Here is a 71,106-nt window from a genome sequence, read left to right on the forward strand (position 1 = left end):
GAACACAATGAACCTTCGACTGCTGTTTTCTTAGTAGCTTCAATTTGAAGAATTCCATTATTTTTCCCCCTGCCAAGGTGTGATTTGGACAGGGTTTCTCTTGCCATTTCGTGCAAGAAGGAAGTGTGCTGCCAAATGAAACAGAGGGAAAGGGAGGGCTATGCCCACCTGGCTCGGGAGAAATTAAATTTTCTTCCGCTCCATCCTGAAATCCAGACTGTTCTTGAACTTCTTTCAAGTGTCCCACGTAGCACGGACACCCTTGTCTTTCTGTTCCCCATTTCCAGCAGGAGCAAGATTGAGTTTCCAAGAGGAAACTGAAATGCAAAAATATAGCAGAGCGAATCTCCATATTCGTAAGGAAAAAAAATATTTAACTATAAGTGCCCTTCTTCCCAGTTTCTTTGATCGATTTGCCCCGAAAGATGTTCATTCGCCAACTTGGTGGAGAGAACAACAGTCATTTTCACTTATTTTCTCCCTGTGCCATGGAAGCCCAATTCTAAAGCAACAGATGTACAGATGTTTGAAAACATCTGGATCCCAGCTGGACTTGCAGCTGGACTCCATCAGTTGCAGATTGCCAAGTTTTACAAATATTGTTAGAAGGAAGGCCATAAATAAGTTATCCATTCTGAGAAGTTGACCAGTCAGACACCGTCCACGGTCATTCCTCTTTTGCTACCACTTTGGCAAATAGATGTTTTGGACGGTTCCAGATTCCATGCTGTACGTAATTCCATTTTTTTAAAAAAAAACAACAAACAAAAACAAATGGCATATCTTCCGTCTCAGCTGCACGGTGAGGTCTTCCAAAATGTTCTCACTATCACAAAACAGGAATGTGTTTTCTTTGCGCAAGATTTGTATCCTTAAGGGGGGGGGAGCAGAAAAAATTCTGTGGACATCCTTTCTTCTTGAGAAGCTAGCTTTCCAAATGCAGGGAAGTTTATGCAGAGCGATAGTTAAAGATACGGGTCCCTAAATTGAAGCCTCAGTGGAACAGCCCAGAAAGATGGTTCATTATGGGCTGTGGATGTGGTTTGGGAAGAAGAAAACTGAAATAATGACTAGGAAGTTTCCTTTTTCAAAGGTGGGTCCATATTTTAATCAAAGGCTGCTCCCTGCTGGACAGAGACTTAAAAGACAGAAAAGTGATTTGCAGCTTTCCAAAAAATCAGAACGTCATCTAGTAAATGAGTTCAGGAATCAACTTTTTAAAGATTTTTTTCCCCCACAAAGATTTAGGATATTCAGCCTACAGAGAAACATCAATTTCTTCATTTAACATTTATTCATTTTGCCAAAGGAAGTTCTGAATTTTGAAAAGCACTGAAATAATGTGAAATAAGCTACTGAAATTCCATTGCTGGACTTAAGAGTAATATATTTTGGGGGTCGCGAGTTGCGAGGGCGCTTTGCACTTTGCAAATGTGGTCCAAGTTTTTTTTCTTTTTTAAAAAACTCAAATCTGCACCTAGCACTTCCAGATCCAGGTATGCCTTGAAGAGACGGAGTACTTTGGATTAAGTCTCAGACTTTAAGGAGATTCGCTCTTTCGACAGTTTGCACTGCAAGCTGGGAAGAACCAGGATACATCCAGTAACAATATTCTCAGAAAGAATACAAAAGGGGAGGCATTTAAGCCGAGCAAACCGACCTGAAATTATTATTGTTGTTGCAATTGTAATAAGGATTGCAATTGCAATTTGTTGCCGATCACCAGCAAAGCAGGGAATTGCAGTTAAAGGGGAACCCATAACTGGGCTTTATATATACATATACATATACATATACATATACATATACATATACATATACATATACACAGAGCTTTTTTTCTCATAGAACACCCAGAACGGAGTTCCGGCACCTTTTTTGGATGGAACCTTGTAGAGTAGGCAAGGTGGGTTGTATGACATGTGTGAGTTCCAGCACCTTTTTCTTTTACTAAAAAAGCACTGCATATACATATACAAAGGGACGCGGTGGCTCAGTGGGTTAGGACACTGAGCTTGTCAACCAGATGGCCAGCAGTTTGGTGGGTCGAATCCCGAGTGCCGCGTAGCAGAGTGAGCGCCTGTTATGCGTCCCAGCTTCTGCCAACCTAGCAGTTCGAAAGCACGTAAAAAATGCAAGTAGAAAAATAGGGACCACTACGGTGAGAAGGTAACAGCGTTCCGTGCGCCTTTGGCGTCTAGTCATGCCGGCCACATGACCACAGAGACGTCCTCGGACAAGCGCTGGCTCTTCGGCTTGGAAACGGAGATGAGCACCGGCCCCTAGAGTTGGAAACGACTAGCACGCGTGTGCGGGGGAACCTTTACCTTACACACACACACACACACACACATATATATACATATGTATGTGTGTATATATATATATACACACACACATACATACATACATATATACACAAACACATGTGTGTGTACACACACACACACACGTTTGTGTATATATGTATTTATGTATGTATATATATATATATATATATATATATATATATATATATATATATATATATATATATATATATATATATATATATATATATATATATATATATATATATATATATATATATATATATATATATATATATATATATATATATATATATATATATATATATATATATATATATATATATATATATATATATTAACTGCAGTTCGAGGCATTCTTCGCAAACGGGGAAAGTCGCACGGAAGTCTGCGAAGAACAGAGCACAAAGCTTTCTGCACATGCCCAGAGGCATTGCAAAAAGGTGGGAGGGCGGACGCCGGGAAATGCAGCTATCCTGCAAGGAAGAGCAGCAGCGTGCGTACGTTCTGCGCAGGCGCGGACCCGGCCGAGCCGAAGTCGAAAACCTTAAGAGTTGGAGGCATAAGGCGGCGCGCTCACACAAACGTCACTTCCGATGTCATTTGGAGGCTGCCATTTGCGGAGGAAGAAGCATGTCATTCAACGAGCTCTGAAGGAAAACGCCCCCTTCTTCCTTCTCTCCAGCCAGGGACACACACGCGTTTTATTCCCTCCCTCCCGAACTCCGGCCCATCTGCAAACCGAGAGAAGCGGGGAAGTCTCCTCCCTCTGAAGTCGTCGCGAAGCCCTGACTTGAGCGCTGCTCCCTTCCCTCCCTCTATCCCCTTGGGGGAAAAAAAAAACCAAAACAGTTCTCCGACGCATGCGCTGACGTCCGCCCTCCTCAGGGCCAGGCCAAAAGCTCGTGACGGGGCGCATGCGCGGGGCTCCGTGCTGCTTCTAGAGCTCGTCCGCTCGGCGCTGCCTCCGCGGCGGCGGATCCTTAGCCGGCGGGGCCTGCGGGGACGGGTTCTTCTATCCGGGATGGGCCGGGACGCGGCCGGGACCTCCGCCATTCTCGTCCGCCGGGATCGTGCGAGGCAAAACCCTGAAGGAGCCGGGGCGAGGTGAGTCTGTCAGGGGCCAGAGGGCGGGGCACGCCGAGGCTCCGCCCATCTGGCCCCTCCCCGCCGGCTGGCCCCGCCCATCCCAGCTGTTCTCTTGCCTTTCTGAGCGGCCCCGCCCTTTTCCAGCCCCTGCCAGACGCCTCCCCCCCAATCTCCTACCTTGGACCCCGCCTCCCATAATCCCCAGCCGCGGGTGGATTCTGGGACTTGAGGCGCACCCCAATTTTGGAAGGGGAGGAAAAAGGTGATGGGGGTTTTCCCAGCTGGTGCCCTCCAGGCAGGCTGGGCTACCGTCTCCCATCCCTCGCCCTCCTCTTTGGAACCCTGGCTGGGAATGATGGGCATTGGAGCCCTGTCCTTCTAGGGGACTGTAGCTGCTGGGATGAGCTGTTTGGAGTTTCTCCAGCAGTGGGTAAGGTTGCTAGAGCTGCCCTTCAGCGGTGGTGCCCTCTCGGATCCCAATCCCCATCACGCCAACCAGCCGGACCAGGGGGTGGCAGTTGGGTAAGGGGGTCCTCATCTCTCAGTGGAACAGAGAATAACAGAGTCGGAAGGGACCTTGGCGGTCATCTAGTCCAACCCCAGCCCCCACCCCGATAGACCCAAGACTTTTTCATTGTGCTTATCTGCCCTGCTTCATTCAAGGCATAATTTCACTGTTTCTCAACCTTGGCAACTTCAGCTCCCCAAAATCCAGCATTTCCAGCTATAAATCTGAGACCGAACTATCCAAAACTCTTTGCAGTGATACTTCTAGAAAATAACGCGAAACTGATTGTCCTGAACTAGTTCAGGCTGTTAGAGGGAATAATAGTCCTAGGAGCTACAGTAACTAGAATGCTTTCTTGGGGCGTGGGAAAATTTCCTAGCTTTAGTTTCTGGGGGTCTTTTGTTTCTTCTTCTTCTTCTTTTAAGTAGGAAAACCCCCGAAGTGAAACAGACATTTTGCGGGCACGGCGTCTTCTGATTCTGCCTTTGAGCCTGCCTCCCGAGTGCCTTCAGGAGGTGACCCACGATAGAAGGGGTGGGCTTACTCATTGCCTGACAAAACCTTAGATTATTTCTATCCTTTCTCCCAATGCAGTAAATTGACTGCCGTACAGTTATTCTCAAACAACGCTAATTGGATGACTCTAAAAGATGCCAGAGGTCATTAGTGGAGATCCTGCCTCAGTGAGCCTCCTTGTTGGCTAGAGAAATAATTGAATGAAAGAGATGCCTGACCCTCCCACCCATCAGCTGACCTCAGTGGTTGGTCATCTGCATATCAAGTTAGTCCCTGGGTACAGGAGCTAAAAAAAATGTGTTGCAGAACTGTGAGGGCAGATCACCACTGATGCCTTAGGGGAGAGACTACAGACTGCTAAATGGAAACTTAAAAAACAGATACGTCTTTATTTCCATCTTAAAAAGAATAAGGAGAGGAAAATAATGTGGACAAACTAGTGTTAGAGCTAAAAAAAAACCTCCGTCTTTCTGAGTTATATTACAAATGTCATCAGCAAAATGTGAAACATACCATGGTTTGTCCAGGTGTTCGGTTTTTAGCTTGTCCCAATCCTGGTCAGTTGCTGTAGGTAGAAAACATGACTCCTGTTTATCCTAAGTTTCCAAAGTCCACATTAACAGAATAACAGAGTTGGAAGGGACCTTGGAGGTCTTCTAGTCCAACCCCCTGCTCAAGCATTATAACATTTCAGACAAATGATGGAGCGCCCACAATGTCGAGAGGCACCCACAAAACAGCAGTCCTCCTGAACTACCCTAACCCTCAACAGAACGTGCACTTGCTTAATCTTTCCATGTCTGGGTGGTGATGTTGGTGACCAGTTTCAAAGGTTTGGCTTCGTAGTCACACAGATGTTTCCGCCGTGTTGTTAATGTGCTTCTGGACCTGCCTCTGGTCCTCCCTCCCTCCCTCCATCAGAGTAGTTATCTTGCCTGCTCTGCTCACAGAGACCTAGAGAGACCTCTGTGACATCAGAACTTCGCAAGGCCATGCTGAGGAGAACATCTGTGGACCTCGGACAGGTCCCAGATCTGGACAGCAGGAACCCAATGGCCAGAATGTAACCACTGCGCCGTGCCCCATGATGTGGCTTGGGCAGGCCTTGGGTGGCCTGCAGATCTTCCTAACCCCTTTCATCCTCACACCTAGAACATGTCACCCTCCTAACGTGTAAGTCGCAGGGGAATGGCTTAATTAAGGAACCGATTGTGGGTATGTTGCAACTCAGAAACTCCAAAAAGCAGAAACTAGCGTTAGGGCAGAGGGTAGCCTTGCTTCAATCACAGCTGGTCCTCTCCAGGAGAAGCCTCCCCGGAAACATATGTAATTTAGGATGGCTTTGAATATTCAGTTACAGGCAAGCCACCGTGAGCGGGAGCGGAGCAACTGTGACCTTGAACGTGCAATACTTGGAATAAATAATCAAGAGGGGGTTAATTGGGCGCTTAGAAGCCGTATGAGTCTCCTGCAGCTGCTGCTTCTCCTGGACAGTCAAAGGCTGACTGGGTTGGTTTCCTCTAAAGACGGTACGTTGACCCAAAGGAGCGTCAGTTCCGAAGAAAATCTTTGAAACGGTATCTGGACCGTGGACCCCAATTTTGCTGGCATCATTGGGAGCGGATGTTTTCTCCCTGGGTGCTGGAATCAGCGGGTTTTTATTTTCTTATTTCTATATAAAATATATATTTGCATTGACAGTCTTTATTTCCCTTCCTTTCCCCACATTTTGCTTACAACTAGAGTCCGTTTAATTATCCGAAGGCATGGCTTGACTTGATTCTTGGAAAGTCCCTGCTCTGACGTGGATCAGCTCACTTACGAGAGGGCTGGACTTACTTCACATTCTGTACTTTTGAATTATTCACTATTGTTGACATTGTATCACTACGCTGCTGTTCGCATTCTGGGCTGTTGAGAGAGGTTTAAAGAGTTATTTGGGGAAAGCAATTTATTTTGTCTTTTCGCTCATTATTATTTGGGGAAAGCAATTTATTTTGTCTTTTCGCTCATTATTATTTTGCATTTAATTAGCAATTTCTCTCGGATTTGCTGGCATCCTCCTTTTGTATGTAGACCTTGGCTGTGTAATGGCTACTGTGTTCTGCTTTTTTAAGTTGCTTTAGGTTTTCCGCTTAAAATAAATCAAATTTTAAAAGGTTAATAGCAAGAACCAATATACCAGAACTCACAGCTCTCCGCTACAAGGTAGCAAAAGAGGGGTAATCAAATCCTTAAAATGTAAAGGCTAAAATAACGTAGAAATGAAATTAAATTGCAATTTTGTTGGAAACGTGGGTAAATGAAACAATAACATAGCAGCTACAACTCACAAAGTAACCTCTGGGGAAAAAAATATTACCACAAATGGAAAGACGTATCTAATCTTAATTGCCCAGAGAAGAATGTGTTTCATACTGTATAACCGAAACGACCTTTAGCGTCCCAAGTCGCAAGCCTTTGATGGTCAACCTCAGCCGGATGAATAAATGCCTAAAATAGAAGTTTTTCACCCTGACAAAAAATGGTTCCAAGTCATCCCGGTTACCGAATTTTTTGCATCAGTTGCAAGTTTCAAGCGGTCCCCGGGCAACATGCATTCTGTCTTCCAGATGGGTCATCACCTTCTGGACTATGGAAATGGCCTGCAGGCAGATGGCCAAAGTAGTGAGCAGGACAGATGGCCTGAATTTGACACTTCCCGAAGCAGCTGGTGGCAAATAACACTGCCCGTTAACCACACTCTTTTCTTCTTCCGAAGAATGAAAATATCTCTCTCTCTCTCTCTCTCTCTCTCTCTCTCTCTCTCTCTCTCTCTCTCTCTCTCTCTCTCTCTCTCTCTCTCTCTCTCTCTCTCTCTCTCTCTCTCTCTCTCTTGATGCTTGAACTTGGCGAGGGAGCCAAAGTTCAAGAGTGCTTCTCCAGCAAAAACACCTGCTTTCATGTTCAGCAGATGTTCTGTACTTTCCAGGTGATGCTCCACTTGGGTTTTCTCTCGGCCTGCCCCGATTGTGACCAGCACGCCGGTCCGTTTACGCTTTTGGGTGGGCTAGCCCAGATATGACCGCGTGTGTATCGTAGACGCCCAACGGATCAGCAAGATGTCAGACTAACCCGTTCTCCTAGTCAGGTATGTATGCTTTTTCTGGATTCTTCAACCTGCTTGATCCATGCTGATTCGGAAGAGGTGGCCCTTAGAAACATCCGCACACACACACTTCCACACACCTCTTAGCCAGCTCCCCGTTCACAAAAGCTTCTTCGAATCGGTGGAGACAAAACAGCAGAGGAAACTTCTGAAGTTTGTAAACTGGCCTCAGTTGTTCCGTTAGAAAGCCACGGAGGAGGAGGAGGGAGGGTCTTTCCCAACAGGTAGGCAATTTAGGGAAGTGAGCTTGATGGATGATGTTTCAAACTGGAAGCACCACTAGATGTTCGTGGCCAGTTGCCACCCACCCACCCACGTGATTAGGCTGTTTGTTTGTTGTTTTTTTTTAAAAAAGTGCAGCTTCCTTTGGAGGGGGGGAGTCGTCTTTTCATCAAGAGTTCACAGTATTCAGAGGTTGAGCATTTGACGGACTTTTCTCTGAGCTTTTTGTACGGTTAATACTTTTAAGTCCTTGCTGCGTTTTGCTGCCCTGTCGTCAGTTCTTGTGTGTAGTTATTGCCTTTTATTCAGCAAATGCAAACCCTGCTTTGATATTCTGATGACCGAGAAAACAGACTTGAAGTCCCACGTTAAAAGCGTTTCATCTGCCATCCTTATACACGATCAAACTCTTTTTGGCCTCGGCTAAGAGGATGCTGGCTATGATCTACATAAACTGCAATGCAGCATCCTTGAAGGGCACCAGGTTGGAGAAAATTAATATAAGCAACTTTACAAAGCCGCAAAACAGTCGATCCCCTGTCTAAAACGTTTGTGATTTGAAAGAGATTCCGTTGTGCGAAGGCTCTGTGCATCAACGTGAGGTTGGAGTGATTCCCCCCCCCCTGCTCTAATGTTTGATCACATTTTTTGGGGGGGTTTCAACAAGTCAACCTCATTTATGCTGTCTTCTCTTCCCCCTGCCTACAGCGAGTCATTTAATTTACACAGCATCTTTGAAGAAGCAAAGCCAGGGTTTTGCTGCAGAATTGCTCTGTGGATTAAGATCTGAACTCTGAGCCAAAAATGAAGAGTTCTGTTTCCCTCATCTGTTGTTTTTTTTTGTGATCTGACAGTAATCAAGTCATGTCCAGGATGTTGTGTGGATGACGGATTGTTTCCCAAAGACAAGGTTAGATCTTCTACTTCTGCAGAGTGTCCTTTTTCAGTTGGATTCCTAAGGATCGTAAGCCATGGGCTGGTTCAGACATACCAGCCCGGTTTGTTCACCAGTCTCAATGACCGAAAAATTTGCTAGAGACCAGAGCCAGCTTAGTGAAGTGGTGAAGGCATCAGGCTTGGAAAGCAGGAGACTCTTGAGTTCTAGTTCTGCCTTAGGTGCAAAATCTGCTGAGTCAGCTTGAGCCAGTCCCTCTCTCTCGGCCCTGGGAAGGAAGCAATGGCAAACCGCTTTTGAAAAACCTTGCCAGGAAACGTGCGGGGGACTTGTCCAGGCAGACTCTTGAGTATTGGACCCAATTGAAAAAAAGCAAAAAAAATAATAATAATAATTGAGGGGTGATTACTATGTTTAAGTCAAGGCTGCACCTCCTCTGCTCCACTTCACGGGGACTTTTCTCTGCTGTTTGTAAAAACAGTGAGGAGGAGGAGGTAGAATCAACCCTACTTTCCTTCCGCCCTTGTTTTCTTGAGCTTGCACGGCCCAGCTTCCCGCCTTGATTTGTAACAAACCAAGGATAAGATGCAAGCTGGTCAGCATGCCTCTAAAACTGCATTCCTGTGTGCTGGTTTGTAGGGAAAAGGAAGCCACCATTTGTGAGGAAATCGAAAAGCATCTGCTCGGCTATCGGCAAATCAATAGCGTGCTTTCAGCCCAGCCGTCAAGCATAATAGCACTGAATCAATAGGGATTTTAGGATGAAAAGGGTGTCTAGGATTTCTTCCCATTCCTGGCAGTGGAGAGATTTACGCTGCAGCTGTTCGTAATACTTTGATTTTCTGTTCAAATCGTGGGGTGCTCTCTGGGGAAGCCTTCCTTTCCCAGCGAGCCCTGATTTAATGAGACCATTTGTGCCTTCATGAAGCTCCTTGGAACTTCACTCAAGGCACCAAACGGGGCTTAGCAAATGTTCCCACTGGGCAAAGTAAGAAATCTTCCCTGTGCAAGGAAAAAGAGAAGGATGGCCAGGCAAATGAGGACGAATGGATGGATCTAAAGCAGAACTTTTTATTCTGTAAAGGCTGAATTTTCCAAAAAAAGAAAAATTGTATGTAATTCTTAGGTGAAAGTAATTGAAATGCCAATCTCATTTAATACGGATAAAAGTATTCAAACGTCTACAAAAAAACAAGAAAAAACAGCATTAAACAAAGGAAGTCCAACGATTGGGTCTGTCAAGAAGGAGATGGATTTCATGAGCCTCAAGGTTTTACACTGGAGAAGCTAGTCCACAAGAAAAGGAAGCAGTGGGGAAGAGAGGGGGATTTTAGCTTTATGGGGTCCTTGGTGCTCTCTGAGCTTGGTTGCTCACTGATGTTACTTAGTTTGAATAAGGAAACATCTGCAAGAAAAGAATCAAGCTCAGAGAGCACCAAGGACCCCACAGTCGTCTTCTCCCCCCCCCCACTCCACAAACCCCATACCCTTCTAGCACCGATAATGTGCCCTAGTTGGGTAATGAAATGTTTGCAAAAAAAGCAACCACACTCAGAGAGCATCAGGGATCCCACAATCATCTCCTCATCCTCCTCCTCCCTCACTCCCTTCTACCACTACAATTTAATTAGGTAATGACACTTGAAAATCAAACTCAGAGAGCATCAAGGATCCCACAACCTTCATCTTCTCCTCCTCCTCCTCCTCCTCCATGGCCCTCACTTCCTTCTACCACTGACGATTTAATTGGGTAATAAAACTTAAAAAATCAAGCTGAAATAGCATCAAGGACCCCACAGTCCTCTCCTCATCCCCCTCCCCCTCTGCAAACCTCACTCCCTTCTAGCACTGATGAAGTTATTTAATTGGGTAAGGAAATGTCTGCAAGAAAACAAGCTCAGAGAGCACCAAAGACCCCTTATTTCAACTCTGGGCTACAAAAGGAACTTTAATTTTATTTATTTATATTTATTTGTTCATTCACTTATTTATATTTATTATACTTGAGGACTTGTACAAGTCCTTTATGCAGCCAGCGTAATGTAAAAAATGCCCCGATTAGCCCTTAGGATCTTAAATATTTGGTCTGCTGAGTCTGTTAAGACCAACCTTGGATCCGTTGGTTCTGGAGTCCCTCCTGTTGCGTTTTGCTTGCCTCGTTTAAATTAGAATAGGGTGGGCTGTCCGTCGTCCCTTGACAATAGTTGCTCTGCTGTCTACAAGCCTCAGTGCACAGCTACTCACTGCTTACTTCCCCTCACAGGGCCAGTCCAGAAAATCATGCAGTCATCTGGGCACAGGTTGCGTGACGTTGAGCATCATCCCCTCCTTGCCGAGAATGACTGCTACGATTCGCCGTCATCTGAGTGCGACGCAGGGGACCGCGTCTGGTTCATCCGTGACAGCTGTGGGATGGTCTGTGCGGTGATGACCTGGCTTCTGGTGGTCTACGCCGACTTCGTGGTCACCTTCGTCATGCTGCTCCCTTCCAAAGACTTCTGGTATTCCCTGGTCAACGGAGTCCTCTTCAACGGCTTGGCTGTGCTGGCGTTGTCTTCTCACCTAAGAACAATGCTGACGGATCCTGTGAGTACAGTGGCTGACAGTTTCGGGTGCCATGCCGAGGACTCTTTCTTGACCATGTGGCACGCTGGCTGAGGAATTCTGGGAGTTGAAGTCCACAAGTCATAAAAGGGCCAGGTTTGAAGACCCCTGGTCTAGGACAACTCGCCACGGCCAACGTACCGTGGCCAACGTGCCACAGGACAACTTGCCGTGGAACAAATGTTACATATTATTGAAGAAATGGTGGAATAGAATTATTAAATGAAGGATGCAAAAGGAGGGGCAAGATGAAGTGTGAAGGACAAAAAAAGTGAAACTTTAAATTATTTCAAAATAATTAAAAGTATTGATGAATTGTCCTGTGGTGAGTTGGCCATGGAGAGTTGGCCGTGGTGAGCTGTCCCATTCCGAATCCCCCAGCCAATGCAGCCTTGAGGATTCTGGGAACTGAAGGACAGCCTATTTAAGGAGCAGCCCTGAGTTTTGTCTCTCTGCCTTTCTAGGGTGCCGTGCCCAAAGGAAATGCCACAAAGGAATACATGGAGAGTTTGCAGCTGAAGCCAGGGGAGGTCATCTACAAGTGCCCCAAGTGTTGCAGCGTGAAGCCAGAGCGTGCCCATCACTGCAGGTATCCATCACACCTCCTGGGAGTTGCCTTCTCAGAGGGGGCTGCTCCCCCTAATTTAAGGGGCCTCCGCAGTCCCAGAGGTATGGATTGAGATCATTCCTCTTTCAAGCTGCCTCTCTTTTGTGCTCAGCAAGAGAGCACAAGGGGGCTGTTTCCTAGGTGCTGCTGCCTTCTTGAACGCAGCTGCTGCTTCAGTTTGGCTCAGTCCCCCCACCTCCCCCCCGCCCCCAAATTGTTTGAAACGGAGGATTCGTACAAAGGTGGGAGGCTGGGGGAGGTAGGGAACGCGGAGGTAGAGCTTGTTGACCTTCATAAGAGCCGGCTCCTTTTCCAGACTGAAATGCACGGGGGGGGGGCTCTTTTTGAAAGACAAGATGAAAATGCTGCCTCTTTCCCCGCCCCCCCAACCCTGCCCCAGTCTCAGCTGCTGGCAGCCCCCCCCCCCATGACATTAACTCTGCAGGGAAGGCTAAAGCTACTTTGATTGAGATAATAAAAGATCCTTGCAAGCATCGGGTGGAAGATCTCTCGTTAAATTGAAATTCCCCCCCCCCCGGAACTGAGGAGGAACTTCCTAGCAGGGAGAATATCATGCCCCCCCCCCGAGTTTGTGGGTGTTCCATCGCTGGCGGTTTTCAAGAAAAGATTGGAGAACCATTTGTCTGGAATGGGGTAAGGTCGGAGAGGGCTGGGTGGCTTAGACTAGAAGATCTCCAAGGTCATCCCAAAAGTGCTTTTCAAAAGGCAACTGGACTGTCTTGGGGGGGGGGGTTCTTTGTTTTTCTTTCCTTGAGAACCTTTTTTGCTTCTCATCCAAGAAGCTTCTTCAGTTCACTTTGAGGACCGAAGAAGCTTCTTGGATGAGAAGCGAAACATTTTTCAAGGGAAAAAAAACAACCCACAAAGTCTAGTCGCCTTTGGGAAAGCGTCTTTGGGACAAACCGTGTCCTGGATGATCGAGACTCTCCACAAACATCTTCAAGGTCCTTCCCATTTTTTATGAAGGAGCCGTATCTCCTCTTCTTTTTGACACTTCAGTGAATTAAGGAGGCATCTGCCTAAGCCTCTTCTGAATGTTGTCTCCTTTCTCAGAGCTTAAAAAAAAACCTTTCACCCCTTTCTGTCCAGTTGAGGGTCCCGGTTTGTCCCCATCGAGGTCTTCTTCCTGACTCTTTACAGCTGGGGGCCCAGCAAAGTTCTTGCCTTCTCTACTTCAGCATTTCTCCAAAGAAGACTCCAAAGTGCCACCGTATAATCTTCCCTCCGATGAAAAATACCCTGATACGATACAGACTTGACCTGTTTCCCAACATTTCTCTTAACAGCAGATGAGCAGTTCAGAAATACGAAACATAAATAAATAAAAGTTTTCTCCGGTTCATAAAAGAGGAAATGGATCTGGCTTGTTTATTGTATGCAAATGACCGTAGATTTTTCAAAGAAATCGATTCTCCTTTCGGCACCAAAATGTACATAATCCTTTTTTTTCCCTCCCTCCCCCCACCTTTGAATCCCACCAGTATTTGCAAACGATGCATTCGGAAGATGGATCATCACTGTCCCTGGGTTAACAACTGTGTGGGGGAAAGGAACCAGAGGTTTTTTGTGCTTTTTACTGTGAGTAGGAATTGTTCTTTTATTTACCACAAATCAGGGTAGAGGAAGGAATGTAGCTGAATGTTTAAATTTGCAAGTCAGAATATTGGTGATGTTTTAATGCTGACATCATCTCCCTGGTGATGGTGCCTGCCTTGTGGAATATTATCCACCCAGAAACCTATTCTATGTTTGCTTTTTTGGCTTTTTTTCTCAGAGCTTCCTTGGGTTGGAAATGGGGACTGAGTTTTTTAGTTTTACTGTTTGAACTTTTTTTGGGGGGGCATCTTCTGATTAGCTCTGCTCCTTTTCTGTCTCTTTCTTCGATAGGCATAGTTTACTACTGATTTTTATTTGTAAGCTGCCTCAAGTCTTTGTGGAATCAGGCAGCCTCAAAATAAATAAATAGATGAGAAGTGAAGGAAGGAGACCCACAATAGCGTTGAAGACGTGCCTTGCAAAGATCGATGTCAAATTCCTTGTGTGTCCAACCACACTTGGCCAATAAAAGAATTCTGTTCTGTTCTATTCTGTTCTGTTCTGTTCTATTTTCTTATTCGCTTCTCTTCTATTTCTTATTCTATTCTATTTATTCTGTTCTGTTCTGTTCTATTCTATTTTCTTATTCTCTTCTCTTCTCTTCTCTTCTCTTCTCTTCTCTTCTCTTCTCTTCTAAATCCTCCCTTCTTTTCCAGATGTACATTGCTCTGATTTCAGCTCATGCGCTCATCCTGTGCGGATTTCAGTTCTTTTCCTGCGTCCGAGATCAGTGGATTGGTAAGCGAGCACGTGGCCTTTGACAGATTTATTTTAACCATGCCTAAATTGCTTCGTCTAGCAGACGGTCCAGGTGCCGTCAGACCATGAAGAAACTGCAGCACAAACCTGAAACCGTGGAAGGATTTTAAGTAGTCGGTTACAAAAGCGAGCAGGGGCAGCCGTCAATAAAAAAAAAGAGGAAACTGAACTGGAATGATTAAAATTGTACAGAAGCCAGATCATGTCTTACAAAGCAAAATAACTCTGAAGCAAATAAAATTTGGTGTCTAATGTGATGAAATAAGGGTCTTTCTCTGCCGGACAAGGTTTTTCAGAGGAAAACCCTTGTCTTTTTCAAGCTTATCTCCCAGGGTGGAGTAGGTTTGGAAAATGGGTCTTAAGAAAAGAAATTGACAAGGCAGTTGGCTTTTGTGGGAGAAGACTACCTTTTGGAAACCTAAACACCCAAAGGTTTAGAACCCTGAAAATCGAAATTGGCTGTTGAGTGTTCAGACTACGGTGTCTTGGTCCATTTTGCACATTATTTTGTCTCATTAAGAAAACCGCTGGAGCGTTTCCAAAAGAGCATTTTGTTGAGTGCTCGAGTGACATTTTTCCAACCCGACCGATGTTTTTGAGTCTTGTTTTCAAAATAATTGCCTTTTTGAATTATGCATGGGAGTGCAGCGTGGGCGACGCTGAGATCGTGCTGCCGGAGACCCGTAGAGAAAACACAACGTATCTTATATTTTCCTGTATCAGGGCACAGGATACACGCGTGGTGCCAGAACTGCAAGGGTTAAACCCCCATGTCTGGCTCAACGTGAGGTTTGGATATGGGCCATGCTGCTTTTTTGGATATTTTGCTGGGGCACCCATGAAAACACAAGTCCTCAAATTCCACTTCAGCAGATGGCTGGTCTTATCCGGCCTCAGGAATTAGCTGGGTCAGGCCTGATTATTAGTTGGATAGGAAGCCATTAGCAAATCCCAGGCTCTAAGGTTAGATTAGGACAGGGATTCTCAAGCTCAGCAGCTTTAAAAGGAGTGGACTTCAACTCCCAGAATCCCCCTGGCTAGAGAATACTGGGAGTTGGAAGTCCAAGTTGCCAAGATTGAGAAAGACTAGATTGGAAGTCAAAAATGTTTCCCCGGAGAAGATACTGACCAGTTGGGTTTTTTTTTTTTTGTGTGTGTGTGTGTGTAGTGCTGCCGACATTATTAATACGCTTTAGGAAGAAAAATATGTTAGTTACAAAAGCTTCCATTTTTTAATAAAATGAGATAGTTGGAAAGAGCCGAACAAATCCCTTTTGATTTATTGATGTACCCATGAAGTTGAAGGAAGTTTTTGAAGCCCTAAAATAGGAATGTCACCCTCCCAGACCAGTAGGGATCTCCTAAACTGGCCAACATGTGTAACATGTTTGCATTTCTATGACTCTCACACACTCTCTATTTCCCATGTAACATGCCTAATCCCTCCAGTATATTGAACAATGTTTCATGCCTTTTATAAATACAATCCTTTGTATTTGCTTCCAACCATTTGCAAGCCAGTTTTGGATTCTACCTTGCAGATCCTCTTTATTCTGACTTGCTAATTATTCCAAAAAGACTTTGTGAATATGATTGTTCTGCATTCAAACTTAATTTTCCTCTCCTCCCTCTCTCCCTTCTCTCTCTCTCCCCCTTCTCCTTCCTTCCTTCCTTCCTTCCTTCCTTCCTTCCTTCCTTCCTTCCTTCCTTCCTTCCTTCCTTCCTTCCTTCCTTCCTTCCTTCCTTCCTTCCTTCCTTCCTTCCCAGAATGCAGTAACTTCTCCCCACCCGTGACGGTGATCCTGCTGATCTTCTTGTGCCTTGAAGGGTTTCTGTTTCTGACCTTCACCGCCGTGATGTTCGGCACTCAGATCCATTCGATATGCAACGATGAAACGGTAAGACATTCCCCCCACACACACACGATCACCGCCCCATTGCAGTTCGGACCTGCCCTTCGCACCCATCTCAACCTCCCCTCCAGCTGAGACCTTGAATCTCAGCACACCCTCCCCACGTCTGGCAGAATTTCACCAAAGTGCCCAATTAACTTGCAGGAAATTGAAAGGCTGAAGAGCGAGAAGCCCACCTGGGAACGGAGACTGTGCTGGGAAGGGATGAAGTCGGTCTTTGGTGGACAACCATCCCTGCTGTGGATAAATCCTTTCGCTGGATTCCGAATCCGGAGGCTCCTGCTCAGAGCCAAGAAGGGAGCACCTGAATTTTCGGTCTGAGCCTGCCCGATCGTGCTGAAACCCACACAAGGAGTGCGTTGTATTTATTGGGGGCGAGGCGGGGGGGGGGGAAATGCCGCCACCTGGGACCAGAGGAGTCGAACAAAAAACATACCGAACATTTTGCTTGTAGCAAGCAGAGTTTTATACCTTTATAACCTCCTACGTCTCACTCTCTGGAAGCGGACGCTGAATGGTGGCCACACCTGGCTTCTGTTCAGCAGAACAAACGAAGCACCAAGGGGACAGGACGGTTACGCCGAGGAAGTCCAAATAGCACCTCCACTGCGGTAACAGGATTGTAGGGGACTGCTTAGGCATTCATGTTTGCCAGATCTCTTCTTCGTTGGGAGTCTTTTTTTCTCTCTCTCTCTCTTTGTGACACATTGATTTCTCCTCTTTTGAAAAGACTGTTCCTGGAGCCATCATTGTCAATCCTGAGACACCGCTGTCAGTCCCAAGACATGCTGGAAACGGCTAGTCAAACGCAATCTCCGAAATGAAAAAATTCAGGTCTCTTTTTTTTTCTCCATGGTGTTTTTTTTCTGTTTGCCCCAACGAGCTCGGTTAGGGTGGGTGATGATCTCGCAGGGCTTCCGATTCTCCCACGAGAAGCTCGCACGGGGGAGGTCCCAAATCCCCCCAACCCCTCGCCGGATCGTTCCTTTTCAGGTTCAGAATCAAAGCGCTAAATAGGGAACAACTATAAGAACGAGCTACTCGTTCTGCTTCTGGATGCTTGTGTCAAATGCCTGGGGTTTTGCTCTCGCTTTAAGGGAAGCCTTTCCCTGCGATTTGGGGAGGTCTGGAACGGATTTTAAAGAAAAAAAAGCCGCCCCCCCCCCGAGGTCGAACCCTCTTAAAAGTCAGCAAACTCTGCGTTATCTTTTTCATGCCACCAAGCAACGGGTGACATGTCAAGTTAGGCCAGCAGGTTTTTCACAAACTTCCCCCGGCTACGGGAAGCAGTGCTAGGAACTCGGCAGAACCGGTTGTTGGAAAGGAAGTCTCTTTTGAAGTTCAGCCGGAGTTAGTTTGGAAGGGCGTCTCTCCGACGCTTCTCAAGTCAGTCCATTTGTTTTTGAAGAAGCTGCCTTAGATCAGTGTCACGAGAGTATACAGGTAGTCCTTGACTTGCAACCGTTCGTTTAGTGACCTGTGGCTGGCTGTGGGGAATTCTAGAAGTTGAATTCCAGGTGTTTTAAAAGTTGCCATGGTGGAGAAACACTATATGCTAAGGAAAGGTTCTTAGAGGTTGAAAAGACGCTATATTGAGGAAATACCCCAGGAAAGGCATGTGGGCGTTTTAAGTTCACCTAGGATTCAGATTGGTCATGAAATTCCACTCGTTCCCTAATGGTAATTATGCTTAGATTATGCTTAAAGTAAAAAAAGCAAAAAGATTGCCCCCTCTGCAGCCTCCTTGTAACCAGAAGATTCAGCGCGGCTCTTGAGTATGTGTGTGTATCCTGATTTTTTATATTTATATATATATATATATATATATATATATATATATATATATATATATATATATATATATATATATATATATATATATATATATATATATATATATATATACACACGGGACAAATCTTATTTCCTGTTTCAGCCTAGCCCAAGGCCATCGACAGGCAGTAGCCACAGCAGTGGCAGCTCATATTTGTGTACATTTTTTGGCTTCCTTTATTCTTTGTTAGCAAGTAAAAAAAATAATACACACACACACACACACACATATAAAAGAGCTGCCTTTAAGAGTTGTCCTAACTCTTAAAAGGGATGAGTTTTTTTGTTCTGTAATGGCATCGCATGCTTCTACCCCATCGCTGGGCATCTACGGGGGCGGCTGGAGGATACCCATATGATGAAGGTGTCACACGAGTGTTGGCACTTCACGTACTTATGCACCCGAGGTTGAGATACAGGTTCACCAGAACTGCATTTGCACACTGAGATGTATGGATTATGGAGGGCTTGGGTGGACACTCCTGAGTCTGGTTGATCTCTTAGAGAAGATTTTGAGTTGAGTGAAGTTCTCTTGGTGTTGATGAAGCATTTCCGATTCCTTCCATCAGCATTTGGAGGGTGGCACAGTGGCTTAGCGGTTAAAGTTGGCAGCCCAGGTTCGAGACCCTAGCAGCGCGCGACGGAGTGAGCCCCTGTCCTCACCTCAGCTCCTGTCAACCTAGCAGTTCGAAAGCATGCAAGTGTGAGTAGATAAATAGGTATCACTTCGGTAGGAAGGGAATAGCACTCCGTCATGTGCTGGGCACATGACCACAGAAAATGTCTTCAGGCAGCTCTGGCTCAACGGCCTTGAAACGGAAATGGGCATCACCCCCCTAGACTCGGTAAAGACTAAAAATCCAGAGGGACTCCTTTTAACCATAGCACTGTAGAAAGATATGGTTCCTGTCACTCAACACTGGATCCCTCTTCTTGTGGATGACCCTCACCTGAAGTCCCGTTTTTCTCATTTGCCTGTGGATTTGGGCAGACAACGTTTAGCTCGCCTCTTTAGCTGCTTGTTGTATAGTGCCTTATCTTTTTTTGTGAGTCGGGTTGCATGTTACAAGTTATGGGTCCCAGAGGGTGCTGCTGTTGTGTGGGATTCTCCTAACATCCCTACTGGGGCATGTCGACATTTAAAAACATACAGAATTGATGGAACAGAGGTGAGGAGGAAGAAGAGAGGCAAAACCACAGCTCTTCCCTTGGGCACGTTTTTAAGAAGATGTAGGTGTTTCTCCATTTACAAGCCAAATCTAGTGTTTCTTCTCCTTTCTGAGAGAACTTGATCTACCAGTACGTCCACCATGGTGTTAAGGAGGAATCCAATCCTCCATTCTTAAGAGGCGTTTCAGACTAATACGCATATAAAGCTATCCATGAGTATTTCCCCTGATAACAACGGTTGGTACCGCTTGCCATTTTTGACATCTGCCGTGCTGAAGAAATATTGAGCATTTACAGAATCCGGCCAAGGTGTGCTTGGTACATCTTAGCAAACTCTTCTCAGTCATGTGAACAGAATTTAGACAGCTCGGTCTTAGTTTGAGGTTAATCCTGGAGGAAACTGCCAATGGGAGCAAATGCAACATATGACAAAAATAAAAGTGAAAAAAGGATCAGGTTCAAGATCTTGTTGCGGTTTCAGTTCTGCCATTTGAGAATTAGGTATATTGACCTTTAAGGACCTTACTCATATAGGCCGCCTCTGGTGGGGCTGTCCTTCTGAAACTCAGCAGATCATGCAGCCGATTATGTCTGTGATTTAGCAAATATGTGCGTGGAATGGATGGAAAAGAAGTTCCTTGGTTTTCAGATCCTTGTTCTGTTGTAATTTTTTTTAATAAAAATGTGGAATAATGTTAACCGATTGAAGGTTGGTTGATCATCACCAGGCAAATGGCAGCTTTGATTTACTTTATGGGTGTGGAGACGTTACTCCAGGGGAGTTCTGGGTGCTTCATCACTGGAGGTTTTTAAGAAAAGACTATCTGAAATGTTACAGAGTCTTCTGCTTGAGCAGGGGTTGGATCAGAAGACCTCCAAGGCCCCTTCCAGCTCTATTCTGATTGATTGATTGATTGATTGATTGATTGATTGATTGATTGATTGATTGATTTAAGCGCACACTTGAGCCTCCTGTGAAGACCTAACTTTCCCACAAGCCATAAATGGCCATTCTGAAGTATTAACATGATATATTGCCTGAAGACTTTTAAGTACAATTTATTTTGTTCAAACATTGATATACATATTTTTACAAATGGTAAGAGGAATCTCAAAAATTTAGGTTATGTCCTGGGAGTATGCCGATCATATGTATGTATCTCTCAACTAGAACTATTATTGGACTATGGCCATCAAACTGGTTTTAAGACCTGCACAGAGGTAATCTCCATTTGGTGTTCCATCCAAACCAGTCCTGGTGTTTCCACCACAACACAATAGATGGGAGTGTAACAGAAAACAAACCACTTCACTGCCAATGTTTTATATGATAGTTTGCACCTGCTATGCTAATAATGTTGTGGGATCTTGGGGAGGACTCAAGTGAGATGCAAAATGATTTGGTTGGGCGGGAAACCTAGCAGTGTTGGCTGCCATTATGAGAACAAAGCTTGTTGAATTCAAAAAGGGACAACTAAAAAAATAAAGAGTGGATTTCCTAGAGGATCTCTTGTTTGGGGATGACCACCTGAGGCAAAAGGGTTGTTGGGATTTCGGATCCAGGCGTGGGACCCAGTTTGTAATCTTCACTTCCTGTGCTGGTGGAAGGAGAAGGGAGCGAAGTTTCTGGTGAAGCTGTAGAAGAAAAGATGAACATGATAATTACTTCTCATGCATATAAGCCTTCAAAAAAGTCCTTCGTGATATGTTCGGTAGATCCTATTACTCAATGGATCCACTCCTTATCTACTGTCTTCCTGCTACTATCCTTGATCACCACCCTTTCATCCATTCTGTACCACCCACCCACTCTGGTCTTCTTGTATATTCCAAGCATTTGTATCCTTTGGGTCAATGGTCAAGGTTCAACCACAATTTCCCAGTTGAAACATTGAGAAACTGGATACCTACAGACTGAAATAGTGTGAATGACTGAGCCGATTGTGTTAGGCAGCACGATGTGACCTGGAAGAGGCTCCATATTATGGCTGGAAGGACCTGGCTGGTATTGGGGCATATCCATGCTTGTTCCTGCACAAGAAGAAAGTCTTAATAATTGCCAAGCTTAGACAGCCCTGTTATACGGCTATCTAGGTTCATCATCTCTGCAAAAAAAAAAAAAACAGGTTTGGAATGAACCCCCAAGCCTTCCACACAATTGGTGGATTTGGGGGCAGTTTGGACTCTTTTGCTCCTGTATAATTATTTTGGGATTTAACGAAGTGGCCTGGTGTGTAAGGAAGCCATAACAACATCTTTTTTTCCCCTGTAATCACCAATTCAACTTGGTTCCAGCTCTTTTTTCGATGCCGAGATCCATCTGAATGCCCTTGGAGGGTTAAAACTAGCCAAGCCGAACAGAGATAGGTGAACAGGACTGCTGGTTAAAGGTATTGTGTATAGACCCAAGCCCAAAGCTACTTTTGTTATCCCACTTTTCTTGCAGCCGGTCGAGATGGTCAATGAAGCATCCCTAGTTGTGTTTTCTCCGCAACCACCACCTTGTGGGGTGGGTTGGTCTGTGTGAGAGGGACAACCTAATAGGTTCCTCAGAAAGCTTCTGAAGGAGGAGCAGAACCTGGGTCCCCTGGTTCCTACTCCAGGCCCTTCACATCTGCACCCAGGTTGTACCTCCAAGAAGCATTTCTTGCAGCAAGCTGTCAATCCTGGCCATGCCGAAGAGTTTGGCGAACTGAACTTGCTCTATCATCTGCCAGGTGATGCTCTGCAGCGGAGGGAGCAGTAGGAGGATGTCGCTGAACCTTCCCCGGGAGTCATATTGACGGTCATTGATGTAATCCTCCAGGTTGACCTGGACCTGGAAACGCATATTCTTGACTTTCCCTGGATCGCTCAGCCCTTTGCAGTCTGGGGCAAGGAGAAAGGGGAGAAACAAGGCAGATGGGGATGAACGTCAGCAAATGTGGTCAGCCACGATTACGGTGGGAACATGACCGGGAAGGAAAATCACCAGGAGAGGCAAAAGCAATAGAAAATTAACTTTGGTTCAGGACAAAGGGAACTTTTAAGACAACGAAGCCAAGATACCCACAGGAAGCTTGTCCTATCAATTGTCCCAAAAGTGCTTATTCCACGAGACAACTGGACTTTCCTTTGTTTTTCCTTGAAGAGGTCTCGCTTCTCATCCGAAAAGCTTCTTCAGGTTGTTGTGTTTTTTTTAGAGTAGTAAGCTTCCTTTGTTTGCTGACACCATTACAAAAACTTATTATATTAGCAACCCAAAAAGAGAGAGAGTAAGGAGGAGCAGTGTTTACTTCAGGTAGAAGTTGCAAGGCTGTGGCTCCCGAACCGTATCTAAGTAAAAGAGAGTAGGCTGTCGGCATTAAAAACTTGCTGCTTTGAGGAACTGAACTGAAGGAGCTTCTAAAACGGGTGTCAAACTCAATTTCATTGAGGGCCGCATCAGCATTGTGGTTGCCCTCAGGGGGCTGGGTGGGCGTGGCCTACTGGGTGGGCGTGGCTAGAGTACGTATGGCCTACTGGGTGGGCGTGGCCAGCTCTACATCATTGGCATCAAGGGTGCCTATGGGGGCCTGGGCAGGAGTGGGACAGATCTGGGGGTCTCTGGCAGGAGGAGGGTCTTTGGGTCAGGGCCAAGGCAGTGGGGGCCGTTCCCTCACTGTTTCCAGGATGGCTTCGTGGGCCGCATGAAACCAATTCATGGGCCGGATCCGGCCCCCGGGCCTTGTGTTTGACATGTCTGTTCTAAAACATCTAGAGGGGAAAAGACAGAAAATCCTTTCGTCTCTTGAAAAAGCCCCTTTGGGACAACCATGACCTGGAGCACCGTGGATCTCCATAGACATTGTCCTGTCAATCCCTATCATCCATTGGTAACCAAAGGGAGTTTTTAATCAAACTCGGGATGATGTGAAGGGGGTGGGGAAAGTACCTGGATCAAAAAAGACTATGGCTTTAAGGCAGGCATATTCATTCTCGTCGATCTGAATTTCCCGTAAGGGCTTCACCAGCTCGTCCAGGATCCTGATCGCCACTCGGGCAATTTCAAGCTCTGGACATTGCATGGGGATGATGAAGTCATTGCCTATGGAAGAGGAAGAGGAAGGAATGTTGTGAGGCTTATGATCGTGATGGCTCCAGCTAATAAAGGGACATACATATTTACACCGATTTTTCCAAGCGTTAAGAAACAGAAGCACTTCATCTATCATTCTGGCAATTTAATCCTCCCTCTTTCCCTCGATAGGGTTCACACATAACACAAGGTTTTCATGTGGATTGCTTGGAGCATAGCACATTATCTGTGATGTGAAGTAAGCCACTTGGATTAAGCTTCCCTGAGCCATAATCAACCCATGGTTAAGGATGGTCCATAGGCCACAGCCTAATGCCCTTAAAGATGAGCCGTGGTGGCGCAGGGGTTTAGAATCCAGTAATGCAGGCTACTTCTGCCGACGGCCGGTTGCCAGCAGTTTGGCAGTTTGAATCTCACCAGGCTCAAGGTTGACTCAGCCTTCCACCCTTCTGAGGTCAGTAAAATGAGGACTATGCTGACTCTGTAAACCACTTAGAGAGGACTGTAAAGCACTGTGAAGTGGTATATAAATCTAAGGGTTATTGCTCTTAAAGATCAATATTTGTCTGAAATGGTATAGGGTTTCCTGCCTTAGCAGGGGGTTGGACTAGATGACCTCCAAGGTCCCTTCCAACTACTACTACTACTACTACTACTACTACTACTAATTATTATTATTATTATTATTATTATTATTATTATTATTATTATTATTATTATTATTATTATTATTATTATTATTATTATTATTATTATTATTATTATCTGAGAAGGATCAGTTGATCACTTGCAATGTTCTCGCAGTATATGTCAACGGGGCTGGTCCAAAGAAGACCTAGGTGATGGGTGGAGGTGACTGAAATAGTGACACAAGTCACAGTTTTATGAAAAGATGCATGACGAAGTGGAGAAGAGTTACGCTCTAAATCAGTGTTTCCCAACCTTAACAGTTTTAAGATACGTGGACTTCATCCCCTGGATTTCAACTTTAAGAGGTGTGGCCTTCAACTCCGAGCATAGCAGAATTTGGGGAGTTGAAGTCCACACATCTCAAAGTCGCTGAGGTTGAGAAACGCTGCCCCAAATCACGGTGCAAGAACTTCCAGATGACCAAGTGAGATTGCTTCTGACCGGGCAGAGAGGGGGGCCTTTTCCATACAAGACCTCATCAAGCTTGCTTCAAACTGTTAATGAAGAATATCCTGGAGCTGGTGAGAAAGACTTGCTCTGTTGGCCTTCTGCAGCTGGCCAAGCCCACCGACCCCGGACACCACCCCTGATTCATTATCCCAAACCCCAATGGGCCCCTTGCAACAGTCAAGGGGTTGAGCAGCTCGGTGGGAGCCGAAGGGTGAAAGGTTTTTTTTTAACCTAAGAAGAGAAAATTTCTTTTTACCTAGTAAGAGAAAATTTGTGTATGGAATGGAGCGCTTTGCAACTCCCAGCAAGAGATGTTCCCCTGCGTGGGCTCTTAGCAAGGCAACCTGAAAATTGCAAGAGACAGAAGGTGTTATTGCCTACTTGAGGAACCCACATCTTCAAAACCGTTTGTAAAGAAACAAACTGTTCAGCGTTCGAGTTAGGAAGTTCACCAACCGCCCTTGTGCAGGAGGAACCATTTAGGAGCGTCAAACTGGGCAAAAGAAGGTCCTCTGCTCACCTGATCGTCCAGGGGAAGCTCACAGAACACGGGGATGCATTTTGCCCATTCCACCAGGGCTAAAAGCTGCTGCTTCATCGATTCACACACGTCGTTGATCGTGGCAATTTTCTTCATGGCGATCTCTGCGTTGTGCACAGGACGGAGAGCTGAATACTGCAAGACAAGAGGCCGGGTAACCACACACACACACCCTCCTCAGGGCACTAAAGCTCTCCCTTTCCCCTTGCCCTTTCGTTCTTCCTTCCCCTCCTTTTCCAGAATAGAGAAAGGAGAGACATTCATTTACTTTCCAACTGTATGCAAAAAACTAATTTTGTACTGATGAACAAATAAACGAAGAGATGATGCTATCCTGCCAAATCCACATTTTGCAGTGCAAATAGCCAGGGTTAAGTCTTAAGAAACAGTCTGTATAAAGATGAGAGAGAAAAACAGGAAAGAAAGAAAGAAAGAAAGAGAGAAAGAAAGAAAGAAAGAAAGAAAGAAAGAAAGAAAGAAAGAAAGAAAGAAAGAGAGAGAGAGAGAAAGAAAGAAAGAAAGAAAGAAAGAAAGAAAGAAAGAAAGAAAGAAAGAAAGAAAGAAAGAAAGAAAGAAGAAAGAAAGAAAGAAGAAAGAAAGAAAAAGAAAGAAAGAAAGAAAGAAAGAAAGAAAGAAAGAAAGAAAGAAAGAAAGAAAGAAAGAAAGAAAGAAAGAAAGAAAGAGAGAGAGAGAGGGGGGGGAAGGCAAATGCGCATTATATTGAAGAAATTAGATTGTAAAAGGTGCACTACTCAAAACAACAGAAATGCCTATGTTTGGGGAAATATTCTTCAGCATGCATGCCCATTTCAATGCATTTTTTAAATGAGCCTTAGATTAAATGGAAACGGTAATTAAATTTACAGATGAAAACATGTGCAAATGCAATGGGCACATTTTCAGAAATGAACAACAACACTGGAAACATCAAAGCAATACATTTTCCCTTCCCTACTCCATGTACGTATGTATGTATGTGTACTTGTACATGTACATGTAGATATGTATGTATGTATGTATGTATGTATACCACTCCGTTTATTTGGGCATAATAAGCTCACATAGGCCCCCTAGCTCCAGCAGGTGGCAATGTATCACAAGCATTCCATTAACATTCTGAGTTAAAAATAAGAATGCAACCCTCCCTCCCCACTGCAAACAGATCCTTCCACTTTTAGAGTTGAAATAGATCAAAACAAATTCTGGCTGGGTAGAAAAACCCACCTGGGGAGTTGAGTGCAAAGCTATCTATTAGAAATAAACGGGGCACTAAAATAAATGCACAGTTAAGGAACTGCAAGAAGATCTGGGGAAAGTGCATTATTTATTTATTTCTCCTCCTCCTTCTCCTCCTCCTCCTCCTCCTACCTGCTGTGCCATTCCTTCTGCCTGGGTGAGGATGGTGATGGACAGTGCCCCGTTGTCTTCATAGCTGCTTCGCCGGATGCTGATCCTGTCCCGTTCGTTCTGTACAGCTTTTTGGCAGGGAAGAAAGAAAGAGAGATTGAAGAATTGGCCGCCTGCCCAGGGAACGACCCTTCAGTCGATGGATCAGACAATCAATCAAGTTGTGCCATCGTTCGGGAACGTCTAGCTGAGGTTTCACTCTTCTGGGTGCGGAAGTGAATCCTGCCAAAGATGCTTCCCAGGGAAGACTTAAATGGACTTAAGTAGCCCCTTCCTTATGCAGGTAGCCCTTGACTTGCCACAATTCATTTAGTTACAACAGCACTGAAATAAATTATTTGCAACCGCTTTTCACACATATGACCATTGCAGCATCCCCAGGGTCACGTGATCAGAATTCAGACGCTTGGCAACTGGTTCATATTGACGACAGCTGCAGCGTCCCGGGGTCACGTGATCCCCTTTTGCGACCTTCTGACAAGCAAAGTCAGAGCTTAACAACCGGGTGACTAATTTAACAACTGCGGTGGTTCCCTCAACAAACGGGGCAAGAAAAGTCATAAAACGTTGGCAAGACTCACTTAACAAAATTCTCACTTAGCGACCTAAATTCTGACCTCAGTTGGGGTTATAATTTGAGGACTGCCTGTATTAGGTGGATTGCCATGAACTTTATTTCATCATTTGCCTACTAGATTAAATACAGGATTCCCAAGAAAATGTGGGTGGCCCAAGAGGTCCAAATAAGAGTTTTAATATCTAATATTTATATGTTACGTATACGTAAGGCTATAGGTCTATACATGTGTTGTATATAGTATGTTTTAAATTTGTGTTATGTATGTGTACGCTTGAGAGCAAGCAACTAAATTTCATTTTTAATGTGTGCCGCTGTGCCCACAGGAAAAAAATGACAATAAAGGTTATCTAATCTAATCTTTTCAGCACAAGGAAGGAAATGAATCCAGGGTGTCCTACAGCTTCCAATCTTTACAGGACACTCATTTCAAATTTACTCCTTACTCTGTGGTGACAACATAACTCCCTTCTTTCTGAAATATATCCTGTCTACTCATCAAAACCATAAATCACAGGCTCATTTCCTGCCCCCCCCCTTATGCACAAGGAGATGCAATTTATCATGTGCTGCGGACCTACATTCAGAAAATTCATGTTTGTCTTCGGAGTGTCATTGTTTTGCTGGCATAGTATCCTCATGCAAAGCTGCTTAGATGCTGGACAGGGTAGACTAATGCATTGCGATGAAGGGAGAAGTTTCAGGCAGGAGAATTGAGGAATTTGGGGGTCTCTGGAGTCGGCAGAAATTTTCATTAGAGCATCAGAGCTTTTTCTGCCCCTCTGATTATAACTCAGGGGAGCAAGATTAATCTGGGTTAATCTGGATCTTGAAACGTTTGGAAAAAGACCTTCCTTCCTTGCTCATTTGTGACTCATAAAAGATACTGACGGAGTATTGCTTACGTGGAACTTACTCTGAGTCATTGTCTCATCCAGAGGATAGAGAGATTACACAGCCAGCAACACAAAACGGACCATATCACACTCTGAAACAGTTGGAGGAGATTACCTTCCTTTTTCATTCCTGCTCGGAAGCATTTTTTCAGACGGCAATATCGGCACTGGTTTCTCTTGTCCTTGTCGATCACACATTGTCGGCTGAACCTGGAACGGAAAAGAGGTCAATTTTGAGGAAAGAGAACAATTTATTTCCCAACCTGGATTGGTAATTTTTTTAGGGCTGCTTTAGCAAAACACATAGCACATTTTCCTGTCTTTCCTTGGAATTTTCCTAAAAAATATGAGGAAATTATATTAGGGTGATTCTGCTTTCCTTCATTTATTGCCCTTGTAAATCATTACCTCTTCTAAGAAATAGCTAAGGACAAAGTTTATGCTTGGGAGAAACTAAGATGTTTCCCAGGGCTACTAACGGTTGTGTCATGTGAAGATCTATGGACTTCAACTCCCAAAATTCCACAGCCAGTAGGCTTGAAGATATGCGGACTTCCTCTTCACACACAACACACTAGTGTGTACTTGAAGAAGTGTGGACTTCGACTCCCAGAATTCTGGAAGTTGAGGGCCATTCCTCTTCAAGCCTCTAAGGTTGAGAAACACTTGGAAGGAAGTGGAAATTTCCCAGAATTCCCTGAAAAACGACAGCATTTTTATACCTGCATGAATACATGTGATTCTTCCGGACGCTCCGTCTGAAGAACCCTTTGCAGCCATCGCAGCTGGAAGCACCGTAATGCTTCCCAGTTGCGCGGTCCCCACAGATGGCGCACAACGAGTTAATCCCATTGGCAAGTAAGCCATTGTTGCCGGTCTCCGAGACAAGGGCCTCTACGGGGGGAAAAAAGGCTGTCAGGCAGGCATCCTGTCAAAAGGTCAAGATGGCCGATCGCCATTATTAAGAATGATATGGACCAATAAAGATAACAACAACCCAATCCAATACAGGTAGCCCTTGCCTTTTCACCACAACGGAGCCCCAAATTTTGGTTGCTAAGTGAGATGTTTGCTAAGTGAATTTTGCCCCATTGTATGACCGTTCTTGTCATGGTTGTTAAGTGAATCCCTGCAGATGGTATTAGTAACACGGTTGTTAAGTGAATCTGGCTTCCCCATCCTCTTTGCTTGTCAGAACATCACAAAAGATGATCACATGACCCAGCAGGCCTCCTAAGCACATGCCAGTTGCCAAGCGTCTGAGTTTTTATCACATGCTGCAATGGTCACAAGTGTGAAAAACTGTCATAAGGCACTTTTCCTCACCGCTGTTTGTAACTCTGAACTGTCACTAAGCAAAACGTGGCAAGTCGAAGACCAGAAGAGAAGAGAGTCTAGAGAAGAGAGAGAGAGAAATGTTGGAAGCAGCAGAAAAATCACAGTGAACCTTCAGTAGAAAATGAAATAAGCCGCTGAAACGGAATTGCCTTTAGCAAGAAATTTCCTGACAGTCAGAACAATTAACTATTGGAACAACCTGCCTCCAGAAGCTGTGAATGCTCCAACACTGGAAGTTTTTAAGAAGAGACTGGATGGCCATTTGCCTGAAATGGTGTAGGTTCTCCTGCTTGAGCAGCGGGTTGAACTAGATGACCTCCAAGGTCCCTTCCCACTCTATTATTCTGTCCATTCCTACCGTCAAACCTTACAAAGAATTAAAAATGCTGGCAAAAGACATTTTCTTTACACTCACTTGCCCAGGATCCCTCCTCTAATTGCTTGGAATTGCTTCCTTCACTGGACTCTCCTCTATTCCTTTCCCTAAATTTTGCGAGAACTTTTTCCTTAGTGCATCATGTAAAGTTCTTGGACAGACCTCTTCGATTACATCAACAGGATTGGTCCAGAACTGACCCTTTTGGCTCCACTTCTCTAAAGCTGTTTTGACCAATTTTTCAAGAGGGTGCTTACCCAAGGCAAACACGTTAATTTCAAAACAGCTAGTTCCTGAGCAAGCTGGTTTACTTATTAGCTCATAAGCAAATACAACAGTACCTGCTGGAAACAGCCTTCACCTTTAGGAAAGTCTAGCGTGTGGCGTTTACAACGTGAACTTTTACCGTACATCAAGATTCTAGTCTTTTGGAAACCGAGAGAAATTCAGAGGCATTTTGTCGCAGAAAGGGAACGAAATGTGTTCACAGGGGCGCATCTGCGTGAGATGGGCAGCTGTATAAATTCAATCAATCAATCGATGAAACAAAAAGGGAATGAACTGAATTGGATTGAAAGGAGCCTTTAGGCTTAGTGCAGAAATTTAAATTCAGCCCCACCTGGGAGGAGATGGATTGTCAGTTCATATTCCATCTGGGTTTCCCATTTAATAGGCACAAAGATGACTGATATCTAAAACCAGCCCATGAAAATGGATTTGCATAAAAATCACAATCTCAGGACGTCTAGGTATAATGCCAAAAAAATGGATATTTCAGTCAAATTACTGTAAAAAAAATGTGGGTAAGCAAGGCCCGGGTGTAAAAGAACTTGCCTCTGAAATATGTTATTACAGGAAATCCTCAGCTTACAAGTTTGTTTACTGACTGCTTGAAGTTACAACAACTAGTGACTTATTACCGTTTTCGCGCTTACGACCGTTGCAGCATCCCCAAGGTCATGTGATCAAAATTCAGATGCTTGGCAACTGACTCATATTTTTGACAGTTGCAGTGTCATGTGATCGATCCCCTTTTGGGGACCTTCTGACAAGCAACTGGGGAAGCCAGATTCACTTCACAACCGTGTTACTAACTTAACAACTGCAGTGATTCACTGTGGCAGAAAAGGTTGTCAAATGGGGCAAAACTCACTTAACAATTGTCTCACTTAGCAACAGAAGTTTCAGGCTCAAGGACTTCCTGCATTCTGTAGGCCTGGGTTTTCAACTTAACCCCTGACTTCCTGTTGGAAAACACCCTTGGTCTCCTCAAACTCCAAAATGTTGCTCGGAAGTTAGGATTGGCAATTCTACGCAAAAGAAACCATTTCCTCTGTTCCCGCGGTCCATATTTTTGTTCTTTTAAAAAAATGAAATAAAAGCTTTCCAATTCACTCTGAAATTATCAGGTGATTTTCTGTGGCTTATAGAACTGAACAACCAATTGTAAAATCTTATAGCTTTTACAATCCATTCTCATAAAACCAGTATTTCTTTCTCACGTTTTAAGTCTCTAGATTTTCATCCAACCAGGAACTTCTATCGTTGTTGCCCTCGTTGGCTTTTTAGCAAGATTCAGACCCATTGCTGGCAGTTTTGAAGAGAAGTTTGACAACCAGGTTGGTATAAGGTCTCCTGCCTTGGGCTGTGGGGGGGGGGGTGTTGGACTAGAAGATCTCTAAGGTCCCTTCCAGCCCTACAGTGATTCAGAACAGCAGGCACATACTTCCTTAGTAAAAGAAGTACGATTTTGCACTGAATTAATAAACAGTATAGTTCACAAGAACTGAATGCCAAGATATATGTGGACGAAGAAAAAAATATCCCGAAGGAAAAAATCACGTTAATGCCATCTTTCTTACAGTCTCCAAAACAGGCAAGCATCAGTCACAACATTTTGTAAAACAGCCCAGACACTTAACACCAGCCTTAAAGAGTCACATATTTATTCTAGCATTATCTTTGTAGATTACTGAGCACAAAATATATATATATATCATCCGGTGGATAATCTGGCACCTATGGATATGAATGTTTGAACAGTGGACACAAATCCCAGCTATACTAATTCTCTGGGAAGTTTGTGAAGAAAAACACATCAATGTTTGCTGAGCAACAATGGATTCTAGATGGCCTTCCCCCCCACCCCCAGCAAGAGGAAAAAGACATTTGTGGGTAGGCAGAGAAAGTAATTTCATGGAGACAAGACTGCTAAATTATCTATTTCCCCACCCGAACGAACCCTTGTTTATTTCATGCTCTGTTTCTACATGCGCTCATTCTCTAAATGAGGTGGCTCAACTCTTTGTGTGCTATCTCGTTTACCAAAGGCTCTTGACAAACACAGTGGCCCTTTGTAGGAAAGACATTCCCTTATTTCTGAAATCTACCCACCAATTTTAGGAAGACAGACATCCAGACATAATCCTAATCCAGTATTTGGCCTTACTAGGTCCAACGAAGCCAGAGCTATCTTGCTGAGAACGATTAATGAAACATTCTCTACATGCAGCTCCAGGAAAGTTATCCAGAAGTTTGATCTGCCATCGAAATCCCAGGTCCTGGTATCAGCCCACAGCCCAGCACTTCTGTTCCTCAGAAAGTTCACCAGGACAGGCTGCTACTATCCACCCTTCGACCCCACCGTATCCTTTGTCCACCAAGAGGGCAACTAAGATAACAGAGGCTGGTTGGAGAGAGGAAAGACGGATCTCCTCACCTGCTGAATTTGTGGGCAGCACCCTCAGGTTTTCAAACTCTAGCATGGTGTACGAGGAGTCGAGAGACTCAGCATAATCTGGCATTTCCATGTCCATTAGGCTTTGACAAATCCTCATAATTCCTGTCAACACAGGCGGGCAAGGCCCCCGCAACCCAGCTGTCAATCACAGCTAGGGTTCCTAACACAGAGGTTTGACTACTACTCTGAGCTCCCCGGATGACAAATCATTACCTAGCTCCCCACCCCCACCCCACCCCCACCCCGTTTACTCTCTCCCAGCATTATCAGGAGGTTGCAAGGTATAAATGACCTAGTATATTTATTGCTCTCTCTCTCTCTCTGTTTCTCTTCTCCCATGATCATGATTATATGATGCTGATAAGGCTTGGCTCAAATCAACCTGGATTGCATCTTTGGTTCAATAGCGTGCAGTTTATGGCAGTCCTTGAGTAAACATTTTGAAAAGTGTAGACTGTAAAAGGTGGTCCAAAGAGATTTGTTTTAAAACACACACACACACACACACAGAGAGAGAGAGAGAGACACAAACCATCCACATTACGTGGATTCTTTTCAAGGTCTTAGCAACAATGACCTGAAGATCATTCTCCATGTTGCCATATTGAAACCAAGGGCTCTCTTACCTGTAGCCTGATCTATCTGACCTTCAAATTTTTAAAGAAATATTATACCGTAAATAAATGTCAGTCACAAAGTGCCCCCCCCACCCCACCCCCCACCAACTTCACCTCTCCACCAAGTGAAATGAATTTTGGATAGAAATATATTGGATCCAAAGATATAAGAGACTTTGTGTTATTTAAGACAAGGCGATATCTCTATTTATCAGAGCTTACAATGTAGAAAGGTTTGGTTAAGGCAGCCTGGAGCAAAGCCAAGTTTTTATTATTTTGCATGAGATATAATTTAATTGTGCAATCTATCCCTATTGATTTAAAAGAATAAGGAAAGCACAAAGGACTCCTTGAATAGATAAGACTGTGTATTTCTTTTATCCTTGGACTATGTCCTGACATTTCCTGTAATGCTAGCATCAGCTCCATTAGATGTTAATTAGGGTACATTACTCTTGCAGATAATATCCATGGTGGTAGAACATCACTAACTGGGGAATGTGGGTCTTTTTAGATGCAGAGATCACACTCTATAGCTGCCCATTGATGTGTTACTCAGGAAACACGCCTATCCTTGCAAAACACTCTGTGACTGCTGCAAAAAATTACAAGGATGCTTAACTTTCCTCGCAATGTTCCTCCTTCGGATCATATAAAAACTGTATTTCCAGTACTCTGAGCACCAGTAGAAATATTCTTGATCGGTGAAATTGGCAATTCTCATGTTCCTTTTCTTTTTCAGCCAGTGTGACGGAAACACTGGAAAAGTCAAATGTTCTTATTTATAAAGGATTAAAAAAAATATTTGAAGCCAGTCTAACTTGGACAATCTATAATTCTCTTTTTTCTAGAGATCTGAGGAAAACGGTAACTCTGTGATCAAACATATGCTATGGAATTATGAGGAATTATGCTATGGAATTATCTTCAAATTTATGTACTGAACCCAAATAAAACTTTTCGGATGTTGTCTTGATGTGGGGTTTCCGTCTCTCCCACAAAGTTCTGGTTTGTGGTGGGAAAATAAAACAGTTTAAAATATCTTAAGAACAGAGTCATGCGTGGATAATGTTATCATATAATTTAGCCGCTAGATGGCACTAACCCAATTCTATGCACTTATTATATGTCATTCCAGAGAAGAAGTCATAGATAAATGATCTCAAGACCCAGGAAGTTAGATTCAGGTGAAATATTAAGATAAATGCCCCAATAATACGAGCAAGTTAATAGCGGAACCAATTATCAAGGAAGGCAGTGGCTGCTCCTTCACTGAAGATGTTCAAATGAAAGCTAAATATCTGTTAAGAATACTGACATTTAGATACCTTCAAGGAACAGGTGAGAAACTAGGTGACCTCTTTGTTTTCCTTGGCTATTTGCCTTCAGCACAATTTTGCATTGTTCAACGGCTAACAGAGAAGAGAAAATTGGCAGTTTCCAAAATGCACTTAAAATGGCAGGATAACATGAACAGCCTATACCCAGCAGCCAGTAAAAATGCTTTGGGAGAAAACATATAATTAGAAACAGCATGCCAGGATATAATTAGTGGTGTGAAATCAAATCATTGGACTCTAATTTTATAACTACAGCCATAACAAAAATTACCCACAACACATGGCTCTGTAATCAGTGGACTTCTGCACCGACTTATTTGTGAATGGCAGGAGTTCCAGCCCCACCTGAGAAGACACTTCTGAGATTTTGTGTAACATGTAGTGATTCTTTTGTTTCTTCCATAATTTCTTCCCATTACTAGCCAGAAACTCTACAATTTCACAGCGACTCCACGAGTTTGTGTAAAAGTTAAAAATGTCCCTTGACCCAAAGGTGTTTTTTTTCAGGAGGCAACTGGACTTTCTTGGTTTTCTTTGAAGATGTTTTGCTTATTATCCAAGAAGCTTCTTCAGCTCTAGATGGAAATGGAAGAATTTATATTCCTTGCAGACAGCTGGTCATTTGCATTCTCTCTTGCTGTCCGCAAGGAGTATAAATCCTTCCATTCCCCACCATCCAGTCAGAGCTGAAGAAGCTTCTTTGATGAGAAGTGAAATTTCTTCAAAGAAAAACAAGAATGTCCAGTTGCCTCCTGAAAAAGAATCTTTGGGACAACCATGACCTGGATGAAGGAGAATCTTCATCAACAAAATGTCCCTTTGGTTTTCATTTAACAAAACATGGAATCCATGTGATCTGTACTTCGTTTCTTCCAATTTTAACAGTGGTAAAAAAAAAACCCAATATGTTTTAACAGTACATTGCCTGTAATCACTCTGTGAGGGAGATGGTTGGCCTCTAAATTTGATATATAAATAAAATAAAAATAAAGAGCTTATTGTTGTTAAGTGAGCTTGGGTTCTGTAGTAATAGGGAAAGCTACATTTCTTCTGTAGAAGCCAGACATTAACAATGCAAATGAATGGGGAACAGTTTCCTCAAACTCTCGGCCCTTCCTAACAACCAAACACCACAGACTACCCAGGATCTATGGAAATAAGTGAGTAAGGTGTTACTGGATAACTGGGGACCACCACAAGACTGTCACCTGGTCAAGAACAATCTTGGCTGGTATGGAAATCACCACATAGATTGTGCGCCAGGATGAGACAATCTAAGAAAATGGGGCCTCTCTCTAGAGCAGGCATACTGGCTGAGGAATTCTGGGAGTTGAAGTCCACCAGTCATAAAAGGGCCAAGTTTGAAGACCCCTACTTTACACCAGGGATCCCCAACCCCCGGTCCATGGACCACTACTGGGCCGTGGCATGCCAACAACTGGTCCACACAAACAAGCAAAGCCCCATCCGTGGGATGCAGACAGCACACAAAACCACGCACTCTCCAGTCCACGGAAAAACCTCTCTCCAAGGAACTGGTCCCTGGTGCCCCAAAGGTTGGGGACCTCTGCTCTAGGTGATACTCTGTCAAATGAAGGTGAATCTACTTGTCCCAGGATGAAGTAGCAGGATCCGATCTGATTCAGTCACTGGGACCAAAAGTTTTGCCTTCTGAGATTTTGGACTTTTTCTGGAACTTCTCTCTAGCAGGGTGTGTTTGCTGTTCTGTGTGTGGTATTTAGAGTGTCTGCTGTAAGTGGTTTTTTAGATGTCGATTGGGGTGTGTTGATGGCTGGCTTTTAATATATTAGTTTAAATATTTAATTGAATAACTCTGTCTGAATGTAGTGAAGAGCAATCCATCTAACACATAGTATGGTTCGTATGATGTCCTTCAACCTAGAGGAAGACCTCAAGTTGGTGAGGGAAAATGTGGTCGAAATGGCTTGACACTGGGCGAATGTCACTTATTCTACACATTTTTTGCACGTTCTGTATTTCAATGTCCTTCAGAACTGAAGAAGGTCATTGAAGATCACTTAGATGAGAAGCTTTTCAAGGTGGGGGGGGCGAGCCAACAAAGGCCTTTGGAAAAGCACCTTTGGGATGACCTCTTTTATACCTATTTTATTTGCTCAGTGTTGAATGTTATATAACTATAATTTGTAGGTGCTTCTGACATGAATAAAGAACAATAGTTTGGGGGTGAAACCCAGGGCAGCTAAACTAATTTTGAGTCGTATATACATTTTGTGCCATTTGCAATTTTATAAAGGCATTTCACCCAAGCCACTGTGTTTAAACTAGATGTCTTTTGCAATTATTTCCAAACTACAGTTCACGGGTTTCCTTCGAAAATAATAATATCTTTCTGAAGCAACGTGGAATGTCAGTTGACACCCAAATCAGTTCAGTTTGGAAGGACTGGTGTGATCTGTCCTTGGCAACCAGGAGCCTCATCGGTCCATCCATCATACCCATCAGAAGACACGTGGAGCAGCCAAAACAACAACAACACAAAAAAGATGAGTTTCGGAAGGAATGTACCTGGCACGAATCAGCAGGGCTAGATTGATATCTGTTTCTGTTTTCCCACAAACAAATGGATCGAATCCAAGGAAGGAAGGCAATTCGGAAATGGGGCCTATGAGACATAAGGGGAACATTATTATTATTATTAGCTACAGTCTGGTCAGAATCATTGTATTCAGAAGGGCTGGTGGAGAAAAAAAAGCTTCTATTTCAGATAAATTGTTGAGGCTCCATATGAAAGATTTGTCCGATTCTTAGAATTGACCTCCTAAATTTCACTCTTCCTGACTAATGCCATCTCATAGACTTCATAGTTGGGTTGAGCCACAGGAATACTCCAGAAATTGATAGCCTTCTTTTTAATGAACTCACTTGCCTCTTTGAGCTCAAACCAACAGCCCAGTCTTATTGCCTATGTAAGACGTCAAATAAGAGCATCTTCCTTTTGTTATATGGAAGGTCCTTAGTTGGAGAAGGTCACTGTATGACCAAGCTAAACTGGCGAGTTATCTTGAAAGAGCAAGAAATGGCAACAGATAGCTATTGTGTTCACTATTGTTGTGTTACAACTGCTAGGACAGAAAGAGAGACCAAGTGCCTTAACTGATCTAAAATAGGGATCTCCAAATTTGACAACTTTAAACCTTGTGGACTTCAACTCCCAGAATTCCTAATGCTGGCTGGGGAATTCTGGGAGTTGAAGTCCACAAGTCTTAAAGTTGCCACCTCGGGAGACCCCTGGTCTAAAGTATCAAGCACTTTGATGTCACAGAAGAGTAACAAATTATTTGGGGTATACTTACAAAGTGGAACCCGTCATAGGACAGAAGCTTGTTGAGATTGGCCAATGTCAACAAAATTAAGTCTGCTTTGATCAAGCTTGATTCCTGGTGATGCCACAGCTATTGTTAGAACTCAGTTAAGGTTCATGGAAAGGAGTGGCATTCTTAATCAGCCAAACTAACTTTCATGACTAAGTAATGGAATTTGTGCCACTACGACACCTAATGTGTCTAAGGGAGATTAACGTGTGAGTCCTGATTAGGCTGAAAAAGTCTTCTGCCCATATTTCCCATGATCAACCATAGTGATGATGTCTACTACTGCTAGTATTGCTATTTATTCATACTCTACCCAACAGTTCTGATTGATTTGGTATTTTTGACTCCTGGATCCTTCCCAAGGCTCTAGGAGCATAAGGACATTGTTAATACTACAGGTGCTATTCCAGATAATGCAACTTTTTCTAATGGTTTGAGGGCCTGTCTCTTCTTATGGTGTCCAAGGGCTTTCCCAGATCTTTTGAGATGGCACCAAAGACATCATCCATGAGTATGAGAATGAGGATTTTGAAAGGTTAAGAACATTTTCATGAAGTTCCCATATGGTAATTGTAGTCTATAGGGTAAGGGAATGTGGTTTTAACTCTCTCTTAATCTTGGTTATAATTGCATTTATTTTATGGTTACACTTTTTGTTTTGTGTTTCATTTTCATCATGGAGGTTGCCTTCAGTGCCTATAGAAGTACAAAGGCAGGGTATGAATTTCACCAGAAGTTTTTTTAAAAAATAAAATGTCCTGTTCTGAACTGTGCAATTGTCTCTCCTGTGGTCTTGGCTTTCTACACTTCAATATTTAATCCCTTGGGCAGATATCAACTGAGAAACCTGCCAAGAGTTTCCATTTCATTTTATTTTATTTTTTTAGATCAGGAAATATGAGTAGCCAAGGAGCTTTCAATGAGATGGAAGGATGACCAACATGGAAAGTAACCCCCAAATCTTTTTGGCCATTCCCCGTGGTAGAATGAGATTAAAACCACCCTCAGAAGACATTCTAAAGAAATCTGTGAGCAATCTGAAAATGAAATAGGAGAAGAGAAATTTCTTTCTTTCGGATGGAGTGAATTCTTTAGGGAATTGAAGGTGGGGGGGGGAAACATGGTACAGAATACATTTCAGCAGAGCTAGATAATTAGACAGGATTTTTAAAATAAAAACAAAACAAATTAACCCCATTAATCTGGTAAAAAAATAAATAAAAGGTCCTGTTGAAGTCTAAAGGAGATGGAACAACAGAGAATATAAGCCTCTCTTCCTGTCATACATTATAGTCTGAAATAACAACCAAGACATCTTATGCAACTCAGAGGAACAACAATTTTTAAGAGCCAGGAAAAAAAAAGGATTTATCTCATCAATGGAAACCATCTGTATTTCAGGAATATCAGTAGAGTTCACCATTCTTTAGATGGATGGAATTCCCGTCCCTTACCACGCAAACAAGCTTAAACAGGGTTTAATCTTTCATTGTAGGATATTCACTGCTCAAAAGCCTATAAATAAACAGAGGTGCTGGGATTTGCTTGGGATGTAATCTGAAGAAGCATTATTTCTTTGGGGGGAGGGAGAACCCAATCCTTGTTACAAGAGTGCAACTAGAAAATAAATTATATCCTAGCCCTTTGTTTAAATAATAGGAGGGATGTAAGTCTACTTTTAAAATAGCCTAGCAACGTTAAGTTAATAGGGGATGGCCCATTGTATTTCTATTCTGATGTTCAACCAATAAACCGTCACAGAACAGCTTCGGTTGCAGTGTAAATTAACAAAAATTAAGTCTAGGAATCAATTATTTCAATTAAATATGAATTTTGAACGTATTTGAAGAAATTCATAAGACTCTTCATATCTTTCTAGGACATTAGCTGGAATGGCTGTTTGTAACAAGCGGCATTGTGCTAACACAGGCAGTCCTCAATTTACAGCAGTTTCTTTAGGGACCGTTCAAAGTTACAACAGCACTGAAAAAATGACTTGTGACCTTTTTCACACTTATGACCGTTGCGGCACCCCCACGGTCACGTGATCAAAATCTTTTCAAATAATTAAGCAGCCGTTTGCATTTAATGATTAGCTAGCCACGATGGGTGTGAATTTTCCTTTTTGTTTGTTTGTTTTGGGACCCAGCATCATAAAATAGGGCTCACCGGCCCTTAGTGCAGTATATATGCTATTAATTGCTTTTGCCGTTAACCGCTGACTTCATGCAGTTTATGGATTTTGCTTTTGGCAAAACTGCAGGTGAATCTGTGCTGATACAAGTGCGTGGGAGAGAGAGAGAGAGGAGAGAGAGAGAAAAAAAAGAGAGAGGAGAAACAGAGGGAGAGGAGAAAGAGAGAGAGGAGAGAAAGAGAGGGAGAGAGAGAGAAGAGAGAGGGACGCTTCAGCTATGTGTATAGTGGGATAGCTCTTGCCACATAATTATAAGCTTCGGAAATTATACAGTAATTATAATCATAATTATAAGCATCCAAGACAGCAGTTTAAATGTGGGGTTGCAAAATAAGCGTGTGAGAAAAGCAGATCTTGAGAAACTGCTGAACTCAGCAAAGGTTCAGCAAATAGATTACTTATAATAGGAACTGTGGATAAGAATTGAGCCCAAAGCTGACACGTCTTGATCTCGTGAGATACCAGGAGACGCAGACTTCATGCTTCAGTTTCCTTCTGGGTGAGACTGAATTCCCTTCCTTGCCCACTGTGGATTCACAGACCTTTTCAATCCTAAGAGGTGGACTTTTCTTTCTTTATTTAGTGCAGGGCTCCTCAAACGTGGCCCTTTTATGACTTGTGGACTTCAACTCCCAGAATTCCTCAGCCAGCGTGAGGGAACTATGACTGGCTGAGGAATTCTGGGAGTTGAAGTCCACAAGTCATAAAAGGGTCATAGTTCCCTCACGCTGGCTGAGGAATTCTGGGAGTTGAAGTCCACAAGTCATAAAACGGCCAAGTTTGAAGGCCCCTGATTCATTGTGTGATCAGAACATGACAGGAGAGAAGTGAACGTATACACACAACCCACTACTTGTGTCTGTGCTTCTGGAGAGGAGGGACCCAAATCCTAGCTGGAGTTTGAGGCTCTGTGGGACTCTCTCCTCTGCCTGCCACTGAAGACTAAACTAAAACACTTGGTGGATCATCATGTTGACTGGGATGAACCTGAGATCAAATTCAGTTTTGGTCCTGACCTCACCTGCCCATTGAAATGTAGTTCCCTGGTCCCCCGCTCAAATTCCACCGTAACTGCAACCCCCACGAAGCTACAGTGAGTGCTGGAGAAGACACACAACTAGGCTGGGAAGGGGGAAATGTCAACGAGGGCTCTCCCAATCTAAAAATACACATCTCTGGACAAGAACATTTGGTTCCTGCCTGGTAATATTTGCACAGTCTGCCTGTAGGAATGGTTTGTCTCAAGGTTGCCTTGTTGGAAAAGATAAGAAGGGGGAAGCATCTTACAAACAAAACGATGCATTGGGCACACAAACTGTGTTTGCTTTAACCATCTATTGCAGCATGTCCGTCAGCCTACGTCAGCCAAACGTCCAACTCCGGGCCGAAGCAAGTTGGTCCCTTGCCCATTTATTCTAGCCAGCACTCAATTCAAACAGCCAAGTTCATTCTAGTTTGTGTTGGCTAATCATCCTAGGTAATTCAGCCATCATGTTTTAATTAAAAGCATAAAGATACAAAAAGAGAACCACCACGGATCTGAAATCACACATTGCATTGAGCTTTAAGGTGAGTGGTTTGACTTGGGTAGTGGAAGGTTTATTTCAACCTAGTCACTGTTGATTCAGTGGCTTGTGGCTTAGCAGGGTTGCAGGAGTCATCCTGGCTTGTTTAACAGCCTCGTTTTAAACAAACCAGGTTATGACTTGGTTAGGACAAGGCTTATTTCAAGCTAGTCGCTCTTGATCAGGGGCTTGCGACTTAGCAGAGTTGCAGGAGTCATCCTGGCTTGTTTAATAGCTTTAGTTTAAAACAAACCATTCCCATTTAAATGGGCTAACCATTTTAATGATAATTTTTTTGCAGGTCCCTCTGCTTCTCTTCTCCAGCAACTGATGGTAAGACTTTTTCTGGCATCTGAGCAAAGAAAGAAATATTGCTATCCTATTTTATTTCTCCACAAATTTCCATTTTGGATGGAACAGACTGGCATCAAATGAAGATCAGCCTCCACCTAATAGAGATTTGAACCCCAGGACTTTGAGGGGGAAGAATGGAGGATTTTTACTCTTTTCCTGCAACCGTTAGGACATTCTCTCCAAGGGCAAAAGATTTCTCAACCTTTGGCTGAAACAGGAAAACAAACAGAACGGCAGCATCAAGAGCCAAGTTGCCTTAAAAAAGCAGGTTTCAAAGGGTCAACTAAAGAAATGCTCAAGAAATTCTAAAGTACCCCAAAAGCAAGAGAGGAAATCAGAAAACTTCTTCCATCCCTCCTGGGGCTCTTGGCAGTTGGAATGCTATTTTTAAAATGTAGCATTCAGTTCAAAAATGCAGCATCACAATGCAGAACTGTCTATTTTTTTTACGGTAATGCTAAAGGAGAGGGAGGTCCCTAAGGCACAGTTTGCATAGATGCCCTTATGCTGCAGAAGAAAAAGTTGCTAGTTCAGCAAGGAAGAGGTAAAAAACAAGAGTAAACATTGTTCCAGTTTTGGTCACCCTGTTATAAAAAAGATATTAAGACTGGAAAGAATGCAGAGAAGAGCAACAAAGATGATTAGGGGATTGGAGGCTAAAACATTCAAAGAACAGCTGCAGGAATTGCGATTGTCTAGTTTAATGAAGAGAAGGATGAGGGGGGACAGGATAGCAGCCTTCCAGTATTTGAAGGGCTGCCCCAAAGAAGAGGCAGTCAAGCTCTTCTCCAAAGCCCCTGAAGGCAGGACAAGAATCAAGGGATGGAAACTAACCAAGGAGAGAAGCAACCTAGAACTAAGAAGAAATTTCCTGACAGCGAGAACAATTAATCAGTGGAACAGCTTGCCTCCAAAAGTTGTGAATGCTCTAACACTGGAAGAGATCGTACAACCCTTTGTCTGAAATGGTATAGTTTTTTCCTGCCTGCGCAAGGGGCTGGACTAGAGGACCTCCAAGGTCCCTTCCAACTCTGTTAATTCTGTAGTTATTTTTCTTTGCAAACAAGGTGAACGCAGTGGGGGGATTCAAATAGGTGAACAACCGGTTCTCTGTGTGGATGCCGCTTCCGGAAGTCCGTTCTGGGCCTGGGTATCAAAAAATTAGCTACCGGTTCTGTGAAGTGGTGCAAACCGGCTGAATCCCACCACTGGGTGAACGGCTCTTTAAGACCACCTGGAGAGGATTGATTATGTGCATTTCATTTTATTTTATTAGGGAGCATCATCGATTCTGCAATGCTGCAGCCTTATCCATTTGTAACAAGCTTCAGGAAAAGCTCCAGGCATCATCATCATCATCATCATCATCATCATCATAATCGTATCAAAAGAATTGTTCCCTTGACAACCACTTAACCGAAGGAGACCCTCCCAAGCAAGGGAGATCTTGGCAAAGAGCGTGCTTCCTCTGTAACCATATGCCTCATGTTGCAAGAAACTCTTTGGCTATTAGAAAGCTTTTCATCGCCTTTAAAGAATAAAGCCACCTGTTTATTGTGAAATTCTAAGGGAAACGGCTTCTGCCTCTCTCTATTATTATTATTTTTTTGCTGAGCAATGCATTTCATAACTTTTTGAACAGGGTCCAATGCTGGAGAAGAATGGCATTTGTCAGGCTACTGAAAAAGGGAGAAAAAAGCATGTTTCTTCATTTAAGCCCCAAATAGTTGTGGGCAGTTATATATAACTGCTGATTCTTTCTTTCTTTCTTTTTTTCTTTCGCATCCCCCCAATTAACCCGGGTTTACATAGCTGAAATTCCACCATTAAGAAGCAAAGAAAACCCTAATTAAAACCAAATGAAAACCTCCCACAATTATTCATTATTATTATTCATCACATTATTGAACATGAGAGAAAGAAAGCTGCAAGAGCAGTTGAGAGGAAAGAGAGTAAGTCCTGATCCCACTATTCATGTCCAAGAAGTGGGGTGCTTTGGGTATTTTGTGTTAGACATTTTCTCAACTGCAACCACAAAATTTAAGTTGTGTGGACTTCAACTCCCAGAATTCCCCAGCCAACATATGCAGAGTTCAACTCCCAGAATTTCTCATCTGTCACATGTGGATCTTTTTTAGTGAAATGCAGAATACAGAATAATAGGTTTGGAAGGGACATTGGAGATCTTCTAGTAGTTCATCCCCCTACTCAATAACAGCCAATTATCCAGGAAAATAAATCACACAATTCCTGGGATTTTCAGACCTGGGAGCCACCAGCTGTGTTTGTTAGCCTGTGTTCCAAATTCACACCTTGAAAAACCTAGCCCCAGAGCATATTGTCATCTCAGTTCAGTATAGCCTGGACGTGGGACACAACTTAGCAGATGTTTTTCATCCATCAGTGAATGGGAAATGGGGTTGCTGCCATCTGTTGGGCATTCAGAGGAATAATAAAACTTCAATTTAAAAAAAAGGCAAGCAAAGTTATTATTACACCAAGCCTTAAAATCCATTTAATTGCATTATTTGTGCTTATGTAGATTTGGCTAGGAAAACTTGACCTATTGTAATGACTTTGTCTACTTCTGATCCACTTTTTTTCTTTCTTTCTTTCTTTCTTTCTTTCTTTCTTTCTTTCTTTCTTTCTTTCTTTCTTTCTTTCTTTCTTTCTCTTTCTTTCTTTCTTTCTTTTTCTTCCTTCCTTCCTTCCTTCCTTCCTTTCTTTTTCAATAGAAATATTTGGAAGCCGCTCTCCAATTGGACTGCATATCCATTTTCCTCACAATATATCTTTTTAAAAAGAAAAATGTCCACCAGTATATTTGCAGGCAAGCACTCTGTAATAGCAAGACTGAAAAGTCGGCCAAGCCATGTTCAAAATGATCTGCTCTTGATAATCCCTTTTGACTCTACATTAAATGTATGTCCAGGGAACAATTATTTGAGGGCCTTTTATCCATTATCAAATGTGTATGTGCAGAAAACAATTATTTGAAGAGCTTTTGTCTGTTACCAACACATCCAAGAAAGACAAAGTCAAAAAACATTTCACCAAACGTTTAGGGTTGTACAATCCTTCTGGAGCTCTTCAACAAGTGGGATGTTCATATATTTGATTCTGATTCTGGAGGCTCATCAAGTTTATGTTCTTTTGTAATATTGGAAGGATTAAGAGATTTCCACGTGTTGCAGGAATGACGCACACTTTTTCATTTTAATGGCTTGTTCAGCTGAAATTGCCAACTAATAGAAGAGACCCCAGCCTTGTTGCGTTGTGGAGTATTGTTCTGTACTTTCCATAGGAAAGGTTATGCCAAAGATGAGAACAGACAAAAAGAAAGAAAGAAAGGGAGAGAGAAAAAGAAAGAAAAGAAAAGAAAAGAAAGAAAGAAAGAAAGAAAGAAAGAAAGAAAGAAAGAAAGAAAGAAAGAATAAAGAAAAGATAAAGAAATAATAAAGAAAGAGACAAAGAAATAAAAAAGAGGAAAGAAGGGAGAGAGGGAGGGAGGGAGGGAGGATATGAGATGGGAGTGAGGGAAGGAAAAGAAAGGAAAAGGAAGAAAATGAAAGAAAGAAACAGAAAGAAGGAAGGAAGGAAGGAAGGAAGGAAGGAAGGAAGGAAGGAAGGAAGGAAGGAAGGAAGGAAGGAAGACTTTCTTTGGAATCAATCAAACTTATTCCAGCACATAGATGACCTATGCCCTTCTACTGGGACCACGAAAAATGTGGAAATGCCCTATAGCCACTAGCAATAAATAGAAGGGAAAATCAAGCAACATCAAAAGGAAAAATATACTTGGCCTGATCAATTTTTGGAGATGTGGGACTGATTGCCCTCAGCAGAACTTCGAGCGCCATTATCTTTTTCAAAAAATCAAAATACCTTCACCCATCAAGAGCTATGCGTACTTTACACAATGAAGCCACTTCTCTTCGCTATTAACAAACCCACCCACCCGCCACCTCCCAAGTAACGCCATTATTTTGAGATTGGTGAAATGCTCAGCAGCAAAGAGGCACTCAAATTAGCCATAAAGACCCCGCAGAGAAGTAAATGAGATGGGTTTTTTTTGTTTTGTTTTGTTTTGTTTGCAACTCCACCACCCCACATTCATTTTTAACTCTTAGCTTCTGAGCTGAAGCTGAGAAGTTTTGGAGTTGGACTGGACGATGCGCAAACAGGCACTCTTTATTGCCAGATACACATTGATTTCTAACTGACACCCAGAGTCATTTTGAATTGGCTGGCCTTCCACATCCAATCAATTAAAATTAATTATGATGGAGCCAAGAGGATGACATACCCACCATGCTGTGACAAAGCAAACCCTAACCCTTCTCATACTTGCATCACAACATTCCATGCAAACTCTCTTAGGCGTTTGCACCACCAATGGATGGGATTTTTTTTAATGTACCCCTCTTTCCTTCTGCTACAAACCCAGGCCCAATCAGTTTTTGAAATATGTGTCTCCCTTTGAGGTGGCAGCTTTATTCAGCCCAGATCTTCTTGTGTTCTTTTAACGTCTCCAGATGTTCTTCAGTGGAGTTCCTCTGACTTATAACATGGTCTTCCTGCCAGGCCAAAACAAATGTTTCAGTTCCATGAGGGATGAGTTGGCTCAGATGATCGGATCGCACTGTGTTGATTTGTTCACAGCTGTGTGCGTCTTTTTCAAATGTATTTATTATGTGAATCTGCCAATGGTCTCCTTCTTATCAAGACCACACTTGCGTGGCTTCCTTAAAGCATCTGATGTTCTTAGACCATTTGCTGGATCTTCCTGCATTTCATGGCTGGTTTGCAAACTCTAAAGAGTCAGGGAATGTGGCTCCTTTTCCAAATGTAACAAAAATGTGAGATATTTGGTCCTAGAACAGCTGCGTGTATTGTTTGACTTTCAGAAAACTTCAGGATCCAACTTTTTTTTCCCTGTGACGAATGCCATTGAAAACACGGAAGTTTTGTTGGAGGAAAGGATGGTTCAGAAAAATAATAATAATTCATATGTTTCCACAAGGACCCACCCCTCAAGAGAAGAGCTCCACCATCAATGTGATGTTTAAGAAGCCAAACACTTTCTGATTTATTGCATTGTTTATTTATTTGGCACTCAGTCTTATACACTATTTCAATTACAGCAGACTCAAACCAACTGTGCAACACTTTGACTCCGAAACTCTCTCTGTCATCTTTCTAAGGTATGCAATCGATACAAAAGCTACAAGTGACGCAAAGAGCCATGGAAAGAGACACGCTCGGCCTCACAAGACAAGACAGGAAGACCAGCACATGGATCAGAGATCAAATGAAAGTATACGATGCCATCAAAAGAGCAAAAGAATTGATCTAATTTTACATGTATTAGCTGCAGTGAGAATTGTATTCGCTCAACATTGGAAAAATGAAGATTTACCAACGGAAGAAGAGTTAATTAAAAAAATTTTTTTGATTGTGCAGAAATGGATAGATTGACATTGAAAATGAAGGAGAAAGAAGATTTAGTATGCTTTAGAACATGGGATACCTTTTATCAATGGCTAGAAAAATGAGGTAGAGAGAAAGGAATTTAACATGTATTAGTAAGTTAAATGTTGGAACCCAGACAATATGCTGCTGATAAAACATTAAGCATTTGTGATTATAAAAAAATAATAATAAAAATAAAATTAAAAAAGCGTAAAAGAATTGCAATGGAAACAGTCTGATCACATAGCAAGAACTGATGGACTGAGGCGGGTCCCACTTGATCAAACGTATCCATGAAAGAAACCTCAAACAAGATGGATCAACGACATCAGCAAATATGGTGGGCCCAATTGGCAAAGGAAAGCTCAGGACTGCATTGGAAACTTGTGGAAGACGCCTTCATCCTGCAGTGGATAGACAATGGCTAGGAGGAGGATGATGACATTTGCTTGTATGAATTGAAATAACAGACCAGGATAGAAGATCAAAGTTTTTTCCCTTATTTATTTTCTATCATTCACTGCTAACGTCCTTTAATATTAAAAAAATAAAAAAATAAAAATGTGGACTGCATGCTTCCAATCTCCAAGAGGTGGTGCCCTCAGCATTCAAAGAAATTGCATTTGGAGCTGCATTTCCCAATCAGAAGAACAGGATCAATCCCTTGCCAAGTTTTAGTGAAAGGATTGGTACACTCGGAACAAAGCCTTATGGTATCAAGGGACTAAATACCAAGGGGACTGGAGGCTAAAACATAAGAGGAATGGTTGCTGGAATTGGGTCTGTCTAGCTTAATGAAGAGGACTAGGGGGGACATGATAGCAGCATTCCAATATCTCAGGGGCTGCCACACAGAAGAGGGGGTCAAACTATTCTCCAAAGTGCCTGAAGGCAGGACAAAAAGCAACGGATAGAAACTAATCAAGGAGAGAAGCAAACTAGAACTAAGGAGAAATTTCCTGACAGTGAGAACAATTAACCAGTGGAACAACCTGCCTCCAGAAGCTGTGAAGGCTCCAACACTGGAAGTTTTTAAGAAGAGACTGGAGAGCCATTTGTTTGAAATGGTATAGGGTTTCCTGCCTGAGCAAGGGTTTGGACTAGATGACCTCCAAGGTCATCATTATCATTATTATTATATTTGCCAAATGGAATATAGGTGTATACAGCTACCTTGTTTTGCTTGTGTTAGGATTCTATAATATAGTGCAAATATAGGAGAACAATATTTTGGTTGACATTCATGTGCAAGGACCACAGTCCAATAGATCCCAGTCAGGCATATGAAGAACGGTTGCAGGAATTGGGTATGTTCAGGTTAATGAAAAGAAGAACTAAGGAGTGACCTGATAGCAGTGCTCCAATACCTCAGGGGCTGCCCCAAAGAAAAAGGGAGTCCTATTCTTCAAAGCACCTGAAGACAAGATAAGAAGCAATAGATGGAAACTAACCACATTTTTGAGGGAAATGATCTAATCAATATTTTTGGGATTAAACTGAGATTGGAACACAGATACCCTACAGATTTCACTTTTTTTGCCTCTCTCTATGTTTGGCAGTGCAGTTCTCAGCTCAAAAAGTACACACACAAAGAAACATGCATTCTGGGAAGATTTGTAGAGGAGCCAGCCCTGATTTACTGGCATGGCTTCCCAGTGTCTGAGGACACCATTCAGAAGACTGGTTTATGCAAAGGTTCCCAAGGAAACAGAGCAATGTGACTATGGGCTAATCACTTCCATGTGACTACGGGTCAATAAAGTTTGGTTCTAAGATGTACTTGGAAACATTCCCATTTGCTATCATTTGTCCAGTCTGAACACCATCATTCTCTATTTACTTACATCCCAAAGCAATATTGAGTTCAACAAATCTACCATCTTCCCCTAGGTCCTCTGACTCATAAAGGAGAGAGCCCCCCCCCCAAACCCCCAAACATGGAATCTGTTCTTGAAATATTAGCATGGAAGAAACTTTCAAGAAGAATCACAATGGGCTTTAAAGAACAGGAGTGTTTTAAATTACACAATCAGCTGCGCTTATGAGGTAAGAAATTATGACACTAGGGAACCAGCTAAAGTACATTTTTCCAGGCAGATTTTATTTTCCCCTTAAAGTCTCTGATTCATGAACCATGTGGTTCTGTTTAGGTAAAGCCCGTATCAACTACATAAGAATAAATCAACATTCTTGATGGTTCAAGATATACCATATAATATAAGAGGCCTAATGAACCAAATGCTCCAAAGCAAAAGCAGGATTCTCAACCCCAAGATTTTGTGTTGAACGATGTCTGCCTTTGATCTTTCCCATCTTTAACCAAACCAGCTTGGTCTCGACTGGTGAAGGCACCAGGCTAGAAACAAACAGATTGGGAGTTCTAGTCCTGCCTGAGACATGAAAACCAAACTACCAGGGGATGGTGAGTTTTAGTTCTGCCTTAGGCATGGAAGCCATCTAGGTGACCTCGGGCCAGCCCCTTTTTCTCAGTCCAACCCAACTCACAAGGTTGTTTTTGTAGGGAAAATAGCATGAGGAAGGAGTATTAGATACGTTTGACGCCTTGACCTGTTTATGAAAATAACAAATGTGGAATATAAATAAATAAATATCTGGGATTGCTGGGGATTCATCCTTCACTCATTCCCCAAGGATGACCAGCCAATTGATTAGAAGCCCTTTCTGTCCCTGTCCATGGAGAGTCTTCTTCACCTTGACTTGTTGCTCCTAGCAACTCAGAATGGTTTTCAGAGAAAACACTGACAGAGAAATTTGTAGACTACCTTTTTGAGAAGAACCATTGTGCAATCATCCTGAAAGAAACACACCAGCTGGTTCCTCTTTTCCTTTTCCCCCTGGAGAGTATGGTGCTGAATGGACAGCTCATCTTTGTATGCACTTGTGATCTTCATGTCTCTCATAGGGCACAAGGCAAGGTCGAACTCAATGCTTCTCAATACATATTTTCGACAGCACCTAAATAATAAAGTATTAGGTTTACCAGAGGGTTGCAGAGCTTAGTGTGTTTTTCTTTCTGTCCATCCCCACGTGCCAATTTTAAAATAGAAAAATTCACCTTCATCTTTGTGACAGTGATGATGTCATATAAATCAGAGGGTATCTCAAGCTTGGCAACTTGAAGATGTGTGGATTTTGACTCACAGAATTCCCCAGCCATAATCTTTCAACTAAATAGCTTCAGAGAAACAATGATATAATGAAACAACTTTCGCTTTCTGAACATGGTAACTGCAATGAGATTATTGTAGGCACACAGACGGAAGGATTCCACACCACCCAATGAAGGAAAGATGGGTGAAGATGATGGAGCTTGCTGAGTTGGTTAAATTGACTTCTTTGATCAGAAAAAGACAATGTTTATTTTTAACTGGAACACCTTATGGATTTTTTTTATGTGAAACAGAAAAAAAATGCTTGACGATTAGACAGGGTAGATTATAGAAAGAAGAGAGTTATATTGTAATCATAGAATAAAAGGGAAATTGAAGTTGGTTATCAACACATTGTGTGTACGTTTTAATTCTGTGTCCTAAACTAGAATCTCTGTTTCGTGAATATTTTGCCTGCAAAAGACTCCTCTTTTCCTTAACTTCATTATTTTGACTGCTTTATAATTTCCTCATAATATCCATGAAGGAAGGATGGTGAGCTCTGATTGTTCTCTACCTGTCTCAGTCATTCCAGCATGAGGGGTCCTTGGTGTTCTCTGAGCTTGGTTGTTTTCTGGCAGACTAGTTACCCAAACTAGTTAACATCATCAGTGCTAGAAGAGAGTGGGGTTTGCAGGGAGGAGGAGGAGGAGGAGGACTGTGGACTCCTTGGTGCTCTCTGAGCTTGGTTGTTTTCTGGCAGATGTTTCATTTCTCAAACTAGGAAACATCATCACTCCCTTCTGACACTGATGATGTTGCCTACAGTAATTTGGGTAATGAAAGATTTGCAAGAAAACAACCAAGCTCAGATAGCATCGAAGACTTCTCATTTCACCCCTGAGCTACAAATATTCTCCTTTATTGATACTCTGCAGTGTCTCTGGCTTTTTGGCCTCCTAGGTTAACAATGGTCATCCTTTATGGTGTCTTCTCCTTATGGTGTCTTTAGTTTACCTTGATGTGAAGGTGCGAGATCAAAGAGGTTACAGATTGCTGGAGAGATTATTGTACACTGAAGGATGGGGTCCTCACAAACACTCTTTCAGGGTTCATAGTGCAAATGCTGAATTTGGAAAAAAAATATCACAGGGCTTTCTTTTTCCATTTCATTGAATGAAAAAAAATATTTTAAAGTAAACAGAACAGATTTTCTGTTCCTGGATGTTCCTCTTCTCTTACTCTTACAAGTACAATATCGTTTTTCTAAGAATGGAAGGGGAACCAGCTTCTGCCAGACCACTGTCAGTAAAATACTATTGGAGTAGTGGAACGTCCCCCCCCCCTACTCCAACTTTGCACCCTTCCAGTAGCAGTGAATCAAACATTGTCCGGATTCAGTGGAAAAGTACTGTGCTGTTCATCTCTCTAATGTCATTCAAAATATGAAGCCTTGCATGATTGGTGATCATTTCTAAAGCTGGCACTGCTCTCCTGGAAAGAAAGAGACATCTGTGGCTCAGTTCACACATGCATAAGCAAATATTTCATTAAAAAAGCAAACTGAACCAAATTTAGCTCTTGCCTTCCCTGTGACAGCCCTGTTATGCCATACAGTTGTGAAACAATGGATTAGTTAAACAGCAGTTGATGCTATGGAAGGAGGAGGAGGAGGAGGAGGAGGAGGATTAGGGAAAGGAGAAGGAGAAAAGGGAGGAGAAGGAGAAACAGAAGGGAAAGGAAAAGGAAAAGAAGAAGGAGAAGGGAAAGGGAAAGGAAAAGGGGGAGGAGGAGGAGAAGGAGGAAGAGGAAGAGAAGGGGAAGCAGAAGGAGAAGGAGAAGAAAAAAGAGGAGGGGGGGAAGGGAGGGAATATTCTAAGTTCTAACGAGAGCCTGCCAAATCAGGTTTCTTGAATCCTTCCCAACTCCTTTATTACCAACAGCCATTGGCTAGATGTTCTTCTAGGTAATGAAGTAGCATCTTGGGTTTTCGTGTCTTTCTGTTCTCTCTTCAAGTAACATCCATGTGTGTTCATGTGCCTGTGTGCTCTGTTCCACTTTGGGCCATGCAAGTAGACGGAAGAAGAGTTCAGAATGGAAACATCAGAGACAACCTGAGGCCCAGCCCAACGGTCTCTCCAGAGGAATGCAGATGGGAGTTTTTCTAGACTGATCTTCTCTGCCACCTTTGGTCAAATCAGGCTCATTTTTTTAGCTCCATCCTTCTTTTCTTAGCTTCTCCTCCTCTCTTCTTCCTAACTGAAGAAGCTTCTTGGATGAGAAGCAAATGTCTTCAAGGGAAAACAAAGTCCAGTTGCCTTTTGAAAAAGCATTTTGGGGACAATCCTGACCTGGATGGCTGATAACCTCCATAGACGTTCCATGCTATTCTATGTTCACACAGTTTGACTGCTCTGGGAAGAGAGGGCTGAGGCCCTTTACAATTCCCCCCACCTCAAATTTGCATTTACTTGGAAAGAATTGAACATTTCCCCACGGATCCAAATACCTGGTGCGCTTTCTTTTCCACCTGAATGCCTTCAAATAGAAATTTGCAAAGGCCTCGAGATGGGATAATTCCCGCATTTGTCTCCATTCCACTTTTATGATTACACAATCCCTGGAGTGATTATTTCTACCCAATTTACTCCCCCCCCCCGAATTTGCAAGGTTGTGCAGAACCTGTGATTGTCTGCAGATCAAAGCTAATCTGTGTCATGGCCCATTGCTGAAAAGAATGCATTCCAGACCTCTGGCAGACGGTAATTAACATGTTCTTGGAGGGCCACCAATCTGAGCATCTGCCTGACCTTTCTCAGCAGCTGTGATCCAGGGAGAGGTCCCAAGGGAAGTGCAATTGGGTTATATCCGTGCCACTAGGCAACAGTTTTACGGTCAGTTTTATTCTTGCCCCACGGTCTGGTGAAACTTTTGATTGACATTGTCAAATCAAAGGAAACCTATTGCTTAATTTTTGTACAGAAACAGAGAGAGAGAGAGAGAGAGAGAGAGAGAGAGAGAGAGAGAGAGAGAGAGAGAGAGAGAGAGAGAGAGAGAGAGGAGGGAGGGGGGACTGGCTCAAAGGCACCCAGCTGGCTTTCGTGCCTAAGGCAGGACTAGAACTCACTGTCTCCTAGTGATTGGTCCAAAGTCATCCTTCATGACTAAGGTGGGACTAGAACTCAGAGACTCCTAGTGATTGGTCCAGTCATCCAATTGGCTTTCATGCCTAAGGTGGGACTAGACTAGACTCCTAGTGATTGGCCCAAAGTCATCCAATTGGCTTTCATGCCTAAAATGGGACTAGAACTCTCCGTCTCCCACTTTCTAGCCTGGTGCCTTAACCACTAGACCAATATGTATATATTGGTGGCTGGGGCCATATTTGATGTTGATAATCAGTTAATTCTTTAAACAGCTGGAACTGAACTCTACGAAAAGCAGGAATGTTATCTCAGAAGGTTGAAGCCCCTCTAGTTATATAACCAGCATGTTTCTTCTCACAGTAAAATAAATAAGGAGAAAAAAGTAAGGCTTCTCTCTTTTTTTCTTTTTTCTTTTCAGGAGTGATATCTCTCCTCCCTCCCGCAGTTCAGTATCTCATTTATCACTCTTTGTCAGCTCCTTATGCAATCTCTCTAATGATGCCACCATCTCTTGCTGCCAGATTGCTGGAAAAAGTCTGACTTCAGAAAAGAGGAGGAGGAGGGTTTTTTTTGGAGAAGAGTGGACTTCTTGGAAAACTCGAGCCAGAGAGCCATTTGACATTGTGCATGACAGCTGGAACAAACCAAGCGCATTGTTGGATTGGGTGCATCAAAACACAGCTCTGTGGCTTTGTTCCACCGTGCGGTGTAACATTACATAACAGTTGTGTAACTGTTCCTTATGCAGAAATGCACACTTTCTTCACAGAAGACCCAAGTTAAGAAACCACCCAGGCATTGTTGGCTTGACGCTAAGTATTTTTGGACTTAGAGATAAACATCCCTTCGTAATGAGTACCTGGAAGAATTCTGGATTCAGTTCCAGGCATTTTAATTGGAAAACATAATACTGTACAAAAATGCTCTCTGTGGACTTTTCAGTTGGTGGGATTAAACACCAATGATTGTCTCCTTTGGCTGTGCAATATGTTTTTTGTCTCCTTCCCAACACACACACACACACACACACACACCCTTATGCTCATTTTCTGGTTTTAAGTGTTGTGCTTGTTTCCTTTTGTTAATGTTCGTAGGTTCCCCAGAATCAATGCTCAATTGTACTGGTCAAAATTTATACATCTAAATTACAGAGAAACAAACAAACTGATAAATCAATAAACAGCTGGAACTCACGTAGATCATTTCTCCAAAAAAGAAATTACCAGGACTGTTTACTGAAGGAATTTTGCACCCATGCTCCCATATCATTCTTACTTAACATGGCATGGCAAATTTCTTAGACTGTCTGATCTTCTGGGTAACTGTGCCCAACCAAGCTGGCTATTGGGTTTATTTCCAGCAGGAAGGATAATCCTAGTTGTAACCAAGGTATTTGCCTATAGCAGCCTTACTGGTTCTGGTGCTTGATCTGACATCTGACATCTCCCAAGTTGTGATTCCTGACTTCCCTCCCAAAAGTCCCTATGACTTGTCAGCAGTTGTCCCTTCCAGTTACAGCAATTGCTTAGTTCTCTGTTGTTTTACATAAGAAATCATACCTGAAGCCTAGAAGAATAGCTCTAGACCAACCTGTTCTCCACACACTTTCTTTCTGTGCAGGCAATATTCATGTCTCACAGATAACAGAAAAAGAGAAAATGGAAGACTATCTCATCTGTAGCAGAGAAAGAAGTCGATCTAGCATTTATGTGAGGGGAGGACTCTGAAAAGAAACAAGAGTCTGGAAACTGTGGTTCAGGAACATCTAAAAACTTTATTAGATCTAACAAAGGCACAACAGCTGCATTGGCTAAAGCATAGCCAAAGACACACTTTCAAGCAATCTAACAGCTGGAAGCATCCTTGGGGTGTATAAGACTGTTTAGATTTCAATGGAGCTTTTTAACTTCCTCCTCCATCTTCATCTCAATTTTGTGTCCTATGCCAAACCTGGTCACAATTGTTTCAGATTCTGTGAAACATCTAGCATGTAAGATCTGGAAGTGGCTTCAGTTCAAAGTTAACTTTCATACTGCAAGGAAATGATGTTCATTCCTCACCTCACAAGGCAATGAAGACCCAAAGATGAAGAAAGGTAGATGTCCTGATCCAGATGTAGCTTCTTGGCACTTTTCTGTCAACTCCAGTCTTGGGTCACTGGGCTGATGCTGTCAGCAGAGCACAGATTCATGTGGACTCGAAACATCTCCTTTTGACAGTCTTAACTCTTGGAGTGTTCTTGTACAGCAGATAATAAAAACGATATTATAATTCTCTAGAAACCGCATTTACATGACACATTTTCCCACTCTGGGATTCCACAGTCTGGCAAATTCATCTGGTCCATGATTCATTCCAGGACACATCTTGTCCTCCATGGAGCAACTCCCCATCTTAGCACATGGACAGAATGTCCTGCAATCCAGTTCAATACACTGGGTGCTATCCTGTTCCCTAATTGTTACTGAGAAATACCACTGCAGTCCTTCTTTGCTTAAAAGTTTGTTTCATGCAGATATGGATGCAGGACCCTATGAGAAGAATACCATTGGCCTGAGTTATCAGATGCTGGTCAGATATTGGCTAGCAGGAATGTTCCTTACCCTTTCCTGAAAATGTCAATGGGGGGGGGCAGGATGCAGTAAGGAGAAACGAGTGATCTATCACTAGGATTAAATCTTTGTCTCCTTGAAGATCTGGTAAAAGGGTGTTCAGAAGTTCAGAAAGATGGTGTTCAATCTATGGAGATTCTCAGCCATCCAGGTCATGCTTGTCCCAAAGGTGCTTTTTCAAGAGGCAACTGGATTTTCTTGTTTTTCTCTGAAGACTTTTTGATTCTCATCCAAAAAGTTTCTTCAGCTCCGGAACTCAGAGCTGAAGAAGTTTCTTGGCTGAGAAGAAAAATGTCTTCAAAGAAAAACAAGGAAGTCCAGTTGCTTCTTCAAAAAGCACCATTGAGACATGGTGTTCCATCACATCTGGAAAAGTTTCAGTCTTCTATAGGGAAAAAAAAGCCTTGATAGTGTTCCTGAATCCACCTTGGTCTCTAGAAGATCAGATGACCTCTTTAGTTCTCTAAGCCTTTCTCCATATTACACTGATACAACTTTTTATAGGATGGCGACCTGTCTATGCCCTTGAGAAATCTCATCTATATAACACAGTATGATTTTATAGGAGCATCTTTCAAAAGTATTGGAAGATTCAGCATTTGAAGATCATACAGTTCACGTGGATGAAATCTTACTGCTACTAGTTGCTTTATGTTTTCTGCACAGAATCAAGCTACTCATTTGTGTTGTCTTGATAAAGACCTGTTATTCGTGTGTGTGTGTGTGTGTGTGTGTGTGTGTGTGTGTGTGTGTGTGTGTGCACGCACGCGCATCATTTGGTTACAAGAGGTTTATGGAACATAACAATAAAATAAAAATGGCATAATGCCAGCAGAGCGTAAATTTGCCATCTAATGTTAGTGTTGACTAATTCAAGTGTTGCAAACATCTTATTACAAAATATAAACTCTTGCTTTGCATTCACTGAACATTCTCAAATCCTCATCTTGTGAACACTGCAAAGTACAAGATTTTACACCTTTGGGGATCATTAACTACTAAAACCAAGTCTCTATACTTCCTTCCTTCCTCCCTCTTTCCTTCTTTAAAATAAAATAAAATAAAAAGCTGAGTTTTTTAATGTAATGGCATAGGACATATTAATTCTTCCTTTAATGTCATGTTTATTTCATTTTCTTAGAATACAAAAATAAACCAATGTTTAACTGCTTCCATAACAAACCTAAACAAGTTTTTCAATCAACTTTGTAAAACAATGACTTCAACTTGATGCAAGAAAATTAACATATTTTTCCAGTTAAAGAGCATGACAATAATTAATAGTGATGTTGTAGTATTATTAATATCCTATTTCTGAAGAATGTAGTCATGCCAGAAACTCTGCCTACTTACTGTTACAGTTACATAACTACTTAGCTTTGCCAAAGCAAAGTAGTAATGCCCATTTGACAACAGTTAATCTTTCCAACTAATATTTTGCTTAAAAATATACTAGTAGCCTTAATGATATTAATGCTTTCATAACAAACTTCCACAAAACTTACATAACAAAGGTACATGCCAATTTATTTGAATGCACACAAATTTTGGAGAAGGCTACATAATCTAAGAATATATACAATAACTTATTGTTGATTAATTTTAAAGACTTCCCAGTGAATCAAGCAAAAGTGAACATGCCCTTCAGCATTTGCAGCAAAGTGGTGCACCTTGACAATTATTTGGGACTTTAATTACAATCAGTCACAGCTCCCCTCAGAGGAAGATCAAAAAGTAATTGCAGAAGTCATTGAATCTATGGAACCAGGTCCTCAGGAAGGAATGATCCTTCACAAGCCAAGAGTCTGCTTCTTCAGACTTTAGTCTAGACTTTCTGGCCCAAAGGAACACCAATGACATCAAGATGAACTTCAAGGAGCTAAAAGGTACAGGAGTGCCAGGTTGCAGGGACAACTTTATGGAACCGGAAGTCTATTTGGTAGCTTCTGTTAGTCCCAAGTAGCTCCATCCTCTGACTGAGGTAATCCGTCACTGTTGAACTTAAGTGAAAACTTGATAAATCTATCTTAAATGTCTCCTGATGAAAGCAATGCTTGTTCTAATTTGGCTTCAAATTTATTTGCTCTGGATCCATTCATTCATTCCTGATCTTTTTTCAGTCTTCTAGATTTAATGGGACTTGGCTATTTCGAAGTCTAGACAGGACTTTGACTAAAGTCAGTGTCTCTCCTGATTGTGACTTTGATCATTCCCAGACAAGTAAGCTAATAATCCATTATTACGGTTTGTCGCACACTCAGCCAGATGTTTAGTCTGGATCTGGCATTTTGATCCACCTATTGAGTCCTTCTCAAGGACCTGGAATGCAGAAATGTTATTTGATGTTATTATTATTATTATTATTATTATTATTAGATTAGATGCATAATATGGTCCCTGGAAGAGTCTTTGTGAATCACTAAATTTGTCACATTTTTCTCGATGGGCATGGAAAGGAAACATCTGTGTGTAAGAAGAAAGTTCACAGGTAAAAAGAAGGGAAGGTTCAACCTTGATCATCAACACTTAGCACTTAGAAATTGGGTATAGATGTAGATTTCACGCCTCAATGAACTCCAGGCTCTGGTATCTGTTCTTCATAGACATTAAGTTGATTAATCATATGTCCTTTGCTTCTATTTTTGTCACTTGGTTGTTCCACTAATAAATCTTTTCGGAATGACATTGCACAATTGGGTTTTATTAGAGAAGTTTACAAATACATTTAATTTCTGTGGCATGTACACTTTGCTTTGTCAACAAATCTTGTCTTGAACATCAAATTAAAAACAAAGACTTGAATGAAAACTAAACAACATCTTTCTCTCTGTGTGTGTGTGTGTGTGTGTGTGTGTGTGTGTATTTCTCCATTTCCATCCTCCTGCTTTTATGGTCTTTTAAGACATCCTTCTCTGTTTATCAGTCACTTACAGTAAGTTGTTCTTATCCAAATTTAAGCAACAGTAAGCAGATATTTCCTCCTGTTCCTGAAAAGGGTTTCTAAGTGGTCATTCTCTTAATCCTTTTGTCCCAAATATTATTCAGTTTTCTCAACACAAGGCTCAGGGTCACTCGTATCTCCATGGTTTTAGGCTGATCTCAATTAAGCTTTGACTTTGCATCCAGCAAGCTATGGAACTGGATAAAAAGACCATCAGTGGTTACTCTAAAAATCACACATTATCCTGCTTGAGCAAAGATAGTTGGGCTCTGAAATTTGTCTTCAATTGTTCATTCTTTGTACAGCTCTGAAGTAGTACATCCTTTGAGTTTCCATCTTGAAATAGATATTTCACCCCTTAGGTATCAAAGTGTCTGTTCTGCAATTTTATGTAATCCTACTTTGATTGTAGAGATCTTCTCATCCCTTGGAGCTATGTCAGTGAACGCAAGATGTTCCTAATTTCACACAAATGATGCTATAACCAACCACACAGAAAGAAAACATTTTGGTATAATTGAAAAACAAATCCCTGAAGCTTACATTTCCTTAGGCAGCTGCAGAGTAGCATAAAGCAGATCTGGGGAACCCTAAATGCTTCAATTGCAGCTAGAAAGAAATATCTCTAATTAAAAAAGCTTCCAAATGTGGGATCTTTACAGAGATAACACTGAAATTGGAGCATCTTGAATAGCTACCTTCTGCCACATTAGACCACATGTGGCAAAAATCAAGGAAACCAGATGTCTATGGAGATTCTCAAGTCCTGGTTGTCCCAAAGGTGCCTTTCCCCCCCAAAAAAAAAGACCACTGGAACTTTCTTCTTTTTTTTCTTTGAACATGTTCTGCTTCTCATCCAAGAAGAAACAAAAGAAGAACGTCCAGCTACCTTTATGAAACAGCACCTTTAGGAGTGGTATGTGGCTGTGCATGTGCTGTGTGTGTGTACAATATCACATTCTTAAGCCAACTTCTTAAAGCAGGACCTCACAACTTGATACCAACTTTCCCCCTTCGGCCTTCCTTTCTCTAGACTCAACAAATCCACGTCCCCCAGGTTCCCTCAACCTCTGTGTTCATCCTCACCTCTCTTCTTCATACACGTCCCCGTTTTTCAGACTCTTTTCAAAACACAGGGCCAAGACATGAAGTTCTTGAGACAGCGCCAGAACACAGTAATGGTAAATAACAATATCTATCAGCTGCCACTTTTGCACCAAATATATTGTATTAATTTTCTTTCCCCCGCCCCACAAGTATGAACCTAGAGCCATCAGGATGAGATGTGTGCCCGCTTCTTCTCTTGTGTGGCAGATGTCCAATCTCAATGCCAAATACGGCTCAGTCTTTTAAGCCAGAGCAATCAAAAGAAGCTTCTAAGATTCTCTGTTCCCAAAATGATTTCAACAAAAACTTGAGAACTTCATAAAAGTAAACCGGTGAGAAAGACAGTAGCTGTCAACCACATTAACCAAAGAAATTCCTATGATTCATTTGGGCAAGTAAGGAATGCAAGTTTCTGGCTTAACTAGGGAAGCGGGCGGGAAACAGTGCGGAAGGAATATATATATATATATATATATATATATATATATATATATATATATATATATATATATATATATATATATATATATATATATATATATGTATGTATGTATGTATGTATGTATGTATGTATGTATGTATGTATGTATGTATGTATGTATATTAAGAGAAGCAAAAGGAGTGATAAATTACACCTCAACTTGCCAGACATCAAGTGCTCTTTCAGTTGTACAAAAACATTTTGTGTAGGCGTGTTTCTGTGGAATATGATCAACCAACCATGAAGATTACACCTATTGTATGGTTTCATTGTGGGTGTATCTATGGACAACTCAGAGGAAGATTTGACTGAATGGAAAGTACCTTGATTTTCAGGCTCTTTCTTGGAAGCTGTTGCTGTGGCTGATTTTGAAGTCCATTGGTTGATCAGAACCTCTTTTGAAAAAAAGGACCAGGGGTGACATGATAGCAGCCTTCCCATAATTGAGGGGCTGCTACAAAGAAGAGGGGGTCAACTTATTTTCCAAAACACCAGAAGGCAGGACAAGAAACACTGGATGGAAACTAATCAAAGAGAGAAGCAACCTAGAATAAAGGAGAAAGTTCCTGACAGTGAGAACAATCAAACACTGGAACAGCTTGCCTTCAGAGGTTCTGGGTGTTCCAACACTGGAGGTTTTTAAGCAGAGACTGGACAACCATTTGTCTGGAATGGTATAGGGTCTCCTACTTGAGCAGGGGGTTGGATTATATGATTCCCAAGGTCCCTTCCAACTATTATTCAGTTATTCTGATGGGCTTTTGATGCCTCTTCCAGATGTGTTAGAGTAGAGCATCACTTCTTCCCAGGCAGGCAAATGCTTTAGGCACTAAGATGAGCAGATAAAAAGATTTGTTAAGAAAATATGAGCTTGTATGTATGAGTATGAATGTGATTGTTCTTATGAAAAACATTCCTTGTGGGAGAAATTTAATTATATTGTTTTTATAAGCCTGCTAATGGGGTTTAAGTCTGTAACAGGCCAGCTTCAGAATTTTACTATGTTTTTTTGTTTGTATCATTAAGTATGGCTTTTTCTACTTATATATTTGTTTATCTTTCTTGGAAACCTTTTGAGGCCTAATCTGGAAAGAGGACATATAAATAAACCGATCAATTGGCTTGATCTAATTAACCCCTTTATGAAGAATATACTTGCTGAAATCTCTCCTTTCTCCTAGAATTCTGGAACGGTGTAAAGACAAATTTATTAAAATAGTTAATAAACACAGATTTATGGAGATATTAACGGAGATATTCTGTGCCCTTCGGTTTGAGAGTTCAGTGGTCTGCAAGTCTATATACAGAGGCTGATATTAAAAATCCTCATGGCACTTCAACATTTGTGTGTTGCATATTTTAGCCTTAGGTTTGGTTTTATAGGCCAGAAGGTTGACTACTAAGAAGATACAAAGACGTGGATAACTCTTCTTGCTCACATGGAGATATTTTTGATTTAGATTTTACTGGCTGTCCAAAAGCTATATCCAAATCAGGTAAAACTCTTAAAATCTATTTGTTACATGTATTATTGTGTAACCATGAAAAAACCATTACAAAAATAGAACATCTTCCTTCAGAATCTGTCTCAAAAATGATAGATTTGATGCTATCTACCTACCTACATAATTTAGAAGCCAGGTGGCTACAAAGGATATTTACATCTCCCTCACAGAGCAACCGTATATGAATTTTGACCTTCCTAATAATAACTATTAGGTGCTTCAAACATTATTGTACCTTGCGTCAGTTCTCCTTCTCTTCCACTCTGCAAACCTCACTCCCTTCTAGCACTGATGATGTTATTTAGTTGGGTAATGAAATGTCTGCAAAAAAACCACCCAGCACACAGAACACCAGTCCTCACAGTCATTCTCCTCCTCCTCCTCCTGCTCCCCTCCTCCCCTCCACAAACCCTGCTCCCTTCTAGCACAGATGATTTTTTCTGGTTGAGTCATGAAACATCTGCAAGAAAACCACAAAGCTGAGAGAGCACCCCCACAGTTCAACAAAAATTCTATTCTCAAGTTTATCATGCTATTACTTAACCCCAGCTATCTACATCCTTGTCTTTGGAAGGAAAAAAAACCCTCTGCATAAAAATGAATTTCTTCCGGGAACTATTTTCAACAAAAGTATTTATTGTATATCTATATAGCCATCTATCCTCCTGAAATTATGACTCCAATCCTTATCTCTGTGGATGTTATTAAGTTATTCAGCTGCTGAGCTTTCTAGCTAATTGCTGAAGGACTGACAACTTCATCAGTCTAAATGCAACAGACTTTAAGAAGTACTTGAAAATCAAAGACCAATAATTTACTGTATGCTGGCAGTACTTCCAGTTCCTAGAGTTTTTCCATCTGGTCCATGAGCTATATTAAGCAACGTGATTTAGTATAATGAAAGTTTATGTCTCTTTACTCTTGACAAATGACAATGTCTCAGTGCAACAGGCAAAGATTAAGAATATAGGAAATTAGTTGTTTCTCTGCTATCACTTTGGTGAAAAACAGTACAAAGGTCATTTTAAAGCCCATTATGAAATGTGAGCCAGTCGTGAAGAATCCTTAACTCATGATAAATTAGCAGATACTTTTATAGTATAAAGTATACAATGGTAAACTCTATTCTTGAGGGATTTTAAATTCATACAAGTTTGAAAAAGCATGTTAGGAGCATACAATCAACTGGATCACACAGTGAAATACTACATATCGTATGTTGGTAATTATTAATAAGTAAATAAGTCTGTGATATTACATAAGTATGAATCCTTAGGAACTGCATGATGGATTTTTCCACAATATCTACCTTGATTCAAGGTCAACACTTATGCCTAAATGGCGGCTTTCGATACCATCGACCATGGTATCTTGCTGCGGCGTCTCAGGGGATTGGGAGTGGGAGGCACAGTCTTACAGTGGTTCTCCTCCTATCTCCAGGGACGTTCGCAGTCGGTGTTGGCAGGAGGACAGAGGTCGACCGCGAGGTCTCTCATTTGCGGAGTTCCTCAGGGGTCGGTCCTCTCGCCTCTCCTGTTCAACATCTACATGAAACCGCTGGGTGAGATCATTCGTGGCTTTGGAGTTGGGTATCATCAGTACGCTGATGATACCCAACTTTTCCTTTCGACCCCAAACCACCCCAGTGATGCCCTCAACGTGATGTCCCGTTGCCTGGAGGCGGTCCGGGTCTGGATGGGGAGGAACAGACTTCAACTCAACCCCGACAAGACTGAGTGGCTTTGCATACCTTCATCCCGGGTTTATTCGGACATTCCACCTCTGGCTATGGGGGGTGAACTATTACCCCCCGTAGATAGGGCTCGCAACTTGGGAGTCCTCCTAGATTCACGGCTCACCTTGGAAGACCATATAGGAGCTGTGACTAGGGGGGCCTTTGCCCAGGTTCGCCTGGTGCGCCAGTTGCGGCCCTATCTTAGCCGGGATGATTTGTGCACGGTCACTCATGCGCTCGTGTCCTCTTGTCTGGACTACTGCAATGCTCTCTACATGGGGCTGCCCTTGAGGACCACCCGGAAGCTCCAACTGGTACAGAATGCAGCTGCGAGAGTTGTGTTGGGAGTCTCCCGATACTCCCACGTTACACCTCTGCTCCGTGAGCTGCATTGGTTGCCAGTTGTCTTCCGGGTGAGATTCAAGGTACTGGTAACGGTCTTCAAAGCCCTTCATGGCATGGGGCCGGAGTACCTTAGGGAACATCTGCTGCCGGCATCAAGCTCCCTGCGCCCTGTGCGTTCCCACAGAGAGGGCCTCCTCAGGGTGCCACCGATCAGAGAATGTCGATTGGTGGCCCCCAGGGGGAGATCCTTCTCTGTGGGCGCTCCGGAGCTGTGGAATCAGCTGCCGGTAGAGCTCCGGATGGCGCCCGATCTTCGCTCCTTTCGTCGCGATCTTAAGACGTTTTTGTTTGTACAAGCCGGCCTAGCCTGATGGGGATCGGTGGGGTTGTTTTATTTTTGCTGTCTTAATTTTATTTTGGGGTTTTTAGAATTGTATTTTTATTGTTTTTACTTGGGCAATTATTTAATCTCTTTTTAATGTTTGTAATTGGTATTTTATTCTGCCCTGTGAACCGCCCTGAGTCCTCAGGGAGAAGGGCGGTATATAAATATTATTAAATTAAATTAAATTAAATTCACCAACATTTTATTACAACCCAAAACTATAAAAAAACAACTGAATGCAACTCGAGAATCAATCTCATCAATTAAGTAAATTACTTCTGTTGGCTCTAGGACTTGGGCACTGAATTTAGTAATTGTGTGGATGATTTCAAAGCATTTATCTTTTAGAAAAAATGTTTATGCTGATTTTTTTTTTTTTTTGCTTTTCACCATTAAACCTAAGCTGACTGCTCCAGACTTTAATAGTCTGTAGGACCATCACTGTAGGACCAGTCACTGAAGCAGGAGGCGTGAGCTTAAATGGACTCCAGAAGATGGTAGAGGACAGGAAGGCCTGGAGGAACATTGTCCATAGGGTCGCGATGAGTCGGACACGACTTCGCAGCTAACAACAGGACCATCATAGAAATTGCTGATTAACCAAACGTGATCCCAGCTCTTTTGACCTTTTGCCTAAGTCATCCCTTCTGTAAACCTTTTTTTTTTGCAACCATTAAAGAATCGGGTAAACTTTATTTTACTATCAAGCAAAGAATGCTCTCAATGATGCTCAAACAGGGAAGAAGCCTTCAGAAAGACGTGTATGTTGGCCTGAATTGACCCTTGCAATTCTGAAGAAAAGACTTGAGATAATTCTTAACCATTTGGATAAGGCTTGCAATTTCTGGAGATGACACTTGCAAAAAAAAAACCCAAAAAAACAAACCAAAACCCAAAAACCCAGATAAATAAATCCTAAGACAGACGTTCTCGATAATTAATTGACTTTTTTTGCAAGAGAGTGAATAAAGTTGTTGTCCAAGTAATTTTGAACCGCTAGAACAAGAGGGGGATGAGAGCAGATCTGAGCTGGCAATATGTCCTAATTCCTATTTCAGAGGAAAAATTGAAAACACATATTTAAGAAGGACGGCCAATTAGCACTGGAAGGAGATTCCATATAAACAAATAGGAATGCAAACCGTCTTGCTCATTTTAAGCGACTCAAGAGCTTCACTGCTGGCCAACAGGTGACTTGTGAAAGCAAGCTCCTGCAAAATCTACAATTATTTAATAGGTTTTATTTCAACAAAAAAAAATCCAGCCAAAACTTAATTGCATCAATTGAAACATGTGGCTGGACCTTTTCAGGAGAATTACATGTGACATGAAAGGGCCCCCAGATGTTATCAAATGATTCCAAGCAAGTCACGTTGAGTGTCATATTGCCGTGAACTCATTTTCTCAAATGGTCAAAAAATGGAGGCTAGAATCCATTTGGGTTGTGATGATAAGTTACGGACAGTGATCAACTAAAATTTTGGGGTAGCAGGAGCCCCAAAGGCTTTGCAGCTATTTGATGCTTTGCTAATATCTTCCTAACTTCCTGGTAACTAGCGGTGGAATTAAGATATATATCTTGAAAACTACGGCTCTGTCACCTTGTGCTTAAAAAGCTTTGTGATCACAATAAGAGGTCTATAGAATGACATTCTGATGAGCAATTAGAGATTTCATCTGGTTCCTCTGCTAGCTGCGTAGGAATGGAAACCCCATCTTTGAACCTTCAGAAAAACAGAGAAGATTAGTAGAGAAAAATATTATCTTCTAAGAATCCTTCCTTTCATTTCTATGATGCAGGAGATGGAGGGTGTTTTGCTGCTGCAACAATTAGGAATTAGAAAACCTCACTGACGTTGTTAAAGAGATATCCAACATAGAGCTGGGGAGAAATTTCCTGACAGCGAGAACAATCAATCAATGGAATGGCTTGTGTCCAGAACTTGTCCGTGTTCCATCATTGGAGGTTTTCAAGAAAAGAGTGGACAGCCATTTGTCTGGAATGGTATTTTGGGCAAGGGATTGGAGTGGAAGGAAGGTCCCTTTAAAAATCTATTATTCCCTGTTCTGATTTGGGGTAGATCAAGATGTACTTTCTGGAGTTGTTCCTCTTCTAGAGTTTTAGATTAGGCCTGTGAGGCCCTCAAAATAGGACTGTAGGCAAAACCAACTTTTACTTCACAGATTGATTAAGCACTCACTTTAAGTCAAGCAGGCTATATGTATACCCCATTTTGAAATGAGGAAATGAAAAAATAGAGGTTGTGAACTATGAAGAAGATGGCATGATCTTCAGCCTAGCTGGTATTTTCAGTATGGTGTTAGACTTTCATAAAGTAGTTTGACTGGGATGGTATGAGACTTCTGTCTTGGTGAGAGAGACAAGAGAAAAACACCTATCCATCCAGGTGAGAGAACCGTGGGGGTGCAGTGGTTAGAATGCAGTATTGCAGGCTAACTCACTGCCCACTGCCAGGAGTTCGATCCTGACCGGCTTAAGGTTGACTCAGACTTCCATCCTTCCGAGGTCGGTAAAATGAGGATCCAGATTGTTGGGGACCATATGCTGACTCTGTAAACCTCTTAGAGTGGGCTGTAAAGCACTGTGAAGCGGTCTAAGTGCTATTGCTCTTCCTCCCTCCTTCCCTCCCTCCCTCCCTTCCTTCCTCCTGTGGTGGTGAAGTGGTTAGAATACAGTATTGCAAGCAAACTCTGCCCATAGCCAGGAGCTCGATCCTAACCAGCTCATGGTTGACTCAGCCTTCCATCCTTCCAAGATCAGCAAAATGAGGACACAGATTATTGGGAGGGAGCAATGTGCTGACTCTGTAAACTGCTTAGAGAGGGCTGTAAAGCACTGTGAAGCGGTAGATAAGTCTAAGTGCTTTTGCTATTGCTATCGAGCAGAGGTTGGAAGAGAAGGTCCCTTCCAGCCCTATTATTCTATTATTCCTAAGTAGGAAGAGAAGAGAATGTGGTATTAAGGCTTTGGATCTTCTGGATTGAAAGGATTAGCCAGCTATAAGCTGTTGTCCAGGGGATGCCCGAATGTATTAGCAACATACATTCTTCAAGGAGGCTCCTTTCATATCCCCCATGAAAATCTTCTGGGCAAGATCTGTTTAACTTGTATATATTTTAATCTTGTTATTTTATATTTCAAATTTTATATCGTGCAGTATGCCTTATTTTAATTGCAATGCTTCTGGCACGGATAAACAAAGCTAAAGCTAAACTCCACACTAAAAATGGGAGCGAAGATCATGCCAGCAAAGTTCACAATTTCTTGACCAAAGGGAGAAGGGTACAAATTCACAACCCCTTTCTAAATAAATAAATAAAAAGTCACAATCCGAAGACATATGGAGTTCTACCAGGAAACATCTGCCACGCAGCTGTTTCTCTTCCTTGCTTGAACCAGTCATGTGTAGATCATTTCTGATCTTTATGTAATTTGCAAAAGTCCAAAACAACATGCCTTAAAAAGGGAAGGCTGGCAACTGCTGCCATTTTTTACTGGGGTCTATTATTCAAAAGGCACTTGTCAACTTAATTGGGTCCTTTGTCATCTTCATGAGCCCCAGAAGAAAAAGATAGCAGAGTACAGAAGGCTGGAAGCTGCTTGATTCTCTTTTTAGATCTTGAGTATGGTTGATATTGTGGCTCGTTTTTCTAACCAAAAGAGCAAAACACCTATCCGTCCAGGTGCTTTAGAGAAGTCACCTTGTCATGATATCTAGTTTCAGCTTGCCAGTTCAGGAAGAAGCTCAAAAGCTTCTGTTCTCCTTGTTTAGAAGAGAGAGAACCTGTATACATTCTTTCTATACAGTGAAAAGTAATGTGTCCCTCTAGATCTTTAATGTTCACAGACAACATGGCCAAGCTGTTATTGGGTAAGTTCGTGGTGCATGTCTTCCTGAGTATTTGAGCTCCTTAACCGCAAATCCTCCTATGTATTCCGAGTACACCTTCCATCAGTCCTAGTATAGTCTAGGACAGGGTTCTCCAAAGTTGTCAACTTTAAGACTTATGGACTTCAGCTCCCATACTGGCTGAGGAATTCTGGGAGTTGAAGTCCACACATCGTAAAGTTGCCAAGTTTGGAGACCTGTGATCTAGGGAAATGTGGGTTACATTCTACTTGAATATCAGGTGGAAGATGTTTAAGCTAACTGCCAGCCTCTCTGCAGTCCATCTCCACTCTCCTACTGGGTTTATTTGTATTTTAAATGGGCCCACAGCCATCTCAATGTTTCCTCTTAAAGAACATAAGAAGAGCTGTTTGGGAGAAGCCAATGGCCTGAACAATCCAGCATCACGCTCTCACACTGGCCAAGCAGATGTTTCTAAGAGGCTCCTACTCTGGAAATGGGTATGATTTTGTTGTTGTTAGCTGCGAAGTCATGTCCGACCCATCGCAACCCCATGGACAACGTTCCTCCAGGCCTTCCTGTCCTCTACCATCTGCTGGAGTCCATTTAAGCTCTCGCCTCCTGCTTCAGTGACTCCATCCAGCCACCTCATTCTCTGTCGTCCCCTTCTTCTCTTGCCCTCAATCTTTCCCAGCATGAGACTCTTCTCCAGTGAGTCCTTCCTTCTCATTAGGTGGGTATGATAGATTATCCTTTTCAGACCATCACACTTTTCCATCCTTTTTCAAAGGGCAGGTTTTTACATCCAGGTTGCACCAAAAGTTCACCATTATTGCTACATGATTGCAATAGAAAACAGCAACAATGCAAGGCTGATGCTAGATTAGAATACTCTTATCCACAGTTTTGAACCACACTTATTATTATGAATATTTAAGACTGGTATTCTGCTTTGACCAAAGAACCACCATTCGGATTCCTAAGCTTCTTGTCCTGCAGATGCTATTGCTCTACGCAATCCAAATTCTTTCTTCCCGTAAATTATATGATGTCAGCTCAAGGGCCAAAGTTAGTTTCCCTGCCCACCAGTACCACCACCAGTCCTGGAATGACCTGCCTTTGACATTACAGAAATCCTAGGCTTCTTAATATTAAAGCGCTTTATTTAGGAGCGTTTCAGACACATTCCATCCAGAGCAAGTGGAACCAAATGCTGAAATGGTCCTTATAACAAAGAAACCATTTGTTTAGACATAGGTGATGATTGCAGCATGTGATTTGCACTCTGGGGGGGCGGGGGAACCCAGGTCCAATTCTTGAAATATTTGCTTCTTAATTTGCAAAAGAGCGCCAAGGAACGGAACCAAATTTGCAAAACCCAGTGGACCTTTGCCATACCTGCAGATCAAGATTATTATGCTTGTCAAAAACAAAGTAAGGAGAAAACCTTTTGTTGTTGTTGTTGTTGTTGTTGTTGTTGTTAAAGGGATTTCTAGCCTCACTTTCCCCAAAGAAGAAAAGAAAGAAAAAAAAATCAAAACTATGCGGGCATATGTTTGCATTTATATGTGCTTTGTGAAATCTCCACACCGTCCTCTTCATACTTCATGAAATTCTAAACTCCATTATATGCAGATGGAGGACAGATCAAAAAGTGAGAAAGAACAGATGCTCTGTTGTTCATCTGTCAGCGATGAACTTCGTTGAATTTTGTTGCTGTCTTGCCTCTTGACCGCACCATCCAGCTTGCCCTTACATAAGCAACCTTAAACTAATCCTGTTGTGGATTATTTTTAACAATATTTTTAAGAAAGGAACATAATTCCCGTTACTAGCGATGGCGTCAAAATTCAGACCTGGAAGAACTTTAGAAATTAATCTAATGAGCCAGGGCCAAGCTGGGTTTGGCTCTCGATGGGCTGCGTCTACCAAAACTTTTCTTCAACCAGCTGTTTTCCCCACACACCCCATTTCTCTTTCCTATCTCAACCTGCCTGCCAGCTATGGGTCAGAAGGTCTCCCTATTAAAAATTCAGCATCGAGTCTACAGTATTTGTTGATAGCTTATTGCAGGGGTCTCCAAACTTGGCAACTTTCGGACTTGTGGACTTCAACTCCCAGAATTCCCCAGCCAGCATGGATTCAGTAACTCTCCATGGAGTAGAGTGATTCTCCATGGATTCATCACAGTTACATGTCAGAGGAAACTTACACCAAGTGGGGTAGATAGGGCCTTGTTTTTTTATTATTACTTTATTACTAGAATAGCCAGTGGAAGAGACTGGATAGCCATCTGTCTGGAATGGTAGAGGGTCTCCTGTTTGAGCAGGGCGTTAGAGCATAGAAGATAAGAGTTGGAAGGGACCTTGAAGGTATTCTAGTCCAACCCATTGCACAAGCAGGAGATCCTATACCAGGGGTAGGCAACCTTGGCTCTTTTATGACTCGTGGACTTCAACTCCCAGAATTCTGGGAGTTGAAGTCCACGAGTCATAAAAGAGCCAAGGTTGCCTACCCCTGTCCTATACCATTTCAGATAAATGGTTGTCCAGTCTCTTTTTGAAAGCCTCCAGTGATGGAGCACCCACAACTTCTGAAGGCAAGCTGTTCCATTGGTTGATTGCTGTCACCATTGGGTTGAACTAGAAGATCTCCAAAGTCCCTTCCAACTCTGTAATTCTGAGTAGTT

At 42.4% G+C, this 71,106-nt stretch overlaps 2 protein-coding genes across 10 annotated transcripts; one reads left to right on the forward strand and one right to left on the reverse strand.

The window, feature by feature from the left end:
• The first annotated feature begins 2,986 nt into the window (after positions 1-2,986).
• On the forward strand, positions 2,987-31,116 carry ZDHHC7 (zDHHC palmitoyltransferase 7). 7 transcript variants are annotated; one of them, XM_081335535.1, is made up of 8 exons: positions 2,987-3,437; positions 7,415-7,573; positions 10,972-11,294; positions 11,777-11,901; positions 13,422-13,518; positions 14,193-14,274; positions 16,063-16,193; positions 16,353-17,047. In XM_081335535.1, exons 3-8 carry the CDS (start codon positions 10,989-10,991, stop codon positions 16,527-16,529), a joined length of 918 nt encoding a protein of 305 aa, XP_081191661.1. In that variant the 5' UTR covers positions 2,987-3,437; positions 7,415-7,573; positions 10,972-10,988; the 3' UTR covers positions 16,530-17,047. The 7 variants fall into 7 exon arrangements, 6 of the variants coding, with proteins under 6 accessions (XP_081191661.1, XP_081191660.1, XP_081191662.1 ...); XM_081335534.1 differs by lacking the exon at positions 2,987-3,437 and adding an exon at positions 3,566-5,972; XR_014027445.1 differs by lacking the exon at positions 2,987-3,437 and adding an exon at positions 31,054-31,116 and having other exon boundaries at positions 16,353-17,042.
• LOC308672534 (hepatocyte nuclear factor 4-beta-like) lies at positions 20,710-32,380 on the reverse strand (the record flags this gene model as incomplete). 3 transcript variants are annotated; one of them, XM_081335533.1, is made up of 10 exons in its annotated part: positions 20,710-20,846; positions 21,123-21,242; positions 21,843-22,079; positions 23,125-23,277; positions 24,665-24,752; positions 24,929-25,084; positions 26,318-26,424; positions 27,945-28,039; positions 28,552-28,723; positions 32,263-32,380. In XM_081335533.1, 10 exons carry the CDS (start codon positions 32,378-32,380, stop codon positions 20,710-20,712), a joined length of 1,383 nt encoding a protein of 460 aa, XP_081191659.1. The 3 variants fall into 3 exon arrangements, with proteins under 3 accessions (XP_081191659.1, XP_081191658.1, XP_081191657.1); XM_081335532.1 differs by having other exon boundaries at positions 21,123-21,257; XM_081335531.1 differs by having other exon boundaries at positions 28,552-28,741.
• Positions 32,381-71,106: the final 38,726 nt, after the last annotated feature.

The sequence above is a fragment of the Vipera berus genome, assembly GCF_964194415.1.
Source record: "Vipera berus genome assembly, chromosome: 10".
In the NCBI taxonomy this organism is placed as follows: domain Eukaryota; kingdom Metazoa; phylum Chordata; class Lepidosauria; order Squamata; family Viperidae; genus Vipera; species Vipera berus.

Bases quoted from the DNA above. Each gene is read 5' to 3' on its own strand.
- ZDHHC7 (XM_081335535.1), top strand. From the start codon at position 10,989: ATGCAGTCATCTGGGCACAGGTTGCGTGACGTTGAGCATCATCCCCTC. The intron at 11,902-13,421 runs GTATCCATCACA...GAATCCCACCAG, and splicing joins GAGCGTGCCCATCACTGCAG to TATTTGCAAACGATGCATTC. The intron at 16,194-16,352 runs GTAAGACATTCC...ATTAACTTGCAG, and splicing joins CGATATGCAACGATGAAACG to GAAATTGAAAGGCTGAAGAG.